This window comes from Sceloporus occidentalis, unplaced genomic scaffold (assembly GCF_023333645.1).
Source record: "Sceloporus occidentalis isolate IW3139 unplaced genomic scaffold, rSceOcc1.0.p SCAF_224, whole genome shotgun sequence".
In the NCBI taxonomy this organism is placed as follows: Eukaryota; Metazoa; Chordata; class Lepidosauria; order Squamata; family Phrynosomatidae; genus Sceloporus; species Sceloporus occidentalis.
Window position 1 is genome coordinate 650,125 of NW_028317204.1, and position 70,298 is coordinate 720,422.

At 43.4% G+C, this 70,298-nt stretch overlaps 29 non-coding genes across 29 annotated transcripts; all 29 read right to left on the reverse strand.

The window, feature by feature from the left end:
• Positions 1–26,161: 26,161 nt before the first annotated feature.
• TRNAL-CAG (transfer RNA leucine (anticodon CAG)) lies at positions 26,162–26,244 on the reverse strand. Its single transcript has one exon. It is a non-coding gene; the product is annotated as a tRNA-Leu (tRNA).
• A 275-nt stretch (positions 26,245–26,519) lies between these two features.
• On the reverse strand, positions 26,520–26,602 carry TRNAL-CAG (transfer RNA leucine (anticodon CAG)). Its single transcript has one exon. It is a non-coding gene; the product is annotated as a tRNA-Leu (tRNA).
• A 542-nt stretch (positions 26,603–27,144) lies between these two features.
• Positions 27,145–27,227, reverse strand: TRNAL-CAG (transfer RNA leucine (anticodon CAG)). The gene has a single exon. It is a non-coding gene; the product is annotated as a tRNA-Leu (tRNA).
• A 372-nt stretch (positions 27,228–27,599) lies between these two features.
• Positions 27,600–27,682, reverse strand: TRNAL-CAG (transfer RNA leucine (anticodon CAG)). The gene has a single exon. It is a non-coding gene; the product is annotated as a tRNA-Leu (tRNA).
• Positions 27,683–28,224: 542 nt separating this feature from the next.
• TRNAL-CAG (transfer RNA leucine (anticodon CAG)) lies at positions 28,225–28,307 on the reverse strand. Its single transcript has one exon. It is a non-coding gene; the product is annotated as a tRNA-Leu (tRNA).
• A 542-nt stretch (positions 28,308–28,849) lies between these two features.
• TRNAL-CAG (transfer RNA leucine (anticodon CAG)) lies at positions 28,850–28,932 on the reverse strand. The gene has a single exon. It is a non-coding gene; the product is annotated as a tRNA-Leu (tRNA).
• Positions 28,933–29,251: 319 nt separating this feature from the next.
• Positions 29,252–29,334, reverse strand: TRNAL-CAG (transfer RNA leucine (anticodon CAG)). The gene has a single exon. It is a non-coding gene; the product is annotated as a tRNA-Leu (tRNA).
• A 521-nt stretch (positions 29,335–29,855) lies between these two features.
• Positions 29,856–29,938, reverse strand: TRNAL-CAG (transfer RNA leucine (anticodon CAG)). The gene has a single exon. It is a non-coding gene; the product is annotated as a tRNA-Leu (tRNA).
• An 82-nt stretch (positions 29,939–30,020) lies between these two features.
• On the reverse strand, positions 30,021–30,103 carry TRNAL-CAG (transfer RNA leucine (anticodon CAG)). Its single transcript has one exon. It is a non-coding gene; the product is annotated as a tRNA-Leu (tRNA).
• Positions 30,104–30,261: 158 nt separating this feature from the next.
• Positions 30,262–30,344, reverse strand: TRNAL-CAG (transfer RNA leucine (anticodon CAG)). Its single transcript has one exon. It is a non-coding gene; the product is annotated as a tRNA-Leu (tRNA).
• Positions 30,345–30,992: 648 nt separating this feature from the next.
• On the reverse strand, positions 30,993–31,075 carry TRNAL-CAG (transfer RNA leucine (anticodon CAG)). The gene has a single exon. It is a non-coding gene; the product is annotated as a tRNA-Leu (tRNA).
• A 442-nt stretch (positions 31,076–31,517) lies between these two features.
• On the reverse strand, positions 31,518–31,600 carry TRNAL-CAG (transfer RNA leucine (anticodon CAG)). The gene has a single exon. It is a non-coding gene; the product is annotated as a tRNA-Leu (tRNA).
• Positions 31,601–32,142: 542 nt separating this feature from the next.
• TRNAL-CAG (transfer RNA leucine (anticodon CAG)) lies at positions 32,143–32,225 on the reverse strand. The gene has a single exon. It is a non-coding gene; the product is annotated as a tRNA-Leu (tRNA).
• Positions 32,226–32,597: 372 nt separating this feature from the next.
• TRNAL-CAG (transfer RNA leucine (anticodon CAG)) lies at positions 32,598–32,680 on the reverse strand. The gene has a single exon. It is a non-coding gene; the product is annotated as a tRNA-Leu (tRNA).
• A 470-nt stretch (positions 32,681–33,150) lies between these two features.
• TRNAL-CAG (transfer RNA leucine (anticodon CAG)) lies at positions 33,151–33,233 on the reverse strand. Its single transcript has one exon. It is a non-coding gene; the product is annotated as a tRNA-Leu (tRNA).
• Positions 33,234–33,605: 372 nt separating this feature from the next.
• TRNAL-CAG (transfer RNA leucine (anticodon CAG)) lies at positions 33,606–33,688 on the reverse strand. Its single transcript has one exon. It is a non-coding gene; the product is annotated as a tRNA-Leu (tRNA).
• A 542-nt stretch (positions 33,689–34,230) lies between these two features.
• TRNAL-CAG (transfer RNA leucine (anticodon CAG)) lies at positions 34,231–34,313 on the reverse strand. The gene has a single exon. It is a non-coding gene; the product is annotated as a tRNA-Leu (tRNA).
• A 372-nt stretch (positions 34,314–34,685) lies between these two features.
• Positions 34,686–34,768, reverse strand: TRNAL-CAG (transfer RNA leucine (anticodon CAG)). Its single transcript has one exon. It is a non-coding gene; the product is annotated as a tRNA-Leu (tRNA).
• An 82-nt stretch (positions 34,769–34,850) lies between these two features.
• TRNAL-CAG (transfer RNA leucine (anticodon CAG)) lies at positions 34,851–34,933 on the reverse strand. The gene has a single exon. It is a non-coding gene; the product is annotated as a tRNA-Leu (tRNA).
• A 1,043-nt stretch (positions 34,934–35,976) lies between these two features.
• On the reverse strand, positions 35,977–36,059 carry TRNAL-CAG (transfer RNA leucine (anticodon CAG)). Its single transcript has one exon. It is a non-coding gene; the product is annotated as a tRNA-Leu (tRNA).
• A 205-nt stretch (positions 36,060–36,264) lies between these two features.
• On the reverse strand, positions 36,265–36,347 carry TRNAL-CAG (transfer RNA leucine (anticodon CAG)). Its single transcript has one exon. It is a non-coding gene; the product is annotated as a tRNA-Leu (tRNA).
• Positions 36,348–42,368: 6,021 nt separating this feature from the next.
• TRNAL-CAG (transfer RNA leucine (anticodon CAG)) lies at positions 42,369–42,451 on the reverse strand. The gene has a single exon. It is a non-coding gene; the product is annotated as a tRNA-Leu (tRNA).
• A 314-nt stretch (positions 42,452–42,765) lies between these two features.
• Positions 42,766–42,848, reverse strand: TRNAL-CAG (transfer RNA leucine (anticodon CAG)). The gene has a single exon. It is a non-coding gene; the product is annotated as a tRNA-Leu (tRNA).
• An 82-nt stretch (positions 42,849–42,930) lies between these two features.
• On the reverse strand, positions 42,931–43,013 carry TRNAL-CAG (transfer RNA leucine (anticodon CAG)). The gene has a single exon. It is a non-coding gene; the product is annotated as a tRNA-Leu (tRNA).
• Positions 43,014–43,447: 434 nt separating this feature from the next.
• On the reverse strand, positions 43,448–43,530 carry TRNAL-CAG (transfer RNA leucine (anticodon CAG)). The gene has a single exon. It is a non-coding gene; the product is annotated as a tRNA-Leu (tRNA).
• Positions 43,531–43,612: 82 nt separating this feature from the next.
• Positions 43,613–43,695, reverse strand: TRNAL-CAG (transfer RNA leucine (anticodon CAG)). Its single transcript has one exon. It is a non-coding gene; the product is annotated as a tRNA-Leu (tRNA).
• An 866-nt stretch (positions 43,696–44,561) lies between these two features.
• TRNAL-CAG (transfer RNA leucine (anticodon CAG)) lies at positions 44,562–44,644 on the reverse strand. The gene has a single exon. It is a non-coding gene; the product is annotated as a tRNA-Leu (tRNA).
• A 707-nt stretch (positions 44,645–45,351) lies between these two features.
• Positions 45,352–45,434, reverse strand: TRNAL-CAG (transfer RNA leucine (anticodon CAG)). Its single transcript has one exon. It is a non-coding gene; the product is annotated as a tRNA-Leu (tRNA).
• A 205-nt stretch (positions 45,435–45,639) lies between these two features.
• Positions 45,640–45,722, reverse strand: TRNAL-CAG (transfer RNA leucine (anticodon CAG)). Its single transcript has one exon. It is a non-coding gene; the product is annotated as a tRNA-Leu (tRNA).
• Between the last annotated feature and the right edge of the window lie 24,576 nt (positions 45,723–70,298).

Here is a 70,298-nt window from a genome sequence, read left to right on the forward strand (position 1 = left end):
TTTTTTTATTTTTGTTCTTTAAAAAAAAAAAACTGGAGATAAAAAGGCTTATTTCCCTGTGCCTTGGAATGTTATCCAGTCGAACACAAGGGTTGGTAACAAAAGCATAAAGCAGGACAAAATTGCAATGACAATTTTTTAAAAAAAAATCTAATAATTGTACAGCAAACGGAAAATGAGAAAAAAAAAACTACACAAGACCAAATCACCACTTTGGTCTTTGTATACGTTTATATTTTTAATGAGTGTTGACTGGAAAAAGCTCCATGATATCACTTTGTAGACGAGTAAAGGTCGACGTGGCTTTACAAAGTCAAGTAGACTCACAGCATCAGCTAATTCAAATACGTTTTTAGCACTATCACTGTCTTAAAAAACCACTATTTTTTATTTTATTTTTCATTGTATAAATATATAAATATATATAGACGTACATATTTTGCTTCACCCTCTGATTACAACTAATCTCGTGGGGATTAAGCAACCATTTTTGAGTCCCGTGTTGATGGACTGGAAAATAATAATGATGTATATTTCTACGATATGTATTCTAGTTAAGACAATAGTAATGTTCCATCATTATGGTTTTAAGCAAGATGGCATTATGGACTTGGATTGATGTTCTTATGGTGCCGTTGATCATGTTAGAAGCCTTAAACCCTCTTGTACGTAGCAATTACACACTAAGCATGGTCTCATGTTACCAGTATGGAGACGCTAGGGCCATGGTGGAAAGTCTATTAGATATAATCCTGGGTCTTCAATCAAACGTACTCAATGTAAGTCACCTGTAGCAGAGGGCAAGCTGGCTGGTGGTGCCTCAAGATCTGAGGCTGAATGACACTGGGGTACCAGCTGGCCAAGTTGTCTAGAAGATACAGTAAGTTATTGTGTGCAACCAAAGTCTGTTTGGTTGGCTTTAGGTTCTAGTACTCATGAGCCCAGCTCGAGCCTGCCCTCCTGTATCAGGATTGATAACTTCATTTCTTTGACCCTCTCAACTTCATTTTGGTTTCTTATCTCGATTTCAAGATAAGCTTTACCCAACTTAGAAGGTTAAAACATTATTTTTTTTCATAAACCCTTTTTGAATGCCCTTGCAAAACAACCTGACCACGACATTAAGGTACCATCAACAGTGCCAAGTGGTCCTCCTTGACTTTTCGGCCAGGCAATGGATTGCCTATACTGACACACAGAGGGTTAATTAAAATTGCCAGTTGTAAAAAATGTTGATAATTTCTAGAACATACTCTTCTAAGCTGTGAAACAATCAAACACTTTCATGGAATTAACCATGAAAACTCTTTAGGCAATGTTACAAACGGGATGAGCCTCTACAATTGACTTGATCTTTGCGTAGATCCTGAAATGAATGATCTCTTCCCAAATAATCCCTGTCAAATATACTGTGTATTGTCCACCCAAGTTTCAACCCAAATTTAGAGATAGTTCTGCTCTATAGGGTTTCCCTATTGAATTAGCTAATTCAGATTTAAGCATCAATCCTAATAAAAACTAGATTAAAAAATATGAAGGTATAATTATAAAAAAAATTTGCAAGTAATAGACAAAATGTAAAAATGTATATATTTACAGCTGTTGTATAAAAGGAATATTAGAATTCTAAACCATTTTTTTACTTGGAAGAATGTTATCTCTATTTATAAACATTTAAAAAAAAAAAATAAAATGTACAATTTTTTTTTTTTACATTTTGCCAATTAATTGCAAAAAAAAATAAAAAAAAAATACTAATTTGATATTTGGCCTTGGAGCTCCAACTGACGACCCACCCCACGTGGGATTTACTACTGATCACTTTATTACGGTAAAAAAAGCTATTTAAAAAAAATCCCACAATTTAATGTATTAGTGTTCAAAGATCGCAAACAGAAAGCAAAAATTTTGTAGCAAAAAAAAATTCTTACCAATGGTGGCAAAACCTCCCATTTAATATACATTTCATCAAAAATTCAGGGACATTCAGTTGGAATTAGTTTTTAAAATAAATTTATTTAAAAATGAATTCCATGTCTGCTATGAGATGTGTAAATACACTATAATCATATAATAAAAATATCAACATTTTCCTGGGATGGAAATGCGGTGACAACGCTCTTACGTACCGAGCTAGGATGGCTTTCTAGGTCGACGGTCTTCCATCATAAGACGGCTCCAACCATAATGCGGTTTTGGGTTTAAAATGTTAAAATAGATGTCTTGCCCTATACATTGCATGAGTATAGAGTTTTTCATACCAGACACAAGGATTTTGCAATATTGACCAAATCTGTAAACATTTAATAATTATATAGAGCATATAGACATTTATTGGTCATTAACGGCCTCAACTGTATGTGGTGTGAATATATATATATATATATATATATATATATATATATATGTGTGTGTGTGTATATATATATATATATATATATATATATATATATATATATATATATATATGAACAATTATTTATTCTAAAGCCTTTTGAAGGACCTTACTATGGTTTAATTGTGGTATTCTGTCCAAAAAAAGTCTCAAAAGTCCTTTTTTTTAATCAATTTTTTAATAGAAATGTTTTTTTTCGAGTAGACACAGTTTCTGTGCCTTTAAATGACGTAATTTACGGAAAAAAATTTGCATGTCTGTTTATATTCAGAATTATGTTAATATGTTTTGGAATCGGATACCGTTAAGCTTGCACATAGTTATTTTTAATGTCATATTTTCATTAGGTTGGGATGAGTGCGCGATGCGTGTCGAGGGGGGGGTGACGAATAGTGGATGAACTACTGAGTGACAGACTCTTCGGTGTATAAGGATTCACGCACTGAAGCCTGGACGCTTTCATGTATTTAAATGTATTTATGACAATGTGGATATATTACTTATCCTGTTAAATATTGTACATAGTTGGGTTTTCTTTTCCTGTGGTATAGAAAAAAAAATATTAAAACCTTAAGTAAACACGAGATGTCATGGAAGGAGGAACACGTGTGAAATGGCCAGTGTTACTCAACCATGGACTGAGTTGGAACGTTCTCTGCTCATGTCAACTCCACCAACTCCAAACAAAGTGTCGTCTGTTCTTGGTTCGGTACGATATCGTAGAGTTGATACACTCTTTGGAGTCATTATGTCCGTTTGTAACCAAAGTCATTCCCAAGAGAGACTTCAAGGCCAACCTGAACTCCTGAATTTCTGTTGGTATAGAAGATGCCAACTTAATTTCCAGTTTTTATATGATCTTGAGTAGACCTAGAACCTCGGTCTAGGTCTCGATCGGCCCCCGTCTAGTCTGCCCATTTCTCCTGCTGTAGAGACTCAAACCTTAATCAGTTGTTGGTCTCGTCTTAGATTCAGGAGCCGTATGTCTATCCCATGCGTGTTTAATACCCTCACTGTATTACCCTCTACCATCTCTGCTGGGGGGGGGGCGCTGTTCCATTTATCCTAAAACCATTTGAGCCCATTTAGGATGCCTACAAACCATACCTAATCCAGAAGGCGTGTAAAGCACTTATCTGAATGTGACAGACATTTAACTCTTCTGGTTTCCTGCACCAGCCATCAAGTCAAGTGCAGAGCCAGATGGTTGAGTAGTACTGATTATTTTACCTTGTTACTCCCTGTAGTACTCGCCTTGGATATGGAGACGTTTATCGGATTTGCGATAATTTATTCCTTCTTCTGTCTATGCCTTGTCCTGGATCCAAAACAGACATATGTGATCCAGCAAAGACATAACAGTAGAATCATTATGCTTCATTTAATAACAGAAGAAAAGTTTTATCATAATATCCGCTTTATGACATCACCATTTGGCCCAATATGCAAATGAATGATTTTACTCTAAAGCACTTCATTTGCATACCAAGACATTACACTTTCTACTCTTTTTTTCCTCTCCCTCTCTCTCTCTCTAAAGTGACTCATTTGCTTGGAACCCTCATACTATATATAACGACCAATTTTTTACTTTCTTCGCCGACTGCATTATCAAACGATAATTTACCAAAATATGTTGGTATTTTTTCATTTAATAATAAATACACAATTACTGTCTGGCCATATTAATTTGGCTTATTTTTTTTTTTATGTTTTGGGAATATAATCACACTGATACATAGTGATCATATAGTTATGTACAACGACGCAGGATGGAGAGGGTTTTTTATTTAATTTTTATAACAAAATGCAAGCACTATATACCCTTTTTACAAATATTTTAAGCATATACGAGTATGTTTGGGTTTTGATTTTTTTTTTTTGTCTTCTGGATTTCTGTGTTTTCATATCTTCAGACTGAGAGATTGTTGGCTATTTTTTTAACAGAATTTCTTTTTTTTATATAAAATGTAAATTTTGCACCGATGTGCCTTGATTTGTGCTTCTATCTGTATATCTGGTTTTACGGAGACAAAATCCCCGCTATGCATTCTTTATGACTATTTTTTAGGGATTAAAATGTTCTTTTTAACTAGAATTTGATCTTGGTGAAATTTTAGTCTGTTCAAAGCTAAAATATAAGTTTCTTATGCATAAAATAGCATTTTCTAGCTTTTATGACGCAAATAATAGTTTCCATACCCAAGCTAAAAATTTGAAATTGCACAGATGGGGGAAGCAGTTATCCTGAGCACTCTTCACTTCCTGTTCTGTTTTACAATAACTTCCTGCTTATTAAAAAATACATAATCAGGCCTATTTTTTTTTAATTTCCAGCTATTTTGTTACATTTTCTGTTAATGTATGGGATCTTTCACACACTGTATCATATGGGAGAAGCTGATTATTTTAGTTACAATAGGTCTTTTATGGGTCATTCGTAAAGATTAACTGTTGCATTTTCGAAATTCCACTTTCCTGATGTACGTAAAATTACGCAATTATGCAAAATATTTTGTAACAAAACATACGCCCCTCGAGTAGTTCTATCCGATCGTGTTTTCATACAAATTGCAAAGAATACATCGCCGCAGCTGCACGGAGATTTTGTTGTAAGAAACGTTTGTCCTTTTTGTATTATATTGTAAAATACTTATGGTTTTTTTTTCCTAATTTTGGATTCCTATAGACATGGAATAAAAGCAGTCTGAGGAAAGATTAAGATTATTAACCTTTCCAATGACGTACAAAGTATTTGCTGAGAAGTAGACTGTTTTGTATGATTAACGTCCAATATTGGAAAATAAGAAAATTGCGAATTATATTTGAATTAATTTTCTTCAAGAATCTCTGTAGCTTTTTTTCCCCTTTTGACACCTGTTTGTATGCAGATATTTTTTCCCTAAATTCTAATTTAATCCGTTACTGCACTCTGACATCATTGACTTTTATTTTTATTTTTTTGCCAAATTATTATTATTATTAGATTTTTAAATGGAATTTGACAGCCCCCATCAAGTCTGGTTTTCCTACTGTAGACTCAAACCTTAATCAGTCGTTGGTCTCGTCTTAGATTCGGGAGCCATGTGCCTATCCCATGCATGTTTAATACCCTCACTGTATTACCGTCTACCACTTCTGCTGGTTGGCTGTTCCGGTTATCTACCACCCTCTCAGTAAAGTAAAACCTTCTTATGTTATTATGAGAATATTAGCTATAGAATATTAAATACATCACCTGTAAGTAGCGGTATCTTGTAAAAGTTAAACTTTAGGCCAACATGGTGTTTGATAACGTTTCTAAGCTTTTGTAGTCTCTTCAGTGATGTCACAGGCAGTAACGGACTCCGTAAAACCACCAAAATCAATTCACAATAACCGAACTGATCTGCGTAAATTAGGTGTCATGGCGGGATTTTGCCTCTTAGCGGACGTAGCTTTTGGTGTCCAATGTCCCAACTGGAATTACCCCCCCCCCCCGTCATTTTAATCAGAATAGAACAGACCTGATTGTCTCAAGAGCTTTAACTCCAGCAATGGAAACCCAATAAGTTCCTGGGTATCTACTAATAACCTGGTACAGCTTAGTAAATACAAGACATAATGTCATTCGGTGGATGTGAGAGACCCTCAGATACTTTTACTTCTCTCAGAAATAATGTTCTTTGTGTTTCGATCACCACGGAACGGTAGTAAAAACTGTCTTATGTGAATATTAAAAAGGCCACGAATAACATATAACTGCGTACGATTCACTTGCCGTCAAAGGAGAAGATGCCTTGGGAGAGAACGGTGATGAATATCATAGTAACTATTTAACACCCGACTCCTTGTTTAGGGTTCTGTCTACAAATCCACCAACTAGTGATCGCTAGGCAAGCAGACCAGCACTGAAGCCGTTAAAATTAACTTCTTCAGTTAACACTGATAGGCTGTGCAGAGCCACTAGAAATATTTGAATATAAATTATAGAATATGTATAGATTGATTAGTCTATATATATATATATATATATCTATTAGAATATTTAACAAGATATGTTTAGGGTGAATTTTTATGTCACTAACCCCATTGTACAGCATCATAGGATATGATGGCGCAATATAAATAAATAACTGGATTCATTATATTATGGGACAACTTTCTCAGACATCGTAGGTAAACTATAAGAATGTATAAATTGGGGGGGGTGGAGGAATCAGATAAAAGAAAAATGGTCTTAAATGGTCTTGTCACCATAGAAACCAAAGAAATGGCATAGTGATGTCATAATTTAGCAATGGTCAGGTTTCATTGGTTACCTGCATTCGACCTATAACATGTTCATTTATCCAAAGCTTTGGGTTATAATCGCCTTGCAAATTACATGCTATTAAAGGGTTAATGTTGACACAATACAGGATCCTCGTACCCCCTCTTGATCAAACACAAATTCCATTGAAATATGAATGTAGAATTCAAAATTTGTTTTTGTGCACTTGAGAGAGTATTTTTTTTTCCTGATATTGGGAAGGATTGGGGGGGAGATGAAGGATTAGCAATTTTCTTTTGTACTTACTTTTCATTGTCTAACAGGAGCCTAAATTATTTTCTCTACCTCACGTGTACAGCTTGTAGGTATAAGTCTGATTCTGAGTGGCTGTTGAGAATGTATTTAAGTTATTTAACATCTTTGTATAACAAAAACATCAAAAAAGAAATAAATGTATTTTAAATTATAAATCAAATTTGTGGTTTTCTTTATTCTTCTACATGTTATATCTGCACGGTTCGGAACATAACTTAATTTTTTTAACTGGAGAGAGACACTGAGGGTTCTTTTTGGCACTAGTATAAAATCTTGGTAGATGAGCTTCAACATTGATAAATACAAAGTCACGCATTTGCAAGATAAAAACATACATAATTACAAGTGGGCTTATATTATGAGACTACTGGCTGGAGAAGGACCTCGTTCCTTGTTCGAGCCCAAACCCAAGAATAGTCAATTTTATATTTATGATTATCCTGCATAAAAATTGTCAGCTCATCAACTCTGATGTTGCTCTCCCTCTTAACCCTTTTCTTCCTGTACCCTTCTTCGTTTGACATGTTAAAACAATAAAATTGATTTACCTAAAAATTGTCAGCTCACACATTAGCTAAGCCAGTATAATGAAAGGTTGTTTTTTTGGTTTGAAGCCCTTTTACAGGAAGTTTGCACCCTGGAGAGCGAGGAAATTATATTTTTGCACATATTTGTGGCATCATTAAAAGAAGGGTGTCTTAACAGTGAGAGCTGTGAAGATGCACTAACTGGTAAGTGTAGACTTACCCATCTGTATTGGACTTACAGAAAACTAGTTGCCCCTGGCTGCAGGGTGGAAATATTTTATTTTTTTTTTTTTTTTTTTTAATTCTCCGTTTATTAAACAATAGCAGAAAACAGAAACGGAATGAAAAGATACATGAATACAGTACAACATCAGCAATTGAAAACACAATTACAAGAAAAGCACAGATGGTACAATAACATCTGTTACAACATAACAGTCCGGTCATAGGGCAAAATTACAAAAGCAGTCATACAGTAGTAGTAATACAATAGTAATCGAGCAATATAAGGTGACAGCTCTGCACGGCAACTCAATAGAGCCGCATATGACCACAGACTATGAAATAGTAATGAGACGGAGAAAAAAAAAGGGCATGTCAAAAACAATCAGGAAGGACAAAACAAGAAAAAAAGAAAGAAGAAAAAAAAAAAAAAAAAAAGGAGGCGAAAGTGGTGTGGCGACAAGATCCCTCAACCCCAAAGGTGAGAACAGAGAATCATAGGCGGCCTAAACCCAAAACACCTGACAAGGACTCCAGCGCGAAACATAAAAATAGAGAATACATCACGAAATAAATAACTACTCAAGAGCCCAGCACCGTGGAGGACGAGGGAGAGGAGAGAAATTTATGCCATGGAAACCATTTTAATTCGCATTTATGTGCAAGGCCTTTAGAAGACATGATTAAGTCTTCCATCTGGCATACCAAGGACATCCTGGCAAGCCAGACTGCGATAGGCGGGGATACTGCTTGCTTCCAAAATTTTGGGATAACCGATTTGGCTGTGCTCAAAATTATAAAAGACAAAGAGCGTTTGTATGTCCCGTACGAGAGAGAATTATGATGCAGAAGAATCGCCGCCGGCGACGGGACGAAATGGGGATCATCCACAACGCGAATAACTGCCGTTATTACATCCCAGAACGGCCGTACCAACGGACATGTCCACCATAGGTGGAGGTAAGTACCCAGATCGGCGCTGCATCTCCAACACGTCGGCGAAACCTGAGGGAGAAAATGATGTAGCTCCGCTGGAACTTTATACCAGCGAATGAGGAGTTTAAAGGCCGATTCCTGAATCGCACATGAAAGGGACCCCTTATGTATAATCAGCAGCACCTTATCCCATTCCTCTGGATCCAAAACGACCCCCAGATCTCTCTCCCAAAGGCCCATGTAAAACGGTTTAGTGCGCGAAGCTTGTTGTAAGAGGAGAGCGTAAATCCTAGAAAGGAGATGAGAGGGACTGGGAGTACCACTACATAACTCCTCGAACGGCGTAAGGGGCCTGCCAACCAGCGGGAGAACGTCAGAAACAGAAAAAAAATGACTAAGTTGATGGTAAAGAAAGCGAGTCAGAAAAGGGATCAAGGGAGTACGAACCAAATCAGTGAGAGGTTTCAAAGAATTATGGTGCACCACATGGAATGCCCTCACAATGGTTATGGCAGGGGGAGCAAAAACCTGCATCCGGCCACGTTCCAACCCTGGTGCGAAATCAGGGTTATCAACCAGAGGGAGAAGCGGACAGGGAAAAGATGTGAGAAGACCCCTGCGCAAAACTCTTTGGAGAACCTTGAGGGTGGGAGTAATAGTGGGATGGCCCCCATAGAGCGAGCGCCTGTGAGGATCCGCCAACCAGGGGACAACGGAAATGGGGCGAGAAAAAAACAGTTTTTCCGTCTGAACCCATTGCTTCGGCACATCCCTAGTCCATTCCAAAACCCGACGCATATGGGACGCCTGCCAGTATAATTCAATGTTCGGGAGCCCCATACCCCCGCAGAGGCGGGGCCGGATCATGTGTGTAAATGCCAACCTGGACGGCCTACCGCTCCAGACGTAATGTACAAAGGCCCTATGGCAGGATCGAAAAAAGGACCGGGGGAGGAATATAGGCATGGACTGCAGGGGATAAAGAAACCTGGGTAAAATATTCATCTTAACAACCCCTATCCTCCCAAACCAGGAAATGTGCGGGAACGACCATTTTTTGAGGTCCGCCCTGATCTGGGAGAGAAGGGGAAAATAATTCAAAGCCGCCAACTTAGAAGTGTCAGAAGAAATTTGTAAGCCCAAATAACGCAGGGAGGAGTCACACCATCTAAAGGGGAAAGAACTGGCAATACTATTCCGCAGAGGCGTCTCAATATTGATACCCAAAATCTCCGATTTCTGGAGATTGATCTTATAATTAGAGATACGACCAAAACAATCTAGCTCGGAAACAATATGGGATAAGGATGTTAACGGATCCTCCACCATACACAGCATATCATCTGCGTAAACAGCGAGTTTGTGTGGAATATCCCCGACCACCGTCCCTTTAATATCCAGATTGGCTCTGATGGCGTTCGCCAGAGGTTCCAGAGCTAAAATAAAAAGAAGGGGGGAAAGAGGGCATCCCTGCCTTGTGCCATTCGACAGGGTGACCGGCGAGGAGAGGGAGCCATTGACCTTAATCTGGGCAGAGGGACCTGTGTAAAGGGACCGGATAAGTTGAATGAAGCCCGGGCCCAGACCCAAAGCATGAAGGACCTTAAACATATAACCCCAGGCCACCCTGTCAAACGCTTTTTCAGCGTCCATGGATACCAACAAAAAGGGGGATTTGGAGAGGTTTGCCAACGTAACCAAATTCAGAGCCCTGATGGTGTTGTCCCGGGCTTCTCTGCCAGGTACAAAACCTACCTGATCAGGATGTACGAGTGAGGGAAGAAAAGGTTGGAGGCGAAGGGCCAAAATTTTAGCAAGAATTTTCAAATCAGTATTGATTAATGATATGGGACGGTAGCTCCCACACAATTCAGCATCCTTTCCGGGCTTGAGAATAACAGCAATATGGGCTAAGTTAGCCCGGGGATCTAAAGGAGAACCGGTGGCCAAAGCATTAAAAAATTTCACCATCTGAGGACCCAACGTCGGGAGAAACTTACGATAATACATGGAAGTGAAGCCATCCGGACCAGGGCATTTACCCTGTGGCATGGCCTTGATCACCTCCTCCACCTCCTCCCGACTGATAGGTGCCTCCAAGGACATACTGTCCTCCAAATTTAATTTAGCTCGCAAAAATTTTGAGAGGTATGTGTCAATCGGATCGATACAGGGGAACTTTTGACTAGAGTCTTGGGATAAATTATACAATTTGCTATAATATTCCCGAAAGCATTCCGCAATTTTGTCCGAAAGGAAATGCAAATTGCCCTGGGCATCACGTATCTTCGGGATAAACGAGGACGCCTTCGTAGCTCGGAGTGCTCTGGCTAGCGATTTACCCGGCTTATTGCCGAATTCAAAAAAATGCGATTTAGTTAACAAAAAATTCCTCTTACATTTGGAATCAAGAAGAGCCGCCAGTTGTGTACGAAGAGCATCCAATTGTAATTGAATACCCGGGAGAGGGGTCGCTTTATGTCGTTGCTCCAGTGTGGAAATAGCCCGTGAAACCTCTACAATTTTCCCAAACGCTATACGTTTACGCTGGGCCCCTAATTGGATTAGGTGACCCCTGATCACTGATTTATGTGCCTCCCACATAATAGGGATAGGAATGTCAGGGGTACAGTTTTCCACAAAGTAATTAGTAAGGTGGGAGGAAAGGTCCTCCACATCAGCAGGGACGTTTAAAAGATTTTCATTCAACCGCCAACTCCAGAGTTTACTAGGGGCCTGGGGGAATTCCAATACCATATGTACCGGGGCATGATCACTCATGACCTGAATATCGATTGCTGATGACCGGAGCAAAGGCAAATGATAATGAGAGATAAAAAGAGCATCAATTCTAGTATAGCGGTTGTGAACATGTGAGTAATATGTAAAATCGAGATCTGAGACATGGAGAGCCCTCCAAACGTCAGTAAGTTGAGTGGAGTGAAGTAAACGTTTGACCTTTTTAATACGCGCAAAAGGAATATGAGATCTACCTGAAGAACAATCCCTTGCGGGGTCCAGAGTCATATTGAGGTCTCCGCCAAAGACCGTCAGGCCCTCTTGATAATCAGCAAGACGAGATAAAAGACGCACCAAAAACTGGGGCTGATCACGGTTAGGCGCGTAAACGTTCGCCAAAGTAACCTTCTGAAGACCTATAAAGCCCTTAAGGAAGAGACCCCTGCCGTCTGGATCCCTCCAAATGTCTAAAAATTTAAAGGGGACCAGTTTGTGTAACATAATGGCAACGCCCTTGGACTTGGAGTCCGAAGAGCTAGCCAGGTAAACAGTGTGGAAATGCTTGTTAATCAATCGAAATTCTCTGGAGGCCAGGAAATGGGTTTCTTGAACAAAAACTACATGTGATTTCATGGTGTGCAACACATACAATAATTTAGAGCGCTGTTGGGGCTTGTTAAGGCCCCGCACATTTATTGTTGTAAATTTAATCTTGCCCGCCATAGCAAGTCATGTGAGTATAGTCGGACAGAAAGCCAACACACCAGCGCCACAACGAAAATAAACAAAAATGGTCAACAAAAGGAGAGAAAAAAGAAAAAAAAAAAAAAAAAAGAAAAAAAAAAAAAAAAAAAAAAAAAAAGGGAGGGGGGAAACGAAGTAACCTGAAGTAACCTCGAAAAACAAGATGCCACTAGGATGCCGTAGCATCGAATTTTGAGCCAGCGGACCATACGAGAGGACCAATGCCCAGACCTCTGACCGAGTTCAGTCAGGGTCGGCAGGCTCCTGTAGGGGTAGGTGCGAAAGAGAGGAGACATGGTAGACAAGAAGGGAACAGTGTCCACGCAAGCCTCCCCTGCCCCGGTGAGAAATGCATAACATAATTAACGGACACAACAAAATTGAAACAAAAATTGAAGAAATACGAGAGCGGGAAGCCAAACATGAATACCAGACAAAGGATACCGCCTAAGAAACGCGCCCGAACGGGAGCGCGAAAAAACCGGCGCCGAAACGCAGACACATCAGAAAAATAAACAGATAAACAGATAAAAACAGACGACATCATATCAAGTAATACGTAGCTAGACATAGGCAAAAACACAGTAGTGTACAGATATGAAGGAGTGCATATCCTAAACGATGAAGTACATACGCTGACAAATAAACATGAGTAAAATACAAAAAAAAAAAAAAAAAAAAAAAAAAAAAAAATTATTCTTGCGTTGCGTATGTAATCAAGCAATAGGCGATATCCAAATGAAAGCACAAGCGAACCAAGTCAAGGAACAAAATAAAAGGCAATAAAAGTAGAACAAAAAGGAGACGAAAGGAGCCAAATCAGGGAGCGGACAAACCAGGTATCTTCTGCCGCTTCCGGCGTTGTTGCTTAGGCGACCAATCGGTCGCAGGGTCATGAAGACGATCCAAGCGAGAAAACGGTGGATCCCAGTCGGGGACTTCAATATTCGGCAGACCCAGGACCGACAGAAAAGAAGGTATATCCGATGCTTGGCGAATCGAGAAGGAATCCTTGCCCTTACGGGCTATTAAGGCAAATGGAAAGCCCCACTGATAAGGGATAGCCGCTTCTCTCAAAGCAAGGGTAATCGGTTTCAGTAAACGCCTGGTATTTAGGGTTGTAGGCGACAGGTCGGGAAAAACAAGGATATTATGAGTATCCCAGGTAATGGAGGTTTGAGACCTACAACTACGAAGGATTGATTCCTTCAGTGGAAAATGGTGTAGTCTGCAAATGATGTCTCGTGGTGGTTGGGAGTCATTACCTTTGGCCCGTAAGGCACGATGAGCCCTGTCGAACTTAATAGGCGTCTCCGCCGGCCGGTTTAAGATGGAGTTGAATATTGCTTGTAGAGTATCTGGGATTTCCGAAGGGGAGACCGTTTCAGGGACACCCCGAACCCGCAGATTATTGCGACGACCCCTATTATCAATATCCTCCAACTTCCTCGAAAGAGTGATAATCGTGTCGTGTTGTTCAGAAAGCTGGGAGGCGAGCTTATCCACCGCAGCACAAACGGTGGAGTTCACACCCTCCAGGGAGGCCACGCGGTCGCCAATCTGTCGCATGTCTGTTTTAATTTCAGAGAGGTCATCGCGTATGCCCCTAGTTGCCACATCAATGATTTCAATCAGATCAGCTTTAGTAGGCAAACTCTTCAAAGCGTCTTTCCAATCCTGATGCGATGGAGCGAGAGGATCACCTGACGGGCCCACGTAAGTATCTTCTGAAAGCACGCTGTTAGGACTGGCGGGAGAAGACACGGCCTTTTTAGAGAGAGAGTCCCTGGAGTCCTGATCAAACGCCCCCTGAAAATACGAGCGGACCGAGGTAACATTCGACTTCTCCCTACTCTCCTGAGATCTCGGGGTAGCCGCAGCCTTGTTAGTCTTTCCCATCTTGATGAGTGTCCGAAAAAAAAAACATTAAACCGGGGAGGCTCGACGGAGCTTCAGTCTCAAGCGTCCATCTTGCCCAAATGCCGGCCACGCCCCCCCAGGGTGGAAATATTTACCTGAGAAAATTTATTTGAAGAGTTCTGGACACACAGTTCTCTGCATCACGATTGGAGGCCCAAACCTCTAAATCTCCGCCTTTTATAGATGGTAATATAGTTACTAAGGTTAAAAGAGAAAAGACCAAAGTGCGTGGAGATCACCCCTTCTACTGATCCTTCCAGATTTTGATCCAAAAGAAGGCAACCAACACCCCATTAGCCATTTTAGCTCTCATGAGCCATTACAGAGGAAAAAATCTCCATCTACATGTCACTGATCCCACCCAAAAGGACAGTCTAAAGCCTAAATGAGAGGCAGATTTCCTCTGCATAAGGGGACCAACAAGCCCAGACATACACTTTCTCTTTTTTTGTGAGAGCATTAGGTTTGTGCTTTTCCTCTTTTACAATCGTTGAAAGTGAAAACTTGGTGATCGGCGTTCCAAACCATGGGGATCCATGGCAAATACAGTGGATTTATCAACCTGTGCAAAACGAGAAAAAAAAACACCCCCAGACAACAGCAAGTGCCCCGTGTATAACAACTTAAGGCCCTCTGACACAGCTACCAGCCTTGAAACCAGAGAACCAAGCTTTCCACCTCTCATAAGTACTCACTTGATCTAGACCAGGAAGCAAAAGAGCAACAACCCCACTTTCATTGAGATTATCAATAATAACCTATAGTAGCCTCATCAATGAAGACAAGTTGGCACAAGAGAGCAAGGAGGTCTACGTCTGGACTCACCTTTATACTTGGGGTGAGCCCCAAGAGACCCCCCTACCCCACCACAGTGTGAAATGCCATACAAAAAGAATATTAGGTGCTCACCAAGAACAGACAGGCACTTTATAGCCTGCCGTACAGTGTATCCCCTTCTTGGGAGCATCTCAACTTGTAGCTCTCTTGTGCCATTACAGAGAAAACAAACACTATCTACATATCAATGTGAACCTGCCCAAAAGGGGAGTCCACAACCAAAATGAGAGGCAAACTTCCTCTGCATTTGCCTCACAGTTTGGCCCTGGGCTGCCCTTTTGGGTGGAATCATGCTGGTATGTAGATTCCACCCAAAAGTGCACAGTCGCACTGGCGGTTGCTTTCCACTTACTTTTCCCCCTGAACCATCAGGTCTTGGGGAGAAGAATTTATTTTTGAATCTGGCTAGGCCAGAAATGGCCGCCCTTAAATTACTTTTTTCTAATTTATTCATCACTTTGTGATTTCACGAGTGCCCATTAATTATTTTCTCTTATTGATTTCATGGTTTTCGAAATTCATGGCGAGGCCCCCACTTTGAGTTGGCACACGTTTTTTGGCACCTTGTTTTGGACACTGTTTCTTTTAGAGGCAGTGAAGCTGGATTTTGCTGGAGGAGGATTGGGTGCCTATCGCCCCTTTCCTCTCTTCAAATAAGCCCAGCAATGGAGTCTTACCCTTCGGGTTGACTCAAGAGCCGACCCTCCCATGGGGGGAGGGGATTTGTCTGGGTTCTCCGTGTGGGAACCCAGAATCGTATCTGGCGTCTGCTGCCTTATGGCACAGAGTGCAGCACCCAGGATCACGCACCTCGGGCTCTTAAAAAAAAATGAATGTTTTATTTATTTTTTTGCTCTGGAATGGCACAAGAGAGCTAAAAGTTGAGATGCTCCCAAGAAGGGGATACACTGTAAAGCAGGTTATAAAGCGGCTGTCTGTTCTTGGTGAGCATCTAATATTCTTTTTGTATGGGGATCTCTTTGGGGTTGACCCCAAGTGTAAAGGTGAGACCAGAGAGCAATCCTTTACCTAGAGGAATACCAACTGTACCCTATGGATCAGGCCAATGAAGGCTGTAGTTTATGTCTAGATGGGTTTTTTATTATTATTATTGTGCTTGTAAGTCAAAGCGTTTCTTGGGATTCAATGGCGCCTGGATGTGCTGTATCTATAAATAGGTATGTTTTTGGAGGTTATGCCCCATACACGGGTACTGGTTATACTCCTTGATGATGGCTGTACCTGCAGAATGCCACCTGATGAATAAGTGAGTGACTAATCCCCTTTACACGTGTTGGTCGTCATCATGTGAAATGTAAAGACCTCCACCTAAAAAAAATTGCTGATATGGCAATCATACTTTTAATTAACCCTGAAGGAACTGGAGGGATGGACAGTGCTAATGAATTTAATGTTTTTGCAACGTGTTTAAAAGGTTAACCCCTCTGTTTTAAGGATTTTGTCTCTCCTAGTTTTTGCTGATACGACTCTTCCATTCTTCCTGTCTCTACCTTGTTGTGGTCAGACCCACAAATTCCCATAAATATACAAAAAATTAACAACCGATTAGTCCTGTTAGGAGAGTTGACAGATTGTTGTTTTAAAAAACTGTGTGTTCGACAAAAAGTTGAATCCTACAATAAGCAACATTATTGTGCAATTAAAGTGATTTTTCAGAGCGACCTGAAAATCTTTTTTTTTTATTTTATTGAGTCTGTGCCACAACTAACCCTGAAGTTTGTTCTGTACATTAGAACCTAAACAACAAAGTAATTACGTGACCGCTCGCTGGACTGTAAAGGCATTTGTGGCAAACATTTGTATAAATAGCTGTGAGAACCATATTTTTTTTGCAAACTCTTATTTTGGGAATAATTTTCCAATGGAACAACTGGAAAATAAGCCACAAGATGTCAAAAGAAAGAAAACCAAAGAAAAACTAGGTGTGTTTTACAGGCCTCTGTTGTCACCCCTATGCAATAAATATAGTCATTCTCAGTACCCTCGTTGTGGGTCTTTGTGACTTTCTGGACCTCTGGAAAACTCTGGGACACCGCTGCCTGCCCTCATCCGACTTTTACTTTATGAAGCTATACGCTTAAGACGCAGACAGCTGTCAGCGCCAGGTGAGGTAAGCTCACCTGACGTCCTGTTTGGCCTTTGTGAGTCTGTGAGACAGGGTTAGCTCCATTTTAACTTTCGTGAATGGTGGTGACAGGGTTAACGTGAATGGTGGTGAGAGGGTTAGCTCCATTTTAACTTTCCCGGCATCTAGACCGTTAAAGTGAATGGTGGTGACAGGGTTAGAATAGAATTTGTGAAACAGTTGCAGGAATGGAGCTCCAAAATACTGAAATTTAAGGATTTAATTTTTTTTTTTCATCATTTGCATTTCATTTGTCGTTTAATTAGTATAATTTTCCTTGTTCAATTTCAGGGAGAAAACAAGTCAGATGTGGGATTCGAACACACACCTCCAGTGGAGACTGCGACCGGAACACAGCACCTTAGACCGCTCGGCCATCCTGACTCTGTATTGATCTGTTTGGCTCTACCTGACCCCAAGTACAGAGCTTTCGTTTTCAAAATATTTACTGCAAAACCCGTGAATGCACCCAATCTGCACAGCACGTCAAACACTTCACCGAGAGAACGCTCGCATCCCTGTCCCATACCAACATACCCTCGTAGTTAGCCGAATGTGTTGCAAAACCCTAATCAAAGGATCAAGAGTGATGTTAAATCATCATGTCAGAAGTGGGATTCGAACAGCGCCTCCAGAAGACACATAAACCTGAATGCAGGGGGCGTGCCCGACCTTCAGGGAAGATGGCTGCTTAACCGACTCGCTCCGCCATCGCTCACCGAATTTTCGCTGAAATCGCGTACACGTGCTGCTATGGGTCGCAATAAGAAGCCTTCTTCGGACCCCTCCACCCCGGGTGGTCGGTCTCGACCGGTCTCTGCCTCCCTGCGGGACTACTTTCATACCCCAGCTGACCTGGCCACGCAGGCCTCTGAGGACCACGAGGCTGGTTCCCCTGCCAGTTTGTCTTCAGCTGATGATCCCCAGCCTGCTCCTCCACTTCCTCGGCCTCCTCCCACACCTGAGGCACTGCAAATTTTTTCCTCTGCGCCGTGGAGGACAGACTTCTCGAACCTCATCGCGGAGCTGAGACAGGTTGTCCGCGATGAAGTGGCGGCCTTGCGCACCGACCTCTCCGTGTTGGAACGCCGGGTAACGACCCTGGAGGACACCGCGACCTCGCACCATCAGGCTGCTCGGGCCACCCAACGTGCTACTGACCACCACCACCGGCTCTTAACCTCTCTCCGACGCCGCCTCGAGGACCTCGAGAACAGGGGCCGCCGCCACAACATCCGCATACGCGGGATGCCGGAGGGCGACTCTACGGAGAGCCTACCTGAGCTACTCACGGCCCTCTTCACCGACCTCATGGGGCGCCGTGTGGATTCATCTCGGGAGGTGGACAGAGCGCATCGGGCCCTGAGACCCAGGGGTAATTCGGCGAGCCCACCCCGGGACATAATTTGCCACTTTGTGGATTTCTCCGTGAAAGAAGCCATTATGGCTAGGGCGCGTGAGGTCGGCTCCTGGCACTACCCCGGCCGTACTATCACCTTCTACCAAGATCTCTCGGATCTAACTCTCCAGGTGAGACGAGTCCTGCGCCCTCTCACGTCGGCGTTGAGCAGGCTGCGCATCCCGTATCGCTGGGGTCACCCCTTTCTGCTTACGATCCGGCATGGCGCTACCTCCTACCTCGTGCGCTATTACCGCGACCTTCCTGCGGTCTTATCTGCCTTGGGACTTTCGGACATCACCATACCCGATTGGTCCCTTTTGGGCCTCGACCCTGAAGCGGAACCCTCCAGACCGGCGTCGTATCACCAACCCAGGCGCTCCGATCGCCCCCGTCGGCTTCCAGACCGCGCGGCTGCTGCGCCCCCTCCGCGCCCACCATCGCAGCCTCGGGATGCGGAAGAATAGAGGACTCTTCTCCGCTAGCACCTGAGACTTTTCGTATCCTTATTGATGTGTGCCCCCCCGTGCGCTTATGTATGTGGGGGTCAGCTGTTGTGTTTTCGGTCCGTTCGCCTGTTTATTTGTTCGCTGGTGACACCCTGGGTTCACCTTAGTTACGCTGTATGATGATTGGGGTTTGTTGGGTTGTTTTTGTTTTTTTTTGTTTGTTTTTTTTTTTTTTTTAATTATTTTCTCCAAATTGCACATGGTGCTCTGCAATGGGAGCGGTCGTTACCCAGGATGGTCCTCTTCGCCTTTGGGCGCTGGTTCCAACCACACTGTGGCCGTCTTCGCTACACACCTCATGCCTGCCTCACACACATGCCGCGGACGGCGCACAATCCCATGTTCGCCACTTGTGCACGCTCCTGGGCGCTGGTTCCATCCACGATGTGGCCGTCTTCGCTGCGCGCCTCAGACCTGCCTCACGCACAGTCCCATGCTCAGCATTTGAGCGCGCTCCTGGGTGCTGGTTCCAACCACACTGTGGCTGTCTTCCCTGCACACTCATACCTGCCTCACACACACGACGCGGACTCAACATATTCAACATTTGAACACGCTCCTGGGCTCTGGTGCGTCCGGACGCGCATACCTCAGTTAGTGTGTTCTGGCCCCTGCGCCATTGTGCCACTCCTTGCGGCACGCCTCATGGGTTTGCTACACGCGGGGGGTGGGGGGGTGACGGTCCTTTTTTTTTTTTTTTTTTTTTTTTTTTTCTTTTCCACTGTACTGCTCATCACTCATGGTTTGGCCGGTACTCTGACTTGCTGTAGTTACATATTTACTGCCTGTTCATGTATTATGGTTTTCCTGTCCCACTGCATGTGTCGGGATTGTTCTGCACCTTCTCATGCTTTTGCTCTGTATGGTACTGGCCTTTCATGTCCGGCTGAACTTGCCTTCCTGCCTCCTTTGGCTGGTTCGTCACGCACCATTGCTGTTTTCATTTCTTTATCTATTTATTTACTTATTATTGCCTATTTTCTTTTGTTTTTCTCTCGTCCTACCGTGGGGCAGCGTCTCTGCCTTCTACTGTTGCCCTCTTCCGATTGCTCTAGGGTACTCCCCGTGTTTCTGTTCTGCTGTACTACTCATCACTCATGTTTCTGCCGGTACCTTCGCTCGATGTGGTTGCTTGTTTACCGCTGCACTGTACCGTATGGTGCTGTTGATTGTTTTTTCTTTGGGTTTTTTTTTTTATTTTTATTTTTTTTTACAATATATTTGACCTGTATTGCTCTGTATCCATTGACCTCTTTTACCTGTCCGGTTGATAGATTTTTATGGTTACTTCTGCCGATTGGTTGCGTACCGTTGACACAACACGATTCCTCTCTCCACACACGTCCATGCCTCCTCTGGTGCGTTATCTGGACCCTCTACTAGCCACTCCAGTTGCACCTTCACGTGTTTTGCTGTTGCTTTCACTTCTGCTGGGCGGTGGCGGATGCCTTCGCTGTAGTTATTTATACCTACTACTTACCTGGCGCCGTTTTGTTTTTTTCCCTTGGGGCTGTGTAGGCCCTGTCACTTTGCGCCCTCTTTTGTAGGGGCTGGGTGATCCCTCTCTCGCCTCGGCGTAGCGAGGTTTGTTTTTTCACCCTTCCCGGCGCACTTAGTGCCTTTTTTCCCTCCACGTTTCTTCCCTATCTCCTCTCCTTCCCCCTCCCTATTGCCCGTTTCTTCTTCTCTACTTCCCCCTTCTCTTTGTGTCTGTTCCTCCTCTTCCCCCCCCCTTTTTTTTTTTTATTTTTTTTATTTTTTATTATTATTTATTTATTTATTTTTTTCCTCTCCCTTTGCCTCCCATGCCCACTATGCCTCCCCCCGCCCAAGAGAACCCGCTCACGTTCCTCTCCCTTAATGCCCGGGGACTGAATATCCCGGAGAAGCGCTCCCACTTGCTCTGTGACCTACGGCGGGGGCGGGTTGATGTTGCCTTTATTCAGGAGACGCATTTTCGGGAGGGTTCTGCACCTCGGCTGTCCAACCATTATTACCCCACGGGTTTTTTTAGCAATACCTCCGGCTCCAAGACGAAGGGGGTCGCCATCCTGTTGTCAAAATCTGTGCCTTTCCGAGAACTGGCCGTGTTGACGGACCCGGATGGCCGCTTCCTGTTCCTCAAATGCCTCATTGCTGCCCAGACGTATACCTTCGCCAACCTCTACTTACCCAACCGAGGCCAACATGTGGCCTTGAGGTCCGCCCTTGGTCGCCTCAGCGACTTTAGCGACGGTGTCTTGGTGTTGGGCGGCGATTTCAATATCGCCCTCCACCCATCCTTTGACACCTCCAGTGGCAACTCCCGTTCCCCTACGCGGGTCCTGCGCAGGATCGTTTCCCTCCTCTCCCGGTATCGTCTTGTTGATTGCTGGAGGGCCCTCCATCCGGATGCTAGGGACTACACGTTCTTTTCCGCACCTCATGGCTCCTACTCCCGAATCGACTATTTCTTTCTCCCGTACCACCATGCCGCCCTGTTGCGCGGTGCCCACATAGGCTTGACCACGTGGTCTGATCACGCCCCTCTGACTATTTCCATTGGCTCTCCCCTCCTTCGCTCTTCCGAGCGTACTTGGCGTTTCAACGAGTCCTTTCTGGCGGATGCCAGCGTCTGCGCAGACACGGCTGACGCGATCTCCCAATATTTCCGTGATAACCTCGCGGATGACACCCCTCGTCTCACGGTCTGGGAGGCCCATAAATGTGTCTTGCGAGGGCGCCTCATCAGTCTCTGCTCACGGCGTAAAAAGGCGGTGGCCCTGTCGGTCTCGTCCCTCTGTGCCCAAATAGCGATCGCGGAACGCGCCCATAAAGAATCTTTGTCTGGGGAACATCTGCAACGTCTGCTGTTGCTTCGGAAAGACCTAGCCTCTCTTTTGAATGCCAGGTACCATAGATCCTATTTACGCAATCGGGCGCTTTTTCATGAGCACGGAGATAAGTCGGGTAAATTCTTAGCGCGGGCTCTTCAGCAGTCCCGCCGTCTCACTTATATACCCAAGATCCGTTCCTCGGATAGCGTAGTGCGTCTCCTCCACTCGGACATCTCGGCCGGCTTCCTCAAGTACTTTACTGACCTCTACAATCTTCCCACTCCTAGGGGGGATTCGCCTTCTCGGGCTCCACGCATCCGCTCCCATTTCCCTCGCGGAATTCTCCCTTGCTATCACATCTTCTCGGTCGGGGAGATGTCCCGGCCCCGATGGATTCCCCCTGAAATATTATTCGCGTTTTCGCGAACAGCTTGGTCAGCATTTTGTGGATGCCTTTAATTCCATATTGGACGGCGGCCGGATACACCCGCACTCCACTTTGGCATCCATTACTCTTATCCCTAAGGAGGGCAAGGACCCGGAGCACTGCGGCAGCTACCGTCCAATCTCCCTGCTTAATGCGGACGTCAAGTTGTTTGCTAAAATCTTGGCGAACAGACTGAAGCCCTTTCTTCCCGCCTTGGTGCACCCAGACCAGTCGGGCTTTGTCCCTGGCCGTGAGGCCAGAGACTGCACTATCCGCGCCCTCAGCCTAATGCACTTGGCGAGGTCCTCCTCCTTGCCCTCTGCCTTTCTCTCCACGGACGCCGAGAAGGCGTTCGATCGCGTGGATTGGACCTTCCTGTTGACCACCCTCGAGCACATGGGCTTTGGAGCCGGCTACCTCCTGACATCGCTGGGATACCGGTCGGCGGCACCCAACATAAGATCCTCGGCTACGCCGACGACCTTCTTTTCTCCATCTCTCGACCCCGATTGTCCCTGCCCTCCATCCTGAAGGAACTGGATCTCTACGGTTCCCTATCTAATTTCAAAATTAATATGGCCAAATCTGAAATTCTGGGGGTGGGTGTCCCCGCGGCTGAGAGCGCTTCCCTCGCGGCCGCTTTCCCGTTCCGTTGGTGCGACGCAAAATTGCGTTATTTGGGTGTCTGGTTGTCTGCGGACTTCTCCCAACTCTTCCCTATGAACTTCCTGCCTATTCTCTCTGAGTTGCGCGCTGACCTTGCTCGGTGGTCTCGGCTCACTCTCTCATGGATGGGACGGGTTAACTCCATCAAAATGAATGCTATGCCTCGGCTCCTCTACTTGTTTCAAACCCTTCCCATTCGAATTCCACCTTCCTTTTTCTCCACACTTCGCACTCTCTTCCTTCGGTTCGTTTGGGGCCGTGGCTCCCCACGGATTAAATACGGTGTGCTTGTCCTACCGAAGGACAGGGGTGGCTTGGCTCTGCCTTGCCCCCGCACATACTATCGGGCCTGTCACCTGCTACGTGTCCTTGAATGGTCCTGTGGGGTGCGACGTAAGCTGTGGGTGGGGGCTGAGAGTGCTTCGCTCCCTGTCCCGACGAGTTCATTGCCTTGGCTTGCCGCTGCCTGTGCCCGTCGTGTAGCTGCCTCTCACCCCTTTGTCTCTGCGACGCTCGGAGTGTGGCACTCCTTGCTCCGCACTACCACCATCTCCACCATTCCTTCCCCCCTCACGCCGCTCCGTGATAACCCTGACTTCCCTCCGGGGATGGGCGTGGACCTCTTCCCGGAGGTGGCAGCTCGGGGTGTGTCCGGGATCCGAGCCTTCTTGTCCTCACGTGATTTGAAGCCGTTGAGGGACCTGGTGACTGCTGATCCGCCGACCCCTCTCGATCGGTTCCGCTACGCACAACTGGGCAACTTCTTTCGGACCCTGGTCCGTAAGCATGAGGTCTGCCGGGACCTTACTGTTTTCGAGAATCTTTGTGCGCGGGACGAGCCTCCGGCTCACGGTGTGTCTTTGCTTTACGGACTCCTTCTGCCCGCTATTTACACCGCTACCCCGCCCCATGTAGGCAGGTGGGAGAGCTCGCTGAATCTGTCCCTTACGGAGGGGAAATGGCATAAGATGTCAATCCTCACTCACAAGTGCTCCATCAGTAACAGGGACCAGGAGATGTCCTATAAGCTTTTGGCCGGTTGGTACCGCCCTCCGTCCACGCTGGCCCGGTACAATCCCGATATACGGGATGAATGCTGGAGGTGTGGGGCTTCCCCGTGTTCGATCCTTCACTTATGGTGGTCTTGCCCTCGGATGCTCTTCTTTTGGACAACTGTCCATTCTACTGCTCAAGCCCTTACCGACAGGCGGCTGCCGTTCACCCCAGAGTTCCTTCTGCTGCTGCATATGCCCTACCCTGTCTCTTGGTATAAAGCTTAGCTGTAATCGCCTTCGTAGTTTCCTGGATTCGCCATCCCCACTCCACACGGAGCCCTTCACGCATGCTACATCCTGTTGTGTCACAGGCCGCGATGGCATCACTTCTCCGGTAAACTATCTTGATTGACCAGTCTTGCTTTTATTGTCGTTCTGCTGACCCAGAGATGGTTTTTTCCCGAATGTATACCCAACATGCTGCATAATTCTTCTTCCTGCATATGTTGTGATGGATTTGGATTGTACCCTTCTCCGTGTCCCCCCTCCTTCCCCCTTCTTCTTTTTGTACCCCCCCCTCCTTTGTTGGATTTCTCCAAAAAATACTTAATAAACATTGATTTACCCTTAAACCTGAATGCAGCGCCTTACACAGCTCGGCCATCCTGACTCAGGGAGAAAATATCAGAAACGGGGCTTGAACCTATGGCTCCCGAGAAGACTGTGACCTGAATGCAGCACCTTAGGCAGCTCAGCCATCCTGACTTCCTGTAGAGTGCAAAGACACACTGGATTCTGTTATGCATTTGTCAATATTGTGTTAAATTTAAGGGAGAAAATAACATGTTAGAAGTGGGATTTGAACCCACGCCTACCAAAGAAGACTGTGACCTGAACATGGTGCTTTAGACTGCTCGCCCATCCCGACCCTACATGGGTGTCCCTGGAGGAGCCCCACCTGACCCCAAGTACAGAGCTTTTGTTTTCGAAATATTTACTGCAAAACCCTTGAATGCACCCAATCTGAGCAGCACGTCAAACACTCCACCGAGAGAACTCTGCGGGTCTGCCACAAACAGCAGCAGGTCATCAGCAAAGGCAGAGACTCTCACATTCCTGTCCCCTACCAAGATACCCTTGTAGTTAGCCGAGTGTTGCAAAACCCTAAACAAAGGATCAAGAGCGATTTTAAATCATGTCAGAAGTTGGATTCAAACAATGCCTCCAGAAGACACAGAAACCTGAATGCAGTGCCTTACACAGTTCGGCCATCCTGACTTACTGTTAATGCTTTGTAATATTGTGTTAAATTTAAGGGAGAAAAGAATATCTCAAAGGCGGGATTTAAACCCACGCCCCCAGATGGGACGGTGACCTGAACAGAGCGCCTTGGACCACTCGAACATCCCGACTTCCTACAAAATCTTTTTGGGACACACAGGATTCCGTTATGCATTTGTCAATATTGTGTTAAAATTAAGGGCGAAAATATAATGTCAGGAATGGGATTCGAACCCACGCCTCCAGAGGAGACTGTGAGCTCAATGCAACACCTTAGACTGCTTGGCCATCCTGACTTCCTGTATAGTCTTTGTGGGACACACAGGATTCCGTTATGCATTTGTCAATATTGTGTTAAATTTAAGGGAGAAAACAAAATGTCAGAAGTGGGATTTGAACCCATGCCTCCTAAGGAGATTGCAACCTGAACACAGTGCCTTAGACTGCTCGGCCATCCTGACTTCTTGTAGGGTCTTTGTTGGACACACAGGATTCTGTTATGTATTTGTCAATATTGTGTTAAATTTAAGGAAGAAAACATGTCAGAAGTAGGACTTGAACCCACACCTCCAGAGGAGACTGTGAGCTGAACACAGTGCCTTAGACCGCTCGGCCATCCAGACTTCATTTTGGGGCTTGTTTGGACACACAGGATTCCGTTATGCATTTTTCAATATTGTGTTAAATTTAAGGGAGAAAATATAACGTCAGAAGTGGGATTTGAACGCACGCATCCAGAGAAGACTGCGACCTGAACACAGCGCCTCAGACCACTTGGCCATCGTGAGATCTTGCGGAGTCCTTATGGGACACACAGGATTCCGTTATGCATTTGTCAATATTGTGTTAAATTTAAGGGACAAAATATAATGTCAGAAGGGGGATTTGAACCCACACCTCCAGAGGTAACAGCGACCTGAACCCAGCGCCTTAGACCACTCGGCCATCCTGGCTTATTGAGTAGTCTTTGTGGGACACACAGGATTCCGTTATGCATTTGTCAATATTGTGTTAACTTTAAGGGACAAAATATAATGTCAGAATTGGGATTTGAACCCACGCCTCCAGAGGGGACTGCGACCTGAACGCAGCGCCTTAGGCCACTCGGTCATCCTGACTTATTGTGTCCAGAGGAGACTGCGACTATTAAATATAAGGGAGAAAATACAAAGGCAGAAGTGGAATTTGAACCCATGCCTCCAGAGGAGTATGTGACCTGAATACAGCACCTTAGACTGCTTGGCCATCCTGACTTCCTGAACAGTCTTTGTGGGAGACACAGGATTTGAACCCACGCATCCAGAGGAGACTGCGACTTGTGGAGTCCTTGTGGGACACAGGATTCCGTTATGCATTTGTCAATATTGTGTTAAATTTAAGAGAGTAAATATAATGTCAGAAGTTGGATTTGAACCCACGCCTCCAGTGGAGACTGCGACCTGAACGCAGCGCCTTAGACCGCTCAGCCATCCTTACTTCTTGTGGAGTCTTGGTGGGACACACAGGATTCCGTTATGTATTTGACAATATTGTGTTAAATTTAAGAGAGAAAACAAAATGTCAGAAGCGGGATTTGAACCCACGCATCCAGAGGAGACTGCGACTATTAAATTTAAGGGAGAAAATATAATGGCAGAAGTGGAATTTGAACAAATGCCTCCAGAGGAGACTGCAACCTGAATCCAGCGCCTTGGACCGCTCGGCCATCCTGACTTCTTGTGGACTCCTTGTGGGACACACAGAATTCCGTTATGCAGTTATCAATATTGTGTTAAATTTAAGGGACAAAATATAATGTCAGAAGTGGGATTTGAACCCACGCCTCCAGAGGAGTATGTAACCTGAATGCAGCACCTTAGACTGCTCGGCCATCCTGACTTCCTGAACAGTCTTGTTGGTACACACAGTATTTGAACCCACGCATCCAGAGGAGACTGCGACTTGTGGAGTCCTTGTGGGACACAGGATTCCGTTATGCATTTGTCAATATTGTGTTAAATTTAAGAGAGAAAATAGAATGTCAGAAGCGGGATTTGAACACACGCCTCCAGAAGAGACTGCGACCTGAACGCAGCGCCTTAGACCGCTGGGCCATCCTGACTTCTTGTGGAGTATCTGTGGGACACACAGGATTCCGTTATGTATTTGACAATATTGTGTTCAATTTAAGGGAGAAAACAAAATGTAAGAAGCGTGATTTGAACCCACGCATCCAGAGGAGAGTGCGACTATTAAATTTAAGGGAGAAAATATAAGAAGTGGAATTTGAACCCACGCCTCCAAAGGTGTATGTGACCTAAACGCAGCACCTTAGACTGCTCGGCCATCCTGACTTCCTGAACAGTCTTTGTGGGATACACAGGATTTGAACACACGCATCCAGAGGAGACTGCGACTTGTGGAGTCCTTGTGGGAGACAGGATTCCGTTATGCATTTGTCAATATTGTGTTAAATTTAAGAGAGAAAATATAATGTCAGAAGTGGGATTTGAACCCACGCCTCCAGAGGAGACTGCGACCTGAACGCAGCGCCTTAGACCGCTCGGCCATCCTGACTTCTTGTGGAGTCTTTGTGGGACACACAGGATTCCGTTATGTATTTGACAATATTGTGTTAAATTTAAGAGAGAAAACAAAATGTCAGAAGCAGGATTTGAACCCACGCATCCAGAGGAGACTGCGACTATTAAATTTAAGGGAGAAAATATAATGGCAGAAGTGGAATTTGAACAAATGCCTCCAGAGGAGACTGCGACCTGAATCCAGCACCTTGGACCGCTCGGCCATCCTGACTTCTTGTGGAGTCCTTGTGGGACACACAGAATTCCGTTATGCAGTTGTCAATATTGTGTTAAATTTAAGGGACAAAATATAATTTCAGAAGTGGGATTTGAACCCACGCCTCCAGAGGAGTATGTGACCTGAATGCAGCACCTTAGACTGCTCGACCATCCTGATTTCCTGAACAGTGTTTGTGGGACACACAGGATTTGAACCCACGCATCCAGAGGAGACTGCGACTTGTGGAGTCTTTGTGGGACACAGGATTCCGTTATGCATTTGTCAATATTGTGTTAAATTTAAGAGAGAAAATATAATGTCAGAAGTGGGATTTGAACCCACGCCTCCAGAGGAGACTGCGACCTGAACACAGCGCCTTAGACCACTCGGCCATCCTGACTTCTTGTGGAGTCTTTGTGGGACACACAGGATTCCGTTATGTATTTGTTAATATTGTGTTAAATTTAAGGGACAAAATATAATGTCAGCAGTGGGACTTGAACCCACACGACCAGAGAAGCCTATAACCTGAATGCAGCGCCTTAGACCGCTTGTTTATCCTGACTTCTTGTGGAGTCTTTGTGGGACACACAGGATTCCGTTATGTATTTGTTAATATTGTGTTAAATTTAAGGGAGAAAACAAAATGTCAGAAACGGGATTTGAACCCACGCATCCAGAGGAGAGTGCGACTATTAAATTTAAGGGAGAAAATATAACGGCAGAAGTGGAATTTGAACCCACGCCTCCAGAGGAGTATGTGACCTGAATGCAGCACCTTAGACTGCTCGGCCATCCTGACTTCCTGAACAGTCTTTGTGGGACACACAGTATTTGTACCCACGCTTGCAGAGGAGACTGCGACTTGTGGAGTCCTTGTGGGACACAGGATTCCGTTATGCATTTGTCAATATTGTGTTAAATTTAAGAGAGAAAATAGAATGACAGAAGTGGGATTTGAACCCACGCCTCCAGAGGAGACTGCGACCTGAACGCAGGGCCTTAGACCGCTCGGCCATCCTGACTTCTTGTGGAGTGTCTGTGGGACACACAGGATTCCGTTATGTATTGGACAATATTGTGTTCAATTTAAGGGAGAAAACAAAATGTCAGAAGCGGGATTTGAACCCACGCATCCAGAGGAGACTGCGACTATTAAATTTAAGGGAGAAAATATAATGGCTGAAGTGGAATTTGAACCCATGCCTCCAGAGGAGTATGTGACCTGAACGCAGCACCTTAGACTGCTCGGCTATTCTGACTTCCTGTACAGTCTTTCTGGGGCACACAAGATTCCGTTATGCATTTGTCAATATTGTGTTAAATTTAAGGTAGAAAATATAATGTCAGAAGTGGGATTTGAACCCACGACTCCAGAGGAGACTGCGACCTGAACGCAGCGCCTTAGACCGCTCGGCCATCCTGACTTCTTGTGGAGTGTTTGTGGGACACACAGGATTCCGTTATGCATTTGTCAATATTGTGTTAAATTTAAGGGAGAAAACAAAATGTCAGAAGCGGGATTTGAACCCACGCATCCAGACTAGAGTGCGACTATTACATTTAAGGGAGAAAACATAACGGCAGAAGTAGAATTTGAACCCATGCCTCCAGAGGAGACTGCGACTATTAAATTTAAGGGAGAAAACATAACGGCAGAAGTAGAATTTGAACCCATGCCTCCAGAGGAGACTGCGACTATTAAATTTATGGGAGAAAATATAATGGCTGAAGCGGAATTTGAACCCATGCCTCCAGTGGAGTATGTGACCTGAATACAGCACCTTAGACTGCTTGGCCATCCTGACTTCCTGAACAGTCTTTGTGGGATACACAGGATTTGAACCCACGCATCCAGAGGAGACTGGGACTTGTGGAGTCCTTGTGGGACACAGGATTCCGTTATGCATTTGTCAATATTGTGTTAAATTTAAGAGAGAAAATATAATGTCAGAATTGGGATTTGAACCCACGCCTCCAGAGGAGACTGCGACCTGAACGCAGCGCCTTAGACCGCTCGGCCATCCTGACTTCTTGTGGAGTCTTTGTGGGACACACAGGATTCCGTTATGTATTTGACAATATTGTGTTCAATATAAGGGAGAAAACAAAATGTAAGAAGCGGGATTTGAACCCACGCCTCCAGAGGAGACTGCGACCTGAACGCAGGGCCTTAGACCGCTCGGCCATCCTGACTTCTTGTGGAGATTTTGTGGGACACACAGTCTTTGTGGGACACACAGTATTTGAACCCACGCATCCAGAGGAGACTGCGACTTGTGGAGTCCTTGTGGGACACAGGATTCCGTTATGCATTTGTCAATATTGTGTTAAATTTAAGAGAGAAAATAAAATGTCAGAAGTGGGATTTGAACCCACGCCTCCAGAGGAGACTGCGACCTGAACGCAGCGCCTTAGACCGCTCGGCCATCCTGACTTCTGGTGGAGTCTTTGTGGGACACACAGGATTCCGTTATGCATTTGTCAATATTGTGTTAAATTTAAGGTAGAAAATATAATATCAGAAGTGGGATTTGAACCCAGGCCTCCAGAAGAAACTGCGACCTGAACGCAGCGCCTTAGACCACCCGGCCAGAAGTGGGATTTGAACCCAGGCCTCCAGAAGAAACTGCGACCTGAACGCAGCGCCTTAGACGGCTCGGCCATCCTGACTTCTTGTGGAGTCTTTGTGGGACACACAGGATTCCGTTATGCATTTGTCAATATTGTGTTAAATTTAAGGTAGAAAATATAATGTCAGAAGTGGGATTTGAGCCCACGCCTCCAGAGGAGCTTGTGACTTGAGCGCAGTGCCTTAGACCGCCCGGCCATCCTGACTACCTGTTATATCTTGCTGGGACACACAGGATTCCGTTATGCATTTGTAAATATTGTGTTAAATTTAAGGGAGAAAATAAAATGGCAGAAGTGGAATTTGAACACATGCCTCTGGAGGAGTATGTGACCTGAACGCAGCACCTTAGACTGCTCGGCCATTCTGACTTCCTGTACAGTCTTTGTGGGACACACAGGATTCCGTTATGCATTTGTCAATATTGTGTTAAATTTAAGGGAGAAAATATAATGTCAGAAGTGGGATTTGAACCCACGCCTCCAGAGGAGACTGCGACCTGAACGCAGCGCCTTACACCACTCGGCCATCCTGACTTCTTGTGGAGTCTTTGTGGGACACACAGGATTCCGTTATGCATTTGTCAATATTGTGTTAAATTTAAGGGACAAAATATAATGTCAGAATTGGGATTTGAACCCACACCTCCAGAGGGGACTGCGACCTGAACGCAGCGCCTTAGGCCACTCGGTCATCCTGACTTATTGTGTCCAGAGGAGACTGCGACTATTAAATTTAAGGGAGAAAATACAAAGGCAGAAGTGGAATTTGAACCCACGCCTCCAGAGGAGTATGTGACCTGAATACAGCACCTTAGACTGCTTGGCCATCCTGACTTCCTGAACAGTCTTTGTGGGATACACAGGATTTGAACCCACGCATCCAGAGGAGACTGCGACTTGTGGAGCCAGTGTGGGACACACAGGATTCCGTTATGCATTTGTCAATATTGTGTTAAATTTAAGAGAGAATATATAATGTCAGAAGTTGGACTTGAACTCACGCCTCCAGTGGAGACTGCGACCTGAACGCAGCGCCTTAGACCGCTCAGCCATCCTGACTTCTTGTGGAGTCTTTGTGGGACACACAGGATTCCGTTATGTATTTGACAATATTGTGTTAAATTTAAGAGAGAAAACAAAATGTCAGAAGCGGGATTTGAACCCACACATCCAGAGGAGACTGCGACTATTAAATTTAAGGGAGAAAATATAATGGCAGAAGTGGAATTTGAACAAATGCCTCCAGAGGAGACTGCAACCTGAATCCAGCGCCTTGGACCGCTCGGCCATCCTGACTTCTTATGGACTCCTTGTGGGACACACAGAATTCCGTTATGCAGTTGTCAATATTGTGTTAAATTTAAGGGACAAAATATAATGTCAGAAGTGGGATTTGAACCCACGCCTCCAGAGGAGTATGTAACCTGAATGCAGCACCTTAGACTGCTCGGCCATCCTGACTTCCTGAACAGTCTTTGTGGGACACACAGTATTTGAACCCACGCATCCAGAGGAGACTGCGACTTGTGGAGTCCTTGTGGGACACAGGATTCTGTTATGCATTTGTCAATATTGTGTTAATTTTAAGAGAGAAAATAGAATGTCAGAAGCGGGATTTGAACACACGCCTCCAGAGGAGACTGCGACCTGAACGCAGCGCCTTAGACCGCTCGGCCATCCTGACTTCTTGCGGAGTATCCGTGGGACACACAGGATTCCGTTATGTATTTGACAATATTGTGTTCAATTTAAGGGAGAAAACAAAATGTAAGAAGCGGGATTTGAACCCACGCATCCAGAGGAGAGTGCGACTATTAAATTTAAGGGAGAAAATATAAGAAGTGGAATTTGAACCCACGCCTCCAAAGGAGTATGTGACCTAAACGCAGCACCTTTGACTGCTCGGCCATCCTGACTTCCTGAACAGTCTTTGTGGGATACACAGGATTTGAACACACGCATCCAGAGGAGACTGCGACTTGTGGAGTCCTTGTGGGACACAGGATTCCGTTATGCATTTGTCAATATTGTGTTAAATTTAAGAGAGAAAATATAATGTCAGAAGTGGGATTTGAACCCACGCCTCCAGAGGAGACTGCGACCTGAACGCAGCGCCTTAGACCGCTCGGCCATCCTGACTTCTTGGGAAGTGATTGTGGGACACACAGGATTCCGTTATGTATTTGACAATATTGTGTTAAATTTAAGAGAGAAAATATAATGGCAGAAGTGGAATTTGAACAAATGCCTCCAGAGGAGACTGCGACCTGAATCCAGCGCCTTGGACCGCTCGGCCATCCTGACTTCTTGTGGACTCCTTGTGGGACACACAGAATTCCGTTATGCAGTTGTCAATATTGTGTTAAATTTAAGGGACAAAATATAATTTCAGAAGTGGGATTTGAACCCACGCCTCCAGAGGAGTATGTGACCTGAATGCAGCACCTTAGACTGCTCGGCCATCCTGACTTCCTGAACAGTCTTTGTGGGACACACAGTATTTGAACCCACACATCCAGAGGAGACTGCGACTTGTGGAGTCCTTGTGGGACACAGGATTCCGTTATGCATTTGTCAATATTGTGTTAAATTTAAGAGAGAAAATAGAATGTCAGAAGCGGGATTTGAACACACGCCTCCAGAGGAGACTGCGACCTGAACGCAGCGCCTTAGACCGCTCGGCCATCCTGACTTCTTGTGGAGTATCTGTGGGACACACAGGATTCCGTTATGTATTTGACAATATTGTGTTCAATTTAAGGGAGAAAACAAAATGTAAGAAGCGGGATTTGAACCCACGCATCCAGAGGAGAGTGCGACTATTAAATTTAAGGGAGAAAATATAAGAAGTGGAATTTGAACCCACGCCTCCAAAGGAGTATGTGACCTAAACGCAGCACCTTAGACTGCTCGGCCATCCTGACTTCCTGAACAGTCTTTGTGGGATACACAGGATTTGAACACACGCATCCAGAGGAGACTGCGACTTGTGGAGTCCTTGTGGGACACAGGATTCCGTTATGCATTTGTCAATATTGTGTTAAATTTAAGAGAGAAAATATAATGTCAGAAGTGGGATTTGAACCCACGCCTCCAGAGGAGACTGCGACCTGAACGCAGCGCCTTAGACCGCTCGGCCATCCTGACTTCTTGGGGAGTCTTTGTGGGACACACAGGATTCCGTTATGTATTTGACAATATTGTGTTAAATTTAAGAGAGAAAGCAAAATGTCAGAAGCAGGATTTGAACCCACGCATCCAGAGGAGACTGCGACTATTAAATTTAAGGGAGAAAATATAATGGCAGAAGTGGAATTTGAACAAATGCCTCCAGAGGAGACTGCGACCTGAATCCAGCGCCTTGGACCGCTCGGCCATCCTGACTTCTTGTGGACTCCTTGTGGGACACACAGAATTCCGTTATGCAGTTGTCAATATTGTGTTAAATTTAAGGGACAAAATATAATTTCAGAAGTGGGATTTGAACCCACGCCTCCAGAGGAGTATGTGACCTGAATGCAGCACCTTAGACTGCTCGGCCATCCTGACTTCCTGAACAGTCTTTGTGGGACACACAGTATTTGAACCCACGCATCCAGAGGAGACTGCGACTTGTGGAGTCCTTGTGGGACACAGGATTCCGTTATGCATTTGTCAATATTGTGTTAAATTTAAGAGAGAAAACATAATGTCAGAAGTGGGATTTGAACCCACGCCCCCAGAGGAGACTGCGACCTGAACGCAGCGCCTTAGACCGCTCGGCCATCCTGACTTCTTGTGGAGTATCTGTGGGACACACAGGATTCCGTTATGTATTTGACAATATTGTGTTCAATTTAAGGGAGAAAACAAAATGTAAGAAGCGGGATTTGAACCCACGCATCCAGAGGAGAGTGCGACTATTAAATTTAAGGGAGAAAATATAAGAAGTGGAATTTGAACCCACGCCTCCAAAGGAGTATGTGACCTGAACGCAGCACCTTAGATTGCTCGGCCATCCTGACTTCCTGAACAGTCTTTGTGGGACACACAGTATTTGAACCCACGCATCCAGAGGAGACTGCGACTTGTGGAGTCCTTGTGGGACACAGGATTCCGTTATGCATTTGTCAATATTGTGTTAAATTTAAGAGAGAAAATAAAATGTCAGAAGTGGGATTTGAACCCACGCCTCCAGAAGAGACTGCGACCTGAACGCAGCGCCTTAGACCACTCGGCCATCCTGACTTCTTGTGTAGTCTTTGTGGGACACACAGTATTCCGTTATGCATTTGTCAATATTGTGTTAAATTTAAGGTAGAAAATATAATGTCAGAAGTGGGATTTGAACCCACGCCTCCAGAAGAAACTGCTACCTGAACGCAGCGCCTTAGACCGCTCGGCCATCCCGACTTCTTGTGGAGTCTTTGTGGGACACACAGGATTCCGTTATGCATTTGTCAATATGGTGTTAAATTTAAGGGACAAAATATAATGTCAGCAGTGGGACGTGAACCCACATGACCAGAGAAGCCTACGACCTAAACACAGCGCCTTAGACCGCTTGTCTATCCTAACTTCTTGTGGAGTCTTTGTGGGACACACAGGATTCCGTTATGTATTTGTCAATATTGTGTTAAATTTAAGGGAGAAAACAAAACGTCAGAAGCGGGATTTGAACCCACGCATCCAGACTAGAGTGCGACTATTAAATTTAAGGGAGAAAACATAACATCAGAAGTAGAATTTGAACCCATGCCTCCAGAGGAGACTGCGACTATTAAATTTAAGGGAGAAAATATAATGGCTGAAGCGGAATTTGAACCCATGCCTCCAGAGGAGTATGTGACCTGAACAGAGCACCTTAGACTGCTTGGCCATTCTGAGCTCCTGTACAATCTTTGTGGGACACAGGATTCCGTTATGCATTTGTCAATATTGTGTTAAATTTAAGGTAGAAAATATAATGTCAGAAGTGGGATATAATGTCAGAACCCACGCCTCCAGTGGAGACTGTGACCTTAGACCGCTCGGCCATCCTGACTTCTTGTGGACTCCTTGTGGGACACACAGAATTCCATTATGCATTTGTCAATATTGTGTTAAATTTAAGGGAGAAAATATAATGTCAGAAGTGTTATTTGAACCCTCGCCTCCAGAGGAGATTGTGACTTGAACGCAGTGCCTTAGACCGCCCGGCCATCCTGACTACCTGTTATATCTTGCTGGGACACACAGGATTCCGTTATGCATTTGTAAATATTGTGTTAAATTTAAGGGAGAAAATAAAATGGCAGAAGTGGAATTTGAACACATGCCTCTGGAGGAGTATGTGACCTGAACGCAGCACCTTAGACTGCTCGGCCATTCTGACTTCCTGTACAGTCTTTGTGGGACACACAGGATTCCGTTATGCATTTGTCAATATTGTGTTAAATTTAAGGGAGAAAATATAATGCCAGAAGTGGGATTTGAACCCACGACTCCAGAGGAGACTGCAACCTGAACGCAGCGCCTTAGACCACTCGGCCAAACTGACTTCTTGTGGAGTCTTTGTGGGACACACAGGATTCCGTTATGCATTTGTCAATATTGTGTTCAATTTAAGGGAGAAAATATAATGTCAGAAGTGGGATTTGAACCCACGCATCCAGAGGAGACTGCGACTTGTGGAGTCTTTGTGGGACACAGGATTCAGTTATGCATTTGTCAATATTGTGTTAAATTTAAGAGAGAAAATATAATGTCAGAAGTGGGATTTGAACCCACGCCTCCAGAGGAGACTGCGACCTGAACGCAGCGCCTTAGACCGCTCGGCCATCCTGACTTCTTGTGGAGTCTTTGTGGGACACACAGGATTCCGTTATGTATTTGTTAATATTGTGTTAAATTTAAGGGACAAAATATAATGTCAGCAGTGGGACTTGAACCCGCACGACCAGAGAAGCCTATGACCTGAACGCAGTGCCTTAGACTGCTTGTTTATCCTGACTTCTTGTGGAGTCTTTGTGGGACACACAGGATTCCGTTATGTATTTGTTAATATTGTGTTAAATTTAAGGGAGAAAACAAAATGTCAGAAGCGGGGGGGGCGTGGCCGACCGGGATCCGAAATGGTTGTGCAGTGATTCTGCTCCTCCGAGACGCCCTGTCTAAAGCATTTAAAATCAGCGTTTTACCTGACTACCGGCTGCGGTATTGGCACGAATATCTGTGGGAATGCCAGGTGGTGTTCGTAAGTCCGCTAAAAAGAAAGTGGTGCCGGACATTTTTCAGAAAAAGCCTACTTACCTCGACGCTCCCGCGCTTTCTCCAATGGCGGCCCCGGGCCCGACTCCTGATGATGAGTCTGTCTCCTGCACGAGGCGTGACATCGATGAAATCAAAGACCTCGTCCTTTCTGTAAAACGCGACCTGATGGAACACATCAGAGATGAGCTTCGCGACTTGAAGAAGGATATAACGGACATTGGCACACGTACGGATCACCTTGAGAGGGCCCAGGCCTCCATGCAGCGTGACGCGCGGGCGATGGAGGCTGATGTTGCTGCGCTGCGCCATGAGGTACTCGTTCTCCAAGATGCCCATGAAGATCTGGAGAACAGATCTCGGAGATCTAATTTTAGGGTGCGTGGTGTGCCTGAATCGCTTCAGGATGTCGAGTCGGTTCTGGACGCTGTCCTTAAGCAGCTTTTGCCGCACAAGTCCAGGGAGGAGATTGTAGTGGACCGAGCTCATAGAGCGCTGAGGCCTAGACCTAGGCCCTCTGAAAAGCCTCGTGACATCGTCGTAAAGCTCAGAGACTAGGCCGTTAAGGAAGAACTTATGAAAGTTGCTAGAGCCACGACGTTGTCCCTTGACAATGTGGAGCTGCAAATCTATGCTGATCTCTCCCCTAGGACCCTACAGCGGAGGAAGACCCTCAAGCCTCTCACGGACCACTTACGGGCGCAAGGTGTTTCCTATCACTGGAGATTCCCTTTCGCCCTTCGGGTGATAAAAGCTACTCCCTGAAATCGATGTCGGAGGCGTCTGAGCTTCTCCACTATCTGGAGTTACTGCCTCTGCCGGGAGGCCGCAAGAGATACAGGCAAGATCCGGGGTCCCAGTCTGCGGGGGAATGGTCCGAGGTCCCGGCAGCTCCTTGGAGGCGAGACCTTGACGGCGTGGACGCGGATAGAGAGACGGCTGACCAGATGTAGCGTACTCACCTTTGCTCCACTATGTCTGTTTCTACCGACCGCGCTCGCTCCTGTCATCCGGTGCCTGGGACTCTGATCCTCTTCTTCGAGGCTTCGAGGGACGTCTTTCACTGCGACCCGGAGGCGCCTTGCTTCGCGAGTTATTTCACTCCGGACATCCTCACCACGATTCGGCTGCTGTCTTCCACACGGTGGTGCGCGCCTGGAGCTGCTTCTTCGCGGTCTTCGTCCCGTGCAGGGCACTTCTACTGCCATCGGCGTCAGTTTGGCTGTGTCCCGTCGGTGCCGGGGCGTCTCGGTCAGTTCCCCGGACTGGGCTCCATTCAATCGCCGGCGGTGGCTTCTCTGTGGCAGCTGACTGGGACTTGGAACAGCTAAGTTTGGCTCTCTGTTTTGTACATTTCGGTCGTCCTTATTGGGTTTTTTTTTCCGCTGCCGTACCGTTTATTTTTATTTTTATTTGCCGATTCGGTTATACTCCCACATTGCCAATCTATCGGCTTGGTTCACACACCCACGCACATGTTGGCTGTATAGCCTATATTTACGGGTCCTAGGATCCATGTTTTCTCATTTTGGTACTGAATGTACCCTGCTGTCAGGTAATTCCGGTTCGCATAGGGCTGGAGATACCATTTTGAGTGGTCCTCAACTTACTACCCCCTGGGACCGAGGTTGGTCCTCTCACGACAGAAAGACAGAAAGAGCTCCTCTACGTTATCCCATTCCCTGCCGAACTCAAGACGTCTTAAAAATTTTGCGCGGACAGTCGCATTGGTTGACGCCTGGCGGTTGCTTCATCCCAAAGAGCTGGACTACTCTTTTTTCTCCCATCCCCACCAGTCCTATTCCAGAATAGACTACATATTCGTAGGCCAACATATGGCTAACTCCCTTCACGCTGCGCGAATTCATCCCATCATTTGGTCGGATCATGGGGCTGTCGAGTGCGTTCTTCACCTTTCTGATTGGCCTAGTGGCTCTAGACAATGGAGAGTGAATGAATTCCTACTAACAGACCCTTCGGTCCATTCAGAGGTCGCGCAAGACCTCCATGACTTCTTTGACTTCAATGAATCTCCGGAATTAGATCCTCTTCTGATTTGGCAAACCCATAAAGCGTTTATCAGAGGTACCTTCATCAGGATAGCAGCCCGCCGTAGGAAACTCCGACAAGAAGCGATTGACTCCCTCACGGCTAGCTTAGCTGATTTGGAAGCCCGACACAAGCGACTTCTCGATGCCTCGCTCCTCCGGGACATTGTCCGGACGAGAGGGGAGTTGAACCTTCTGCTGAGCCAAGATTTGCTATACTCCCTCAACCTTACTAAACAAAAATTCTTTGAAAAGGCCAATAAACCGGACTCCATGTTGGCGAGGCGCTTGCGTGCGCAGCGGAAACTGCAGATCATTTCCAAGATCGTGGATGCCAATCAGGCGAGCTGGGTTCACCCTAGGGACATAGCGGATCAATTTGCAACTTACTATCAAGACCTATATGATGGTAATAAAGCTCCTACGAACTTACATGATCGCCGCCCTGTACGTCGCTTTCTAGATTCAGTCGCTCTTCCGCGCCTCTCTCCAGCTCAACTGGAGTCCCTTAACGGTCCTGTTACCAAGGCTCCCGGTCCGGACGGGCTTCCAGGATCCTACTACAAAAAATTTCAGCTTCTTCTCACACCTCGGCTGCTTGTTCTTTTCCAGCGCTTCCTCAATGGCGACCCCCCATCCAGTGAAATGTTGAAGGCTAAAATTGTTGTGATCCACAAAGAAGGTAAAGACCCCTCTGCTTGCGGGAGCTATCGTCCTATTTCGCTTATCCACTCCGACATCAAACTGTTTGCTAAGCTACTTTTGGCTCGTCTGAGTGCGGTCATTTCGTCTCTGATACACCCAGACCAAGTGGGATTTATTCCAAACAGAGAAGCTCCTGACAACATTTGGCGTACAATAGACTTGATTGAGGCTGCTAAAGCTACCGCTCAGAAATCGATGTTGTTGGCTTTAGATGCCGAGAAAGCCTTCGATAGGATTGACTGGACTTATATGTGGGAGGTGTTGGCCCGGTTTGGCTTTCGAGGTAGCTTTCTAAGTGGCGTCCAAGCGTTATACAGTCGCCCGACGGCAACGGTGGCTCTGATGGGCTGTGAGTCGTCTTCGTTGGATATTAAAAATGGCACGCGGCAGGGATGCCCTCTCTCCCCGCTCCTATTTGCTCTATGTCTCGAGCCCCTTGCAGCGGCTGTTAGGGCCGATCCGGACATTCAGGGGATTGAGATACGAAGTGTTCCCTACAAATTAAGCCTGTTTGCCGATGACATCCTACTTACCTTGACGAACCCCCTGATATCGCTCCCTAACCTCTTTCGCCTACTGAAGGACTTCTCCAAAATATCCGGATACAAGATTAATGATTCCAAGTGTGAAGCCCTGGATGTTAATTTGGAGCCGCAAGTACAACGACTTCTTGCGCAGGATTTTCAATTCTCTTGGCAGCCGTCTTCGATCAAGTACCTAGGTATACGTGTCACTAAGGACTTTCACTCGCTCTATCAGGCTAACTACCCACCGCTCCTGGGGACCTTGCGTTCAGAGTTGCGACAATGGGCCCGCTATACTATCTCCTGGTTGGGGCGCATAACTGCGGTTAAAATGAACTTACTGCCTAGACTCTTGTATTTGTTTCGTGCGCTGCCCATCCCAATCAAGATAGAGGAGATGGTGACCTTTCAGTCTACTTTATTTGAATATGTGTGGGAGTCCAGACGTGCTCGCGTTAATAAACCTACCATGTATAAATCAAAGCAAGCTGGAGGATTGGCTGTTCCAGACCTATTTATGTACTACGTTGCGGCCAGGATCTCTCAGTTGGAGTCTTGGTCTTGCCCGGCAAATACCCTTCCCTGGGTGGATATTGAGCGATCTTATTTCCCACACCAGGACCTCGGAAAGCTCCTGTGGCTAGATAATCCGTCACTCCTTTGTCCGTCCTCGTCCGCTACGATCTCGGCAACACTCCTCCTCTGGCGAGCTTGGCGCTTTAAGCTCGGCCTTGTCGGTTCCATCTCTCCACTCACGCCTCTGCTGTCCAATCCTCAGTTCCCGGAAGGCATGACTCCGTCGACTTTCCGGTGGTGGACGACTGCTGGATTGCTCACTCTTGGCGACCTGGTCCGGGGCGGGCGGATGTTCTCTTTCGCCGCGCTGCGGGACTCCAAAAATATCCCTCCAACTGAATTGTTCCGTTATTTACAGGTCCAACACTTTGTGCGTTCTCTTTTGGCCAGGGGTGAGATGGCTGCTTTAACGGTCTTTGAACGCAGATTCCTGGCCGGAAAGCGGCTTAATGGTTCCATTTCTACACACTACTCCAGCTTTATATCGGTTACGTCTGCTTCTCCTCCTTCTTACCGGTCCCAATGGCACAAAGATTTACTCACTACTTACCCTGACGACGTGTGGGATTTGGCGGCGGCGACTCTACATAAGACTACAATTAACACATTGATAAAAGAGCGGGCTTACAAAGTGGTTGCTCGCTGGTATACGACGCCCGTGCAACTATCGCATATGGTCAGTGGCGCCAGTGATTGCTGTTTCCGAGGGTGTGGAGAGAAGGGCACCTACCTCCATGCGTGGTGGGAGTGTGGTCTGGTTCAGCCTCTGTGGTCCTCCTTCTCCGCCAAGTTATCGAAAGCACTTCATACTGATGTCCGCCTGTCTCCAGAATCTGCCCTCCTTATGATGGGGGTCCCGGACCCCACCCTGTCGCCTTCTAATCAGCAACTTATTCACCGGATCTGCGCGGCTGTCAAACAGGCCATTGCTCAGAGGTGGAAGGGGGCTCCTCCGACTCACGGAGAAATCCAGGCCAATATATGGCATATTATTAATATGGAAAAGATCACGGCCAAACTCCACGATAGTATGTCAAAGTTCGAGGATATATGGGATCCGTGGCTCTCTGCATTCAAGGGGCCCAGACCAGTTCATCCGCTTCTCCATCTCTGAACCGTGAGGGGTGTCTCTCTTCTTTTTCTACTTTTCTTCCTTCTTGTCCTTCCTTTCTTCTTTTCTCTGTCCCCATTTCCTTTCCTTTCTTCCCTCTTCTATGTTGTTTGCCAAATTACTGCTGGAGTGCCATACTTTGGGTTAGTGCGGGCACTTGGTTATTCCGCATTATGACATGCTGACCAATGATTGTTGTTATGCTCTTATTGCTTTATCACATTTGTTTGTCCATTGTGCTTAGGCCTCTGTCTTATGGTCTGATGTGCTGTGTCACACTAACTTTGGCGTCTGTTATATTTTGTTAAAATGCAAATAAAATACTTTAAACAAAAAAAAATGTCAGAAGCGGGATTTGAACCCACGCATCCAGAGGAGAGTGCGACTATTAAATTTAAGGGAGAAAATATAACGGCAGAAGTGGAATTTGAACCCACGCCTCCAGAGGAGTATGTGACCTGAACGCAGAACCTTAGACTGCTCGGCCATCCTGACTTCCTGAACAGTCTTTGTGGGACACACAGTATTTGAACCCATGCATCCAGAGGAGACTGTGACTTGTGGAGTCCTTGTTGGACACAGGATTCCATTATGCATTTGTCAATATTGTGTTAAATTTAAGAGAGAAAATAGAATGTCAGAAGTGGGATTTGAACCCACACCTCCAGAGGAGACTGCGACCTGAACACAGCGCCTTAGACTGCTCGGCCATCCTGACTTTTTGTGGAGTATCTGTGGGACACACAGGATTCCGTTATGTATTTGACAATATTGTGTTCAATTTAAGGGAGAAAAGAAAATGTAAGAAGCGGGATTTGAACCCACGCATCCAGAGGAGAGTGCGACTATTAAATTTAAGGGAGAAAATATAAGAAGTGGAATTTGAACCCACGCCTCCAAAGGAGTATGTGACCTGAACGCAGCACCTTAGACTGCTCGGCCATCCTGACTTCCTGAACAGTCGTTGTGGGACACACAGGATTCCGTTATGCATTTGTCAATATTGTTTTCAATTTAAGGGAGAAAATATAATGTCAGAAGTGGGATTTGAACCCACGCCTCCAGAGGAGACTGCGACCTGAACGCAGCGCCTTAGACCGCTCGGCCACCCTGACTTCTTGTGGAGTCAGTGTGGGACACACAGGATTCCGTTATGCATTTGTCAATATTGTGTTAAATTTAAGAGAGAAAATATAATGTCAGAAGTGGGATTTGAACCCACGCCTCTAGAGGAGACTGCGACCTGAACGCAGCGCCTTAGACCGCGCGGCCATCCTGACTTCTTGTGGAGTCTTTGTGGGACACACAGGATTCCGTTATGTATTTGTTAATATTGTTTTAAATTTAAGGGACAAAATATAATGTCAGCAGTGGGACTTGAACCCACACGACCAGAGAAGCCTATGACCTGAATGCAGCGCCTTAGACCGCTTGTTTATCCTGACTTCTTGTGGAGTCTTTGTGGGACACACAGGATTCCGTTATGTATTTGTTAATATTGTGTTAAATTTAAGGGAGAAAACAAAATGTCAGAAGCGGGATTTGAACCCACGCATCCAGAGGAGACTACGACTATTAAATTTAAGGGAGAAAATACAACGGCAGAAGTGGAATTTGAACCCACGCCTCCAGAGGAGTATGTGACCTGAATGCAGCACCTTAGACTGCTCGGCCATCCTGACTTCCTGAACAGTCTTTGTGGGACAAAATATAATGTCAGAAGTGGGATTTGAACCCACGCCTCCAGAGGAGACTGCGACCTGAACGCAGCGCTTTAGCCCGCTCGGCCATCGTGACTTATTGTGGAGTATTTGTGGGACACACAGGATTCTGTTATGTATTTGACAATATTGTGTTAAATTTAAGGGAGAAAACAGAACGTCAGAAGCGGGATTTGAACCCATGCCTCCAGAGGAGACTGCAACCTGCACGCAGCGCCTTGGACCGCTCGGCCATCCTGACGACTGCTTGTGGCACACACAGAATTCCGTTATGCAGTTGTCAATATTGTGTTAAATGTAAGGGAGAAAATATAATGTCAGAAGTGGGATTTGAACCCACGCCTCCAGAGGAGTATGTGACCTGAATGCAGCACCTTAGAGTGCTCGGCCATCCTGACTTCCTGAACAGTCTTTGTGGGACACACAGGATTTGAACCCATGCATCCAGAGGAGACTGCGACTTGCGGAGTCCTTGTAGGACACAGGATTCCATTATGCATTTGTCAATATTGTGTTAAAATTAAGGGACAAAATATAATGTCAGCAGTGGGACATGAACCCACACGACCAGAGAAGCCTACGACCTGAACGCAGCGCCTTCGACCGCTTGTCTATCCTAACTTCTTGTGGAGTCTTTGTGGTACACACAGGATTCCGTTATGTATTTGTTAATATTGTGTTAAATTTAAGGGACAAAATATAATGTCAGCAGTGGGACTTGAACCCACACGCCTCCAGAGGAGACTGCGACCTGAACGCAGCGCCTTAGACTGCTCTGCCATCCTGACTTCTTGTGGAGTATTTGTGGGACACACAGTATTCTGTTATGTATTTGACAATATTGTGTTCAATTTAAGGGAGAAAACAAAATGTCAGAAGCGGGATTTGAACCCACGCATCCAGAGGAGACTGCGACTATTAAATTTAAGGGAGAAAATATAATGGCAGAAGTGGAATTTGAACCCATGCCTCCAGAGGAGTATGTGACCTGAACGCAGCACCTTAGACTGCTCGGCCATTCTGACTTCCTGTACAGTCTTTGTGGGACACACAGGATTCCGTTATGCATTTGTCAATATTGTGTTAAATTTAAGGGAGAAAATATAATGTCAGAAGTGGGATTTGAACCCACGCTTCCAGAGGAGACTGTGACCTGAATGCAGCGCCTTAGACCACTCGGCCATCCTGACTTTTTGTGGAGTTCTTGTGGGACACACAGGATTCCGTTATGCATTTGTCAATATTGTGTTAAATTTAAGGGACAAAATATAATGTCAGAAGTGGGATTAGAACCTACGCCTCCAGAGGAGACTGCGACCTGAACTCAGTGCCTTAGACTGTCCGGCCATCCTGACTTATTGTGTAGTCTTTGTGGGACACACAGGATTCCGTTATGTATTTGTCAATATTGTGTTAAATTTAAGGGAGAAAACAAAATGTCAGAAGCGGGATTTGAACCCACGCATCCAGAGGAGACTGCGACTATTAAATTTAAGGGAGAAAACATAATGGCAGAAGTGGAATTTAAACCCACGCCTCCAGAGGAGTATGTGACCCACACGCAGCACCTTAGACTGCTTGGCCATCCTGACTTCCTGAACAGTCTTTGTGGGACACACAGGAGTTGAACCCACACATCCAGAGGAGACTATGACTTGTGGAGTCCTTGTGGGGCACAGGATTCTGTTATGCATTTGTCAATATTGTGTTAAATTTAAGGGACAACATATAATGTCAGAAGTGGGATTTGAACCCATGCCTCCAGAGGAGACTGCGATCTGAATGCAGTGCCTTAGACTGCTCGGCCATCCTAACATCTTGTGGAGTCCTTGTGGGACACACAGGATTCCGTTATGCATTTGTCAATATTGTGTTAAATTTAAGGGACAACATATAATGCCAGAAGTGGGATTTGAACCCACGCTTCCAGAGGAGACTGCGACCTGAACACAGTGCCTTAGACCGCTCAGCCATCCTGACTTCCTGTACAGTCTTTGTGGGACACACAGGATTCCGTTATGCATTTGTCAATATTGTGTTAAATTTAAGGGAGAAAATGTAATGTCAGAAGTGGGATTTGAACCCACGCATCCAGAGGAGACTGTGACTTGTGGAATCCTTGTGGGACACAGGATTCCGTTATGCATTTGTCAATATTGTGTTAAATTTAAGAGAGAAAATGTAATGTCAGAAGTGGGATTTGAACCCACGCCTCCAGAGGAGACTGCGACCTGAACGCAGCGCCTTAGACTGCTCGGCCATCCTGACTTCTTGTGTAGTCTTTGTGGGACACACAGGATTCCGTGATGCATTTGTCAATATTGTGTTAAATTTAAGGGAGAAAATGAAAAGTCAGAAGTGGGATTTGAACCCACGCCTAAAGAGGAGACTGCGACTATTAAATATAAGGGAGAAAATATAACAGCAGAAGTGGAATTTGAACCCACGCCTCCAGAGGAGTATGTGACCTGAACTCAGCATCTTAGACTGCGCGGCCATCCTGACGTCCTGTACAGTCTTTGTGGGACACACAGGATTCCGTGATGCATTTGTCAATATTGTGTTAAATTTAAGGGAGAAAATATAACGGCCGAAGTAGGAGTTGAACCCACGCCTCCAGAGGAGACTGCGACCTGAACGCAGCGCCTTAGACCGCTTGGCCATCCTGACATTGTTCAGCTAGTTTTATTATCCATTATTGTTTAATTTTTACGTTCTTCGAGAAAACACACAATGTTAGAAGTGGGATTTGAACCCCCGCTTGGGCATTAAAACATTCTTTCTGTAGTGGGCCGCAATCAGAATATGAAAATGATCTAAGACAACAGTCACCTAGGCGATGAGAAAAAATGGGGATATTTTCACAAAATTTACACAAATCATTTAATTCTCTTATTTTCATGCTCTAATAGAAACATAACATTTAAAAGCAGATCAGTCCTGTTCCTCACACCTAGTCAGTTTCTCCTGCTGTAAAAACTCTAAACCTTAATCAGTCCTTGGTCTCAGATTCAGAAGCCGTATGTCTATCCCATGCATGTTTAATACCCTCACTGTATTACCCTCTACCACTTCTGCTGGGAGGCTGTTCCACTTATCCCCCACCCTCTCTAGTGTTAGATTACGGTCTCTTGTTGTAACTTTTCGCTTCCTTTGAAATAAACTTCCCTCCTCTCCTTTATACCTTTATGTGTTTAAATGTCTATCTCCCACCCCCCCTCTCTCTTCTCTCCCCCAAACTGAATATATTGAGACCGCTTAATCTTGTAAGGTGTGCAGCACAAGCAAGAGCATAGGTAAAGGATGGAGTCTATTCAGATTAGCAAGTCGTGGGTCTCTCGGTACAACATCTTTTTGGTTGTTGATTTGTAGTAATCCTTCCCTTAATTCAGTAACTTGATACAGATATCGGGATGATGGTCCTGATGGACATGTTGACCTCAGTGTCCCCAACCTGACCTGATGGTCCACGTCCTGGCCAAAGTCAGGAATTCCAGGAGCAGACTTCACATCCAAACTTCGCCAGACTCTTAAAAACCTGCTAATGTGATTCGCAAACCCACGGCAGTCTACGACCCACATCGTTTTGACAGCTGTTCCCACAAAGGAAGTGGATGAAGCAAGAACACGTATTGTAAAAAAAGAAATAAATTGGAATTTATTTGATTTCTCGAAAACTCCACCAGACATAAAATAATAGGGCCGATGAGATAATCTTCAGCACCAGGAAGCCTTTTGCTGAGGCCGGTTCATTTAGCTGTTTTGTTGGTTGAAGTCATCCAAACATGACAATGTCTAACACTTGGGTGAACTTTTGTTGGAAGATGTAGATTTTTCAGTTCTCATCGGCCATTGACATCTCCTCCCCAACGCATTCACCAGCATTTCCTAAACTCTTAGGTATCCGTAGCAATAGAAGAACATAAAGAGCTTCTTCTCGTTGGGCTTGACTGCGTCCCAAGTATGCAGGAAAATATCTTTAAAACACAGGATAGTTTCCGATCATTAGTGTATAGTCCGTAGTCAAACATTCATTCATGTGCGTGGAGACAACATGTTCCAAGCCTTCAATAGCAGAATATTGCCAGGTCGCCAAGATGGAGTGTTTGGTTGGAGTTGATACATTTCTTTGGGCCAGCTTTGAAAAAGAAGTAAATTTATCCAAGCTTTCGGGACCACAGAGGTCTCATCTTCTCATGAATTTACAATTCTCCATGTATTTACAAGCTGAGCTTAGTGATGACTCTACTAATAGGACACTTTTGGGACAACAGACAGAAGCAAGCACTTCATGGACGCTCTCTTTGAAGTTTCAATGGGAGTTGGTCTGGTTGAGCACTGAAATATACGTCAAAGATGAAAGTTCTCATGTATTTCCAACACCACAAACACCTCGCATAACTTGGTGGTGTCTGTCAACCCTAAGCGTCAGCCTTGGGAGTCATCACGGTGGAACTACGAGCGTCCGCAGAAAGGGTCTGGAGGTAGCACCTCCAACCTGTCACTTGGAGGAGAATGTCACTGTCCAAAGGAGAATTTGAAGATGTAGTTAAGTAATCGTCATCAATTAAAAGGATAGAAGTTTTATAAATAAATTAGTATTAATTAAAACAAGAAATAAATTAAGGTAAAGGAAAATGATGGGATAATGAGTAGAGGTCACATAAAAGGGTGGAGTTTGCCCAAAAATGGAGAAATAGATGTTCAATATCATGGTTATGATTCACCGGCGAGGAGAAGACCTAAATACATGCATATAGAGGGAAACTTTCATTGCCTTTAGAGTTAAATTTGTTTGTTGCAATAACCTATAGATCGTGTTTCATTCATCTGCTTGTTCTGGAGACATTTGGTTAAAAAGTAAGAAACTATTGGGAGATCCGTGGCAGAGCCAGCAGAATAATATAATATAATATAATATCATTTTCCTGCCTCTTTCTCCTCTTCTCCCAGCAAAGGCTGCCTGAACCAATCAGCAACAATCAGCAACTTAACAATAGGAGAGAGATAACTCAATGGGAAGGAATCATTATGCAGAACAGGAAGTTAAAGTCTCTTCTTGCATGGAATACACATAATAAATAATATTACTTATATTAGTCTGTAAGCACGTTCTGTGAGTTTCTTTAAAATATATATATTTTGTGCCCTTATTTCAGCAACAAGAAAACCTTAAGATTTTAACATTAACCCTCAACAAGCAGATTTATTTATTTTTTTACAAGTGCTATTTTAGGACCTCCGAAGAGTTAAATTAAGGTAAATCATCCGAGAAAACGGCCCCATTAGCCATGGATTATTAGCTACATACGGTTTGTACATTACAAATAGTGGATGGAAAATGAAAGAAAGGTCTGGAGCTGGAAACTCTGATCCCGTCTTTCAATGGAGCGTGAAATTACCGATGCATTGGCATTTTTAAGGTTACCCTATCAAATCGTAAATCCTGACAAATTCACAGCCACCATGCGCAGCCTGACTTTCACTGAATGCCGTCCGTCATGCCGTTAATGTTTGCTCTTTATTTTTTTTTTTCCTTTTTTCCATTCATTCATTTTTCATCTTGTCCTGTAATTCAGAAAACAGGTGCTTCCAGCGGAGCTATCGGGTCCGGCCGCTTCCTCGTGGTAAAAGGTGAGACTCCTCGTTCAGCCGGCGTGTAAAAAAAATAAATAAAAAAAATAGTGGAAATTTCTCCTAGGGATTGGCCGTATAAATCTGTAGGTGGCCTGAGACGTGTTAAAAATTTATTGCTCGCCCTTCTCATAGGCTATATTTTAATCACATAGGTATTTCTGTCATTTTATGAGTAACTGTACCTTTAAATAGCTGTCTTATGGGAGCCAAAGGAAAGCATTGTGGGGGCATCTTTCTATGTTGGCCTATTTTCAACAATACAATGTATTTGTTGTTGACTTTTAGATTTAAAGTGCTGCCCCCTACAGCATGTGGGGTGTATAACTGAACAACCGATTGCCTTCTTGGAGGTTAAAGAACCCATACACTGCAGGGGGCAGCACTTTACATGGGAAATGTATATACCTCCTATGCTTTACCTGAAAAAGGCCTTCTCCCTGCCAGAACTTAGAGCATTGTGGTACTTGGGGTAGCACAATGCAAACATGACACTGTCCTTTTAATTCATTTTCCAGTGATACATAAAGGGGATAGCTGTCACCTTCTGGAAGTCAGGCAAAGCCAAATGGCCCCACTGGCCCTTTGCCTTCCCCCTATTAACTAACAGACACGCTGGAACATATATTTACACACATTATCACACTAACACAAAGGTAACCGTTCATGCTAACACACATACTCACACTAACACGCACTTACACTCTCACGCTAACACACACTCCCTCTAACGCACACATACACACTCAACACTCCCTCTCGCGCCTACACATACACATTTATGCTAATGCATACACAATTACATATACACAATCTAAGATACATCCAAACTCACACACACCCATCCTTCCCTAACTCCCTTGCCCTCTCACTCACTCTGTTCCTCTTTCCTTCTCTCGGTTACCTTCTTACCTTGCCCAGAGCTTTCTTTCTAGCTGCTCCCGCACCCTGCGAAACGCGTCCCTTTTACCGTGGGGTCACGTAGCAATAGCAAGCTTTACATGGCCAGTAGCTGTTGAGCTGTTCATGAATGATGGTGCCCACTGAATTCTTCTTCTGCGCCTCTTCTCCAGCATGCGGTGCTTAATTCGGGTCGCGGGCCTGCAAAGCACAGCTATGCATCTATTGGAAGATATCTCCAAGATCTAAAAAGTAGTCATCTGGTTTGCAGAGCAAATTTCTGGGCCACCCAAATGGTTAAATCCTCACTAATCCTAAACATCTTTTACACACGAGGCCAAATCTGTGAAATGGGAGTCATGTCACCATCTGCAAAACACACTCAAATTCGGCTTAAAACAAAAGAGATCAAAGCGAAACAAGAGTTGGTTCCCCCTCAAAGGGCAGCATCTGTATCTGATGAGAAAACCAAACGGCAAAATCTGAATTAGGGATGGATTTTTTTTCAGAACGTAGATACAGGTCACATGATTAGTTTGCAAGACGCTAAAAAGAAATATATATATATGCAAATGCATTTTATTTTTAACTAAACGGTTCTTCTTTTTGTTACATTTTCTTTTGTTACCTTCTCTCTCGATAGTTTCCTTTATAAAGAGATTTAAAAAAAAAAAAACCTACTGTGGCAAAAAATTACCTTTTTTAGACTGTTGGCATTTATAAAAATATACGGTATTTATAAATATTTCTGTTCAATAAAGGTTTTAATTTAATGATTTTATAAAAAAAATCTTTATAAATTCACAAGAAGTGAAATCCTTTCTCGTACCCTGCAGCATCTAAAAGGTTCAATAATAATAATAAAAATTTTTGAAAAAATACTTTTTAAAAAAATTTGCCTACTTACTAATGATTTCTTGTTTGATTTAGCGAGAAAACAATTTCTTAATATATTCCTTGAGTTGCCTTTGGGATTTAAATCCACGGCTGGTGTTCTGCCTCAAACTGCTCGTATTTTTCCATACGTTCTTCGCGGGCTCTTTGGACTGGCTTCAGGAGCTAACACGGTGGCAGAGAAGGTAATAAAAAAAGACGTCACCAAAACTGTGCAAACAACTTATGTCACACTGTTTAGTAAATCTGTTTTTTTCCCCTAGACGGTGGAAAGAACCGATCCTTTAAGTATTTGCTGGAAAGTGTGACACCCTCTCCCAGCCCAGAAAAAAATCCTATTTTTCAGGATTTTTGGTGACTTGTTTACCGCTGTTTGATTGACATTAGGGACGTGTACACAATACGGATTCATTAGCATCTGGGTTAAATATTTTTTGCACTTTCATAAAAAAAAAACTAATATTAAAAAATACAGTTATAATAAAGCCTCAACTATGGTTAATATTCTTGATTTTTCCCCCCAGAGGCGTTAAGTGACCTCCGAAGACTTTCAGAGCGTCAGAATTTCCACAGATCTTATTTATTAATGAATAATTCTCAGCAGACTGGGATTAAGAATGAATTATGAAAATGTCACTGCTGCGTTTTTTGTTTTTTTTAAAAAGACACCATTTATAAATTAATTATAATTCCTAAACTTGTATTCCTGTCCTGGTCCAAGAGAAGAGAATCCATTAGTGAAATATTTTAGCGACATTATTTATAATCATCCAGGACCTCAGGACCCCCTCAGGACCTGAGGTCTTTTAATATGATGTGATTCAATATAATTTGACTTTTATTTTTTGTGAGAAGAGTGTTGAATTGATTGTGTATTTCCTTTGAAGACAAGTATTTCTTTCAACAAATACAAAGTGAAGTTAATCTCTGTTTTTTAGTCCATTTTTTCCTTGCTTGGTGATGCCAGGACAGATAATAATAGGAGAGTGGGGGCTTTGAGTATGGACCATGAGTAGGTGGTAGTGGTTGGAGCCACACGCCACATCACCCAGAGTCAGGAATGATCTGCCAGAAAGTGAAAGGGTGGCATCTTGGATTTGATTTGTTAAGGTAAAAAGCTGAATTTTGGATCTAATTGGTGATGGAGAGGCTGGAGATTGCTGGATTTGATTGGCGAAGGAGCAAAATCATGGATCTGATAGTTTAACGTGAGGAAGTGGAATCTTGGATCTGATTGGCAAGGGTGAGAGGCAGAATCTTGGATCTGATTGTTGATGGTTAAGAAACAGAACCTTGGATTGATTTGGTGAAAGTGAGGGTGCAAAATGGTGGATCTGTTTGGTGAAGGTAGAAGGAGCAGTATTTTAGATTTGATGACTAGTGAATTGTGTGTGTATCTCAAACAAGATGGAGACAAAATGGCAGCCAACCTTTAAGTAGCTCCCTTACATTATAATTCAGCATTTAGTGACCAGCCCTTTCTGCATTTTTATTTACCGTACATTCTTTTTTTTTTAGATTTCCATTTAATTATTTATGTAGGATTGACAGAAAACTTATATTTTTTAAAAATTGTAGTTTTCCTTCTAGCTTTCTAACTGCCTTAGAATATTCCCCCTTTTGTGCTATATATAAACATTTTAAACCTCACAAAATACTAAACCTGACATATAAAAAAACACCTAAAAATCTTATCGAATTGCACAAAATTAATTATTAAATCTCCATTTTTTTTTCACCTCCTGTGAGTGCTTCAGTAAAAAGATAGATCCAGCATACTTGAGAATATGCAAAAAAAAAAATTGCCAAACAGTTTTTTTTCCCCAAAAAAATTCCTGCCATACTTTTACACGTCCCAGCATTATTTAGATTGGATATACACGGTCGACCGCTTTCATAGAATTTACATATACTTATAAATCTTGTGCGAGTCTTCTTAAAGATTCCGAAAAGAATGCAAGTAATGAATCAGTAAACTCTTAATTAACTGTAAAAAAAATACCTTGCATGCAAAATATAAAATGGAGCAAAAACTGAAATGCTTCCATCCATGGAAAGCGAAACATTTTCAGAACAAAAAAATAACAGTTTCTACATAAAAATAATTATTTAATACACTTTTGTTTGTTCTTAATTATCTCAAAGTATAAATGCAGTGCAAAATAAAAAAAACAACACTTTTTATATGAAGATTATAGCTTTTTGGCAGGTTCTAAATGCTCAGGGCAGGATTAACGGTGGAGGACACGGAGCTGTTCCTCTAGGGCCCCAGCGTTCTGACCGGTCCGTGTGAGTGGTACTGACCTGTGAAGAGGTGATCGGGTCCCATCATCCTCCCTCATTTGACACTGCGTGCCCATAAATGACATCATTTCCTGTCACCACTCAGTAAGGGAGCTACAGGCTACAAGGAACAAATAGAAGGGACAGTGGAGGATATGGGAAGTGTGTGTGAAAAGTGATTTGTTTCCACTGGCGGTGTGCTTGGCGTTGTACTTGTTGACGTGAGACTTATTCACTTATTGCCATGGAACCAGCAAAGCATTGGCGATTTGTACGCCTCAGCACTCAGTGACCCCGCTCTGTGACTTTATGAGGCCTTACGCTTACAATTGACCGTCCCGAACGACCCATGTTGTAAACGCCGACTGCATGGCCAGGTGCCTGATTTTATATACCTGTGGCGATGGGTCTGATTCTAACACCTGAATTCAGTGATTAGGAGGTGTGTCCCAATACTTTTGTCCATATAGTGTATGTGTGCATGTGTACAAAGAATAGAAATTAGAAAGTGGATGAAGAAGGCAGGCAAAAGGAAAAAGGCAAATACGATGGAAAAGGGCGAGAAAAAGATATCAGCAAGTGAAGTGAAAAAAAGAAAGAAAGACCTCAACAGACAAAAAGCAGAGAAAAAAAGGGGGGAAAAACGGGCATTCTAAAGGTAGGAAATCTACATAAGGGGCCCTTCCCGTATAAATGCTCCAAGGCCGAATGTTTCTTTTATCTGACCTTGTAAATGGTCATACCCTGGAAAATGTATATTGTATTTTTGGTCCATCAGGTCTAAGGTTCGAGTCACCAGCGAGTGATGTTTCCAACTCAAAGATGAACATGACAAAGTTTTGTTGCCATCGATTTGAATCAAACAGGACACTCCGAAGATCCCACCGAGCTGAGTTGACATTGAGATCTACCTGACAGACGTTAGCAGTACATGGAGTTTTTTAAAGGCTGTTTTGGATTTACAAGATTCTCAGAACTTTTTTTTTTCTAATGCAGCTGGAAAATAGGATCTAACTGCACGTCTTCATCTTTACAAAAGGAAGCTAATGGTGGATGTCTGCTCCAACGACATTGAGCCAACTAAAAACAATAGAGAACTGGCCTTGGCTGCCCAAGCAAGGGCTGCAAGAGAGCAGGAGGGACAACTTCTTAGTTTGAAGATTTGAGGCCACTGCCTAAATTATTGTTTGTTTAAATTGTAATTCTACATATAGCTACCAATGTCGCATCACTGTTGGGCATCACAATGTTGGGCATCACTTACCCGGATTGGAACCTATCTGTGGCTTTACCTTTTTGGTTAACGTGTTTTGGGCAGGACTGGATAATGTACCATGGGCATGTCGTCACCCAAGTGAGTTTTTGGCTATTTAATTAATAGGCCTCTTGGCTGAACCTGCCCCTCACTTTGTTACCAGCTCTCCCCCTTTGGCTACCTCTGATTCACCCCGTTTGTTTATTTAAATACTTTCAACCGATTCAACAATTCTTTTTAGAAAAGTAAACTCTTTCAAGCTACTTATGGAAAGAAGAAAAAAAAAAAAAAAACGTCCTTGAAAGTAGCTGGCCGCCAAGCAGAAGTCGAGGCCGTCAATCTGTAATTAAGCACGAGCCAATGTAAATTGGTGCATTCGCTCTCATTTCTCGCCCCGGGTTCCGGCATCGGTTTTAATAACCGGCATTGTGAAAGGATCAAATGAAATATGTATTCTTTGATGTTACGGGATAAAGAGGATTAATCCAAAACCAACGCGTTAAGAGAAAGATAAACTTTTGGAAATCTCTGTATCCGAACATGACTTACGTCAACGTTGATCTGGACAGACAGCTGCACTAACACTGGACCTTGGATGAAGATCACTCGACATATGATCATGTCTGTAATTAGCCAAATAATCTTAAACTCCAAATAATAGTTTTGCGCCTCCAGATAATGAAACGTTCCTATGACGCCCTACTTAGATCTTATAATTGACCTTATAATAATAAGTATATAAGTAGTAAGTCAGACAACAACAATACTTAGGATGACCTTCTTGTCTATCTTCATCGTGATATTCGTGTCGACTTTTGAAGACCAGGTAATAAGTTGCATCCACATGACAAATGGAAGATATGCCCAAGTATGATCTAAAACACTTACGTGCAGATCCACCACATACGTTTCTAGAAGGTGAACTTTGGCTGCCGTGAGGAACATGTCCTATGATGTCCTATGATTCCGACTTGCATTCTTTTCTTCCTTCATATTTGTCTTCAGAATCTGACACTGGGGAATTCGCTTAAATACATTGTCGAGTAAGTTGGAGGAATAAGGAATGAGACGGTAGAATATCTTGTGAGGACACGCAGAGAGCTCCAACAGGAATGAACTGAAAATGCTTGTCAAAGATAATTAACGACATCATTTAATTTTAGGTGGTCAACTATGTTGGCAACATGTAGGGAGAGATGTTGAGCTGATAAGTTAACCATGTTATTCAGAATATACAAAGGAACTGTACATTCCAATATCGGTCGGCAAATAATTCACTTAAATTCTTACCAAAGGTTGGATTATCACAGGCTAATGAGTGCGTTTCACACTTTAGTTGGCGAAATTTCTATGCATTTTCCTACAGAGTCAAATAAAAGGGATATTATGATTAAAAATAAATATTTCTATCATCTAGATAGTCAGCGTTACGTGTTGTTGGGTTGCTTTGTTATTGTGGTTTTATTTAAATTATTATTATTATTATTTTAAAAAAGAAATGTAATCTCAATATTTTATTTTTCCAGCTCAGATTTTCACTCACAGACGCTAACGCTTGACATGCATAAAAATGCAAATTGTAAGGCGCAAGCAATTCGTGGGTTAATTAACTCATGAGTTGATGGTGTGTAGCAAATGCACGTTTTAATCAAACACCCCACATTTAAAAAATAAACTCCTAAAATAATAATAAACATTGTCACGGAGCTGGCTAGTCCGACCGACTACCTCCGCTGTCTTGTCCTCCCTTAGCCTGGGACACCACACTTCACCCGGTTCCCCAGTCACTCGCCGAGACTCAGTGTCGGGTAAAACCAAACAAAGACTCATTTATTTCTCACACACAGGACTGGATATATCCAGCAAAACACACGTTATATATATATATATATATATATATATATATATATATATCACACACACACATTATATATATATATATATATATATATATCACACACACATTATATATATATATATATATATACACACACACACACACATTATATATATATATACATACATACACACACACATTATATATATATATATATATATATATATATATATATACACACACATATATATATATATATCCAGCAAAACACACATTAACATAAAACAAGATATTGGGACACAAACCGCCCCCTTAATCTGCCTCCCAGAGACAACAGGGGCAGTAACGGGATTAACAATACAATAGGGGGGAGACTGATTTATACAACATTAAACTGAAAGAATGGCGGCCTCTCCCTGGTTGCAGATCCTGGCTGTCTGCTGGAGATAATCCCCTCAGCCAGTGATGAGATGATACTGCTGGGGGTAGCCACAGAAGTCTTTACAGACCCAGGGCCCATCGTCAATAGGGAGGAGGCTGGCAGTCAGGCCTCTCCAGTGGCCCCAGTGATGGAGGCTTCCGTCACAAACATTATATAAAGAAACAAACTAGGATCCCCTAGACCCCCTACTAACCTAATGGGGGTCAACAATTGCATTCCCTTTTCCCCTACCCATGTGCAGCACTGTAGTTATGAGTGGTTAGAGAAGTGCATGGGAAAGACATACGGCTCCTGAATCAAAGACGAGACCAACGACTGATTAAGGTTTGAGTCGTTACAGCAGGAGAAACCGGCGACTCGACGGGGCGTATGGGGTCAGGCTTTAACTTTAGGATACAATATAATTTATAGAGGTTACACTTAATCTGTTTTTAAAATTACTTTTGATACTTTCTTAGCTCCGAGACAATTCTTTGTTGGGGGGGATATAATGATATTGGGGATAGGATGAAGGGGAGAGGGGTGAACATGATGGTGATGAGTGTCTATTATGGAAAAAAAAAAAAAAGGACTAGGACCTCACAGATATAGGCAGCATGATAATGGCATTATGAAATACAGGGGGAGATTATATTCCCAGTCTGGACCCAGTTACTGAAATAAATTAATATGTGAAACATTTTAAAGAAATAATAATAATAATAATAAGAAGAATCTTTCAGACCTTGAAATAGCACACAAGGTCATTCATGAACTATCGTGTTCCAAATGTTAATCCCCATGTATGTGTGACTTGTAGGGACCGTCCTCCAGGATTACCATGGTGTCCTTTGACCTGCTCTCCTGACCTCACGGGAGCTGAGCTGCCTGCCGTCTCTTCTTGGTTGTCAGATGATTTTCTCCCTCATGTCTCTTTACCCTTCTTCTTTCAACTGAAACACTTAGTTCACCTTAATGTAAGTGACCTGTCCTAATCAGTGGCGTCGGCAGGGGGGGGCCAGAGGGGGCCATGGCCCCCCCTACATCATGCTGTGCCCCCCGGTGTGCCCCCCCAATTGAAACGCCGTCTTTTTTTTTTTTTTTTTTATAGACCCGGAGGAGAGAGTGAGAGGCGCCGAGCGGTTGCTGAGGAATAAGTTCTCAGCAACCGTTTGGCGCCTCTCACTCTTCTCCGCGACCGCGAGGCCTCTTCCTGGTTCGCAGTGCCGGCATTTCAAGCCGAGCGCCGGTATATGTCGTCATATCCGGCGCCCAGCAGTGAAGCCGGCAGAACCAGGGATACAGAGACCTCGCTATCTCACCGCTGGACAAGCCCAAGGTAAGTGAACTTCAAAGGGGGGGTTAGAAAGTTAGGAGGGGGTTAGAGAGTCAGAAGAGGTAGATAGGAAGTGAGAAGGTGTAGATAAGGATAGATTGGGAGGGAGAGGGGGTAGATAGGATAGATTGGGAGGGAGAGGGGGGTACATGGGATAGATTGGGAGGGAGAGGGGGGTACATGGGATAGATTGGGAGGGAGAGGGGGTAGATTGGGAGGGAGATGGGGGTGGATGGGATACATTGGGAGGGAGAGGGGATAGTTAGGATTGATTGGGAGGGAGAGGGGGTAGATAGGATAGATTGGGAGGGAGAGGGGGTACATAGGATAGATTGGGAGGGAGAGGGGGGTACATAGGATAGATTGGGAGGGAGAGGGGGGTACATAGGATAGATTGGGAGGGAGAGGGGGTACATAGGATAGATTGGGAGGCAGATGTGGTAGATAGAGAGGCAGATGTGGTAGATAGGGAGGGAGAGGGGATAGTTTGGGAGGGAGAGGGGGTAGATAGGATAGATTAGGAGGGAGAGGTGTTTATGGGACAAACATGGCGTACGTTCAGCTGTTTGGGGACAAAGTTGACACAATGTGTAATTTGGGTGCTGGTCAGGTTCTATGTGGGCCGTGTGGACACCAGGGCTGGCTTTGGGGTGTGTGACCAGTGATCTATGCCTGTAATTTAGGGGGGTTTATCTATACCTTTAATGCAGAGTTTATATGTAATTTCCAATTGATTTATATCTGCAAAGCTGGGTTTTGTGTCATTCTGTTCATCTGTATCGGCTATATTTCCATACATTATTAATGTTTACCTGCAAATATAGGATTTGCATGTCTTATTCAGTTGATCAATACCTGGAGTGCTGTTTCCATGTGTTGATTATTTGATCTAAACCTTCGGTGCTGAGTGTACATGTGATTTCCAGTTGATCTATAACTGCAATGCTGGGTTTGTGTGTTCTGTTGGTTTATACCTGCAATGCTATGTTTCCATACATTATTTATGTATACCTGCAAATACAAGTTTTTTTTTTATCTCATTCAGTTGCATGTGCTGTTTCCATGTGTTGTTTATTTGATCTATACCTGAACTACAGGGTGTAAGTAAAAGAGCGCTATGGTTTAGTGAATGAGGGGACAAAGGGAATCTTACAGGGGAGAGGACCTCTCAATGTCACGGTGCAGTCAGAAGGAGGGAACACTGCACTGACTCTCACTGTCTTCCCCTGATCTGCAGTCAGTGTGGCAAATATATTGGCAGCAGGGTCTAATATTAATATATATTGGCTGCAGGGGCTAATATTAATATATATCGGAAGCTGGGACTAATGTTTATATATATCGGCAGCAGGGGCTAATATTAATATATATTGGCTGCAGGGCCTATTATCAATAAATATTGGCTGCAGGGGCTAATATTTATATATATTGGCTGCAGGGACTAATACTATATATCGGCAGTAGGGGCTAATATTAATATATGTTGGCAGCAGGGTATAATTTCTATGTATATCGGCAGCAGGGTATAATATAAGTATGTATCCGCAGCAGGGGCTAATATTAATATATATCCGCAGCAGGGGTTAATATTAATATATATCGGAAGCAGGGTGTAATATTTCTATATATCTGCAGCAGGGTCTAATATTTATATATATTGTCAGCAGGGGCTAATATTAAAGAACGAAAAATAACTGTCACTTTAGCTGTTATTTTGAAATCATATTTTAATCACAGTCTTTACTTCAAAGAGATAAATACATATTATGTAGTTAAAAATGCACGTCTAACGTGTGTGTGTGTGTATATATATATATATATATATATATATATATATATATATATATAGTGTATATGTACCGTTTTTATAATTGGCCCCCCTACTTTGGTCCCTGGCCCCCCATGTGCCCCCCCTAAATATGAAACCTGGAGACGCCACTGGCAGTCAGTGTGGCAAATATATTGGCAGAAGGGTCTAATATTAATATATATTGGCTGCAGGGGCTAATATTAATATATATCGGAAGCTGGGACTAATGTTTATATATATCGGCAGCAGGGGCTAATATTAATATATATTGGCTGCAGGGCCTATTATCAATAAATATTGGCTGCAGGGTCTAATATTTATATATATTGTCAGCAGGGGCTAATATTAAAGAATGAAAAATAACTGTCACTTTAGCTGTTATTTTGAAATCATATTTTAATCACAGTCTTTACTTCAAAGAGATAAGTGCATATTATGTAGTTAAAAATGCACGTCTAACGTGTGTGTGTGTGTGTGTATATATATATATATATATATATATATATATATAGTGTATATGTACCGTTTTTATAATTGGCCCCCCTACTTTGGTCCCTGGCCCCCCATGTGCCCCCCCTAAATATGAAACCTGGAGACGCCACTGGTCCTAATTGAGCACCTGTGTTGGCTTTTCACAATGAATCTTAGTTTACCTCTCCAATAAGTATTTTGGAGTTTTGTCCCCAAATTTGTCCTGTAACATTTTACTGTGTTTTTATTTTTGCAGGGGGGAGCTTTAGGAACTTGGCCAAGTTGGGTCTACAACCCAACTGTGACTATAGACTTATTTACAAACGGGGTGAAGAAACTGGCGCAGGCAATGGAGCCAACAACTCCATAATTGATGCAGCCTATATGTGCCAAGGTGACAGAAGTCCCTCCAGCGAGAGAACCATCTCAAGTTCTCGCGGAATCTTGTCTTTCAGGTAGAAGAGAGTTGTTCTCAAAGCAGTGTCCAAGCTTTACTTGAAATTTTACTTTCCAAATATTATAAAATATTTCCACAAAGGAATGAATCAGGCTATGGAACTTAAAATGAAAGGAACAGTCTCCCAGCAGAAGTGGTAGAGATTAAACTACAGGAGTTTAATTCACCTCTAATGACGATTAAGATTAAATACATTGGGGTATGTGTTACATTGTAATATGTCATATGTATTATTTCCACGTGTGTCGCTTTCCGTAGGCAAATGTCATTGTTTGGATTTAAATACTTTTATACAATAGGGTTCTGAATATTACAAGAAAAGCTTCTCTGGAGCAAAGCCCTCGAAATATATTGTTTTCCAAAGTCGACCTCTTAGAATAAACACAACTTGTAATATTTTATAGTTTACTGGAAAATACTTAGGAATAAAATGAGACATAATGGACCGGGTCAGACTTCTGATGTAGGAATCCGGTTCATTTACCGGTTATATTTTCTTCAAATTGAGAATAAAGACAACCTCCTGAAACAATATTCCTGAGCCAAACACCTAGGCTGACTTTTATATTTTTTATTCCGACTCATTAACAACGAAAATATAATTTAAGGCTCACCATAAAATAATAATAATAAAAAAATAATAATAATAAAATTCAAGGCGTCGGCCCCATTCTGTAACATTTTTAGAAAATCAACCAAATCGAATATTTAAAAAAATAAATTAAAAAAAATTGTTTTAAAAAAGTTTTACGTAGCTTTATTCAGTTTCTATGGTAGCAACCAATCAACGCTTGCTTTTGTGTCACATGACAATTAAGTGTTCCCTGCAAAAAATGATGAATAAGACAATCTTTTACATGGGTGACAAATTATTTTGGGGAAGGATTTAGGCATTCAGATTCAATGCTTAAGAATTTAAAAAAATAATCAAGCGAATTAACTATTTTTTATTAAAATTAAAATAAAATAAAATTGAGAAATTATATTGGTTCATTGGCTGAAATCGGATGTTCCCGTCCTGTAACCTTCAATTATTTTTATCTTTTTTTTTTTTTTGTGTAGCTGGACGGTTATAGTTCTATGGTAACGAGCCCAAATCCGATAGGAATGTCAGGGATAAATAATATCGCAGGAGAGCTGACGGTTCACATTGTGCTCGCTTAATCGGTTTGCATATTTAAGGAAGTGAGGTCCCCGGACCTGTGAGCTCTAGTGGGAAAGAATATTCGACAAGCACCGAAGGCTATTATCGGTGTAAAGATGGTTTATCTAGCAGCTAATCCATTGGGTAAATGCAAAGTGACAATCAGATCGGTCCTTCCCACCAGGAAGGCTTTGTGCTTAATGTTTGCGGGTTACGAGAGGATGAAGGCAACTGATATCCAGCCATAGCATGGAAACAAACCACTGATCTCCCATGATTAATTAATCGCTCTCGCGGCATTGAGAGGACTTAAAGCTGCTGTTCCACCATCTCTGTTTAAATTTACCAGGTCTCCTAAATGGCCAAATCCTTCCCAGGAATATATATATTTTTTTAATCATGTAAAATGTCTCACACAATTATTTTTTCGGGGGAATACTTAATTGTCATGTGACAATTTAGGCGCTAAAAGGGTTGTTGCTCCGGAAACCGAAAAAGGCTTTGCAATTAAACCTTCAGAGGAAAGAATGAAATGACAGCTCTTCCAAGGTTTATTTGCTTAACATGCTGAAGAGCGCAATTAATGTTTTACATGTTTTAATTCTTCTTTATAGTGACACAACGATTGGAGGACACTAATTGGTTAAAAAGCTTTATTGCCATGATTTTTTTTAACTATGGTTTTAAAGTATTAGAACCCTAAATTACATTTTTTTATTTAGGTGAAATTATATCTTTAAGGGATAATATGTTAAAAGTGCTAAAAACTAGAATATTTTCCTATTAAAATATTTTTGATCCATTATCGGGATTATCAACCTTTATTATTGTTATTTTTTTTTAACATAAATAATGTTTACCCTAATTAATTAATACATTTGTATCTATATAATGTAATTTTTTTGTTTTTCTTTCCAAAATGTTCCCAGCTTTTTGGAAAAAAAATGAAAAGGATGAGTGTGAAACGGGACAAAAATAAGTAAAAAATAATAAAAAAGATATCTTAATCTTTCAGTTGGAGATTATATTATCCAGTAGCACGTTTCCATTACTTGGGCAAAGTGTGAGAAGTAGACGATATCGCAGGATCCGGGTGTGCCTCCTAAGGGTGAAGCTTCCTTCTTCTTTAAAAATAATTGTCCTGCTCGTTGTTATGATGTCATACTGCCAGACTTTCTCGGTACACCCTTTAGGTTTTTCCATAGGCAGGTTCCACTTTTTTTTTTTAATTACAAGATGAAGAGTTTTTAGAGATTTTTAATTATTTGTACTGAAAATGCAGTTTCTGAAACTCGCCTTTATCGTTCCCAGAGGGTTTAACGTCTGCTTAAGCAGGAAATATCGATCGGCTTTTCGTGTGTTGTCATTACGGAAAAAAATAAATGACAGAATATTTTTACAAAAGTCATTTTTGAACAAAGGGGTTGGTTTGATTCCCGTATTACTTCTGTCCAAAGAGCAGATTTGGTTAATCGGTGGCCAATTTATATCAACAGCACATAATATACAGAGCGCAGTATAAATTTTAGTGTTTTTAAAAAAAATAATACTGGAAATATTATTGAATTTCCGGGCACCGACTCAGCATCTGGCACACTGGTGGTCAATAGGGCAGGATGCTAACGAATACCACCCCTCCAGCGGCAGATCGGGTGTACGGCCGCCAGCATGTGCATTTAGGATGATAAAACCTGAGCGTAAATCGTATAGGAGGCGAGGGGGAAAGGTGAGGCAAGAGCGGCTGTGTCGCTAAAAAATATTCTTCTTATTTTTTTACTAGTATTATATTATTTTTATTTTTTATTTTTTTTTAAATACTAACAGCCTACAGAGGTTTTTTCATGTTCTACCAATTAAAATATTAGCACCTAAAACTAGATTAATGGTTCTGGCATTAGCGTTTATTTTGTTATTTTGTTAAAAGAAATGTAAGATTCTATATGTTGAATTCATATAGGAACCAACAAACATTCTACCCATCTTTTTTTTTGGTAAAGTTCTGTCCCAACCCCGCCTCTAACCACACCCCCTAAAATAAAAGCGCCCCCCTTATTATTTGATACATAGGTATCTGGCCTCTGTGTTTTGGATGCTGGCACCCAATCAGTGGGATCCAGTCCTGGCGGTTAGATACGGTATCCTAATGACCAGGGAAGGAAGGGGAGGTCAGCAGGATTTGGGGTCTAAAAAGGGACTGTTCCCCTTAAAGAGGGATACTTGGGAGGTATGATGTACCTTTAAGTATAAATCACATTTTATGTTACTTTTGTATTATTTTTATTTCTAAGAAAGGCTAAAATTCAAAATTTGAGACTTTCTTGGATCACATTGCTTACCGACAAAGAAGCTGCCATAACTTTTTGGGCCGGTAATCCTTACCAACGTTCTCTTAATACAAATAATCCTTAATTTTAAATACATTGTTTCTAAATATAGACAGAATTCTGGCTTTTTTCAGTTCCACTAATCAGAAAACATGTACTTTGTACTTTTAAGCTGAACCGGAGCTTTTTTTAAAAAATATTATTAACTCGATTCCGATGCAGGTCAGACTGGGGACAGATCTTGTTTTTATTACTAAAGGGCTTGTCCGATATTTTTTCAGGTGTAGCTGCCCAGATAGAGGAACGGTGGGAAATCCATTCAAATAATATTTATATGTTCGGGCTAACGAAAGGATGACATAATACCGGCTCCTTCGGCGTTACGCTGACAAGTTCAGCTGACAGAATACAGAATGAGGAGGGTTTAATGGATCCAAAATAGGACGTGTCATTCTAATTTAAGGAACAGCTCAAAATTGTGATATATGACATCAATCAATGGATCATAACACGCTTACCTCCTAAATGTCCCTTTGGCCAATCCCATTCCCATGTCCCTTTTTCCTCCCCTGATGCCCCTCTTTTCTAGGAGGTCAGAATGTTTGCTGGGTATGGGGGTATCGCAGGGTTCTACAGCCCTAAATCCACAAAAAACCTTTGCTTCCTCCTCTTCTCGCTCCGATCTCCCTGTCTGCTGATGAGACGGTGATCGGGCAGCAGGTGTCCGCGTCCCTGCATTACTGATCACGCTGATGGGCTGTCATTATCCTCGTCTCTCCTCATCTCACGGTCAGAGTGAGCATTAGAGAGGCACAGGGTTTACTGGTGATAACGGTGATCTAATACTTGTCGGTAAGTGGTCTGTCCGGGTACTTTGCCGTTTTATGTGTCTATACAGTTCTGTGCAAAAGTTTTAGGCAGGTGTTAGAAAAATAGACACGTTAAAAGTTTATTTTTATCAGTTAACGGAATACAAAGTAAGTGAACAGAAGAAAAACCTAAGTACATTTTTGGTGCATTCTTCTAGGTTCCCCTCGCAGTATTGTAAGGACAGGTCGTTCCAAACATCTTGGAGAACTAACTGCGGTTCTTCTGTGAATTTCGGCTCCTCAGTTGCTTCTCTCTCTCTTCATGTAATCCCAGACAGACTCCATGGTGTTGAGATCTCTGGCTCTGCGGGGGCACCCCCATCACCTCCAGGACTCCTTGTTCTTCTTTATGCCGAAGATAGTTCTTAATGGCTTTAGCGGTATGTTTAGGGTCATTGTCATGCTGCAGAATAAATATGGGACCAGTCAGACGCCTCCCTGATAGTATCGCAGGATGGAGAAGTATCAGCATTAAGGAGACCATTCATTCGCAGCCCCAAACCTCCACCAAGCGCTCATTCTCGCACCGCTCTCCAGCCCTTCGGAGAACAAACTGCCTTCTGCTACAGCCAGATATTTCACGTTTGGACTCATCAGTCCTGAGCACTGGCTGCCATTTTCCCGCACCCCGGTTTTGCGGATAGTTACGTCGCTTGGCCTTGTTTCCACGTCGGAGGTTTGGTTATTTGGTCTTCCGTGTCTGACCAGACTTCTGTGGTGAAATAGCACGTTTAAATATATTAATTTTATACATCTTATTATTAGTATATATATTTTTTTACAAATAACAATGCAAATATTCCAGGACATTGTTATTTCACTGCTTTCCCATAAGAATTCCGACTCACGCCGATGACAATGTTCTGTTCCAGGCTGCAGGGTGGGACCGCCGCGCAAACTGTCATTTTCAGGAAAACCGTATGTTTTTTTTCCCTCGAGGAATTTTCAGGGGTGAAGGAATAATTGGGATTTGACAGCCTGGAAATGGTTGGCTGTTTTTACAGCCCTGTCAGTTCCTCCGCAGTGAGCCGCTCTGCTCACATCCAACCTTCACGACACAGAAGAGCCGAATCGTTGAAAGGGTTAATTCAATTCTCGACTCGCCAGTGACCCGTCCGACCCGTCTAGTCGCCCGTTTCTCCTGCTGTAAAGACTCAAACCTTAATCAGTCGTTGGTCTCGTCTTCGATTCAGGAGCCGTATGTCTATCCCGTGCATGTTTAATACCCCCACTGTATTACCCTCTACCACCTCTGCTGGGAGGCTGTTCCACCGCTCTCAAATTCTAAGCCCCTCAGACTTTGGCCACTTTTCAGAGCGTTTCTCCTCCTTATGTATATATATATATATATATATATATATATCCAAATCTATATATAGACATCCCTACTGTAGTTTGTTTAACCCCCTTATGTATTTAATCCAAAAAATGTTTTAACCATGTCGATGAAAACACTTTCACTTTAAAAACCATTTTCTGACATGTGACCAATAAAGCCAGCGCTTGAACCGTTATTAAATACTTTAATCCCCGGGGGTTATTAGAAATGCTCAAATTCATCTGTCAATCAGACGTCAGAAGTAGGGTGAAAATGATTAATTGTGTAATTCTGGTCTGAAACGCAGGCATGTGGAAGTGAACGTCGTGACTGTGATTGTCTCGTCAGCTTTAACTTCATGAAAAGCACATTATTATTATTTCTTGTTTTTTTTAAAAAAAAAGGTAATTGCACCAGATGTTTAATCAATGACATGTTGGGCTGAAGCTCGTAGCAGGTATTATGACAGCGGATAACGTATGGAAAAAAAACAGAAATACGGAAACATTCATTTAAAGCAGAGAATAAAAGCCTAATCACAAGCAAATGTATAGATCAAGAGAAAAAGTGCTTTGCATTTCTCCCCATTCTATTCACACGTCATCATGCAGCCACATATGCAAATGATTTGATGCACAGAATAATTTATTTACATATGGTGACGTTATGATCTAATCGAGTGAGTACCTGTGAGAAGAGGAAGGTTTGATCCTCTGCTAGACTTGGGGCACCAGGGTCTCTCCACGTGAGAGTATTATCATTATCAGTATCGTCATCATTATTATTATAATTTTATTATTATTATTTATTGTTTTATATAGCTCCTTCATATTCCGTAGCGCTGATCTCTTTCAGATTTTTTTTTCTCTTTGAGCCTCGCATTAACAATGCCCTGGTCTGACTATTTGGACTAATCTGGCATCAAGCAGGTTGACCAAGAGACACAAGAATGTTGCATGGATGGCCGTCCAGAGAGGCTTCCCCTTAAGGGCATCCTAGGGGGCTGGGCAGATACAGACACCGCCCACGCGGAGGAGAATTCACTACATCTGTTCCAGCTATGTACTTTTGCACAGGCTTTGCTGGGATCCCTGGGGGGGACCCTAGAAGATCCAGCCATCCCTGGACCTGTCTGGGAGGGAAGGGGTTAGGGAAGATTTGGGACCTGGTTTTCTTGTGGCCTTAACCCACTTGGAGCACCTCCTCACGCTGACGGTGGAAGCATAGTTGACCCAAGGCTTCCGAAAAAAAAAAGATAAATTGTAGTATGGCAGATAAGTGAAACATCCTCCCAGCAGAAGTGGTAGAGGCTAATACAGTGAGGGAAATTAAACATGCATGGGATAGGCATGAATTTTTTACAAAAGAATATTTACATAAATTATTTAGGAACTACTTTTTTTTTACAATATTTTTCAAATCTTAAAGGATTTTTTTACAATATTTTTAAAGTTTTTTTTTTTTTTTTACGTGTTATAAATTAATCCTTGATAACCGGACACTGGAGAGATTTTAACCTTTGACTTTCTTTAATATGAGTTAGTTGTCAGAATGTACTTGTAACAGGGTGTTTGGTGAAGCACTTTGGGAAATGACCTCATATGATGTAGGTAACGGCCTCATTTCCTTCTGTTCCTATGTGTGAAAAGATTCATTTTTCATAAACATTTGCTGTAAATGTATGCCCCCCCCCACCTTTCCTGCTAACATTCAATGTATGAAACTTTAAATCACATCTTCGCTAACAAGACTCCAGATTTGGAATTGGGTTAGCTAAATATTCTACAGCAATGAATCAATGTATTCTTTTGATTTCCCTAAAGATATGGGTATATAAAATAAATAAATAAATATATATATATATATATATATATATATATATATATATATATATATATATATACATTACATACATACATACAGTGCATTTATACATATATACATACATATACATACATACATCCAGTACTTACATATTTGTCTGCTATTTGCAAAATTCCTGAATAATAAATATTAAATAATATAATCATATTTTTCCCCTAATTGTATAAATCGTGGCTTGCTATGTTAACGTAAAGTATTTGTATAATGTCCAAAGAATTTTAAAAAAAAATGAATATTTACACTTTTTCATTCTGAATTATTACTGTTTTTTGGGTTACGCCAATAATGACAACCATATGTGATTACTGGGTATTGCTTCATCTGCTGTCAATTGCACTGCAAACAAATATCTTGATATGTATGCACACACACACACACACAGACGCACACACACTCAGGCATACACACACGCATACACACACTCACGCGTACACACACGCATACACATGCACACACCCGCACACACACTCACACATGTATCATACCTCTCAACACTCTTCCTTTTTACAGGACAGTTGTCATTTTTGGGCACTGGCCTAGTGCCCCAACGTAGTTGCCTCACTGCCAGGAGGTCTTCTAACTGGCCCAGGGCGCTGTAAAATGAATGAAAGTGTGTGCTGTGGCAAAGTGTCACAAGGTGGCCATTTGGGTAATGGCAGTGGTGGCATTTAAGGTTCTCATGGGAGAGGATAATCCAATCAAAGGAATCCTTACAGAATCCACAGGAGATTTTCTCGACATGACTTGATGGCTGTATATTTATTTACTGATGATTTTATACCTTTTATAAAATTATATTTTATATTGACGTTTACTTAACAGACTCCAAAAAGAAAACTGACTATTTTTCGCTTACGGCTTAATATACTTAACTGACTTAACATCTCATTCCTCATTTATATTGTATTTCTGTTCGCGGTTTTCCAGGCCCGTTCGATGCAGCTGTGTCCGGATCCTGCGGAGTTATCGCTATTTCTGAAAAACGAAGCTTATTGAAATTCCCTGAAAGAATACATCATTCCTCCTCGCTCCTGCTGTTCATGGAAATAAATCTGAGAAACCTAACAACAAAAAAAAAACAGAAAAGAGAAAAGAAAAATGAATTTAAAACAAGATATAATTAAAACATATCACACAATCGCTAAAACATCTTGCATGGAGGGAGGTAAGGGAGGCGAGTTATTCCGTTTTAACGAAAGTGCTACCCCGCTGATGCTTGCATCTTAGGCTATTTTGGTCGGCGACCAAGTAGTTCACAGGAGTTTTTGAGCCTGATCCTAAATACATTTGCCAAGTGTGATAAATCGTCGAAAACTGGCAAACAACTCGAATCTAGCAATTAGGACATCATCGGCATACCTGGGAACTTTCTAAATAAGCTGACTCGGAGACTCTTAAAATATTAACCCTTTAATAGACCCTCATGAAGATGTAGCGACTCGTTGAATGTGTTACCCAAATGGATTGAATACCGGCCCTCCTGGAAACCTAGACTTGTCGTTATTTAAAGATACACTTAGCTGAGGCACCTGCATTCAAGCAGGGATATCAGCCACAACATACTGGAAGCAAAACACCTACTGGGAGTCGCATATATGATCACAGCAGGGGGTGAATAGGAAGGAGTCGGCTCCAGACCCCGAGACCCTGAGATTGGAGCAAAAACCCTGAGACTCAGGAGTAAAGCTTGAAGAGTTCCTGGGTATGATCATCAGATATGAAGTGATCCTCAAGGTGTGTTTGAGATCCTTAGATTTGGCCCTGTTAAAATACCTTATGTGACGGACTCGTCCCTTCAGGCACACCGCTGTGGATATTATACAGCCCAACCACCCGTTCCCCTGGAACCCAGTTTCTATGTTCACCCCTTTTTCTTATTGCCCAGAAGCTGCCCTCTGCCGCTCACCACCGCCAGGCCCAGTACCAGGACATACAGGTTTTACTTTTGGAACTGCTGGGCAGCTAGAATAGCCTCCTGTCCAGCTAAGGGAGCACAAGACAGCGGAG